Below are 72089 nucleotides of genomic sequence, written 5' to 3'. Positions count from 1 at the left end.
AATACTCAGCATTGAATCCACGACGATAAAGAACATCAGCAAGAATAAAATATCAGGTAGACATGCGCTGAATCGCTCGCTGCTCCCTCTTTGACAATTCTGGTGGAAGCTCACCAGTTTTGATGAAATTCTTGATATCTTGGTACCAAGGCTTCTTCTTTTGCTCTGCTTGGTTGATTTGCATAACTGGAATGAAGTCAGGTTGATCGAGTCTGTCAATTTCAAAAGAGCGACAGGATTCATTGTCTTTAAAGGGCATGATAGAGCCTATGCTGGCTAAGCCGTCAGCTATTTGATTGAATTCTCTTTTGACATGATAAAGTTGAAATTCTTTAAAGCTATTGATGAGAGCTAAGACGATCTTTTGATAAGGAAGTAGCTTATGATCTTTCACCTGCCATTCAACTTTGACCTGGTTGATGACGAATAGTGAGTCACCGAAGGCGTGCACTCTCTTTACATTGAAGTCTTGCAGAATTCTCAGACCTTATATTAAAGCTTCATACTCGGCCATGTTGTGAGTGAATTGAAATTCAAGTTTGAAGAAAAAAGGGATCATCGCCTTCTCAGGCATGATCAACAGGATCTCGATCCCTATGCCAATCATATTCTTGGAAGCATCAAAGAATAAACTCCAAACTAGAGACTGCTGAACAATATTGTGGATGCGCTCGTCAGAGAAATCGTCCTCGACTTTTACATCTTCTATCAAAGAAAAATTGGCTAACTGACCGGCGATGACTTGGCCTTTAATTTACTTCTGAGAGACATACTCTAAGTCATACTGCATCAACAGAACTTGCCACTTGACAATCTGTTCACTAAGAAATGGTTGATCGAGGATATACTTGAGTAGATTAAGCTTGAATAGAATCTTGACTTCTGATGCTAATAAATAATGTTTCAATTTCTGACACATCCAGACCAAAGCTAAGTATGTTTTCTCTATTTAAGAATATTTTTTCTCATAATCTATGAAGGTCTTGCTCACATAGTAGATGGCATGCTCTATCCAATTGCCTTCTTCATATTGCACTAAGAATCTGCCGCAAGCTATTTGATTAACTGAGACATATAACAAAAGAGGCTTTCTCAATTCTGACAGCTTCAGAACAGGTGGGTTAAGAAGATATTGCTTGATGCACCCGAAGGACTACTGACATTCTGGTCCCTATTCAAACTTAACTCTTTTCCTGAGTAGATGATTGAAATGTTCACACCTCATGGCCAAATTGGATATGAATCGTCGAATTGACTGAATGCATCCCTAAAGACTACGCAGCTCTTTGAGATTGGTCGGAGGTGGCATATCAATGATAGCCTTTGCTTTAACAGAATCTACTTCTATCCCCTTTTTGCTGATCATAAAGCCAAGCAGTTTGCCTGACTTTACTCCAAAAACACATTTTTGAGGATTGAGTCTCAACTTAAATAAATGAGTCATTTGAAGACTTGACCAAGAGCTTCAATATGTTCTTATTTCTCTTTGGATTTGACCAGGATATCATCGACATGTGCATCCATAATTTTATGCATCTGGTCATGGAAAATGACAGTCATTGCATGCTGATAGGTTGCCCCTGCGTTTTTAAGCCTGAATGGCATGATTGTGCAACAAAAGATGCCTCAAGGCGTGGTGAAAGATGTCTTAGACTGGTCATGAGCGGCCAACTTGATTTGATTATCTCCAGATTATCCATCCATAAAAGAGAACATGGCATGACTTATCGTGTTGTCGATCATGAGATCGATGTTGGGAAGCGGGTAGTCATCCTTTGAAGTAGCTTTATTGAGATCTTGAAAGTCGATGCAAATTCAAACTTTGTCATTCTTCTTAGGAACTGCCACGATATTTGCTAGCCAGTCTAGATAGTCTATGGCTCGAATGAATTTGGCTTTGAGTAAATTCTCAAGTCCTTCCATGACTTGTTGCTCAGTTCGAGGATCCATTTTCCTCAATTTCTGCTTGACCGATTTAACATCTGGCTTCAAAATGAGGCAATACTCAACCAATTTGGAATCCAATCCTAGCATATCCTTGTAAGTCCATGCAAACACTTCTTGGTGTTGCTTGAGAAAATCGATGAGCCTTTTCTTTTTATCTGTGCTCACACTTGTGCTGATCTTAAGACTCTTTGAACTGTCCTCTGAACCAATATTGATATCTTCAGTTGGATCTTGAACAAGGAACGATGGCTCGTCTTGCTTCTGAATCGACGCAAACTCTGACAATTCTTGAAGAGATGAGTCAAACTCTGTAGACTCTTCTGACTGCTTTGCGACCTTACTGCCTTCTGTTCTTGCCTTGACCCGATGGATCCTTGCAGGCTTTGAAACAATTGAAGGGATATTTGTATTAATAATGAGCTTCCTTATCGATTTGGAAGATATTCTGAAAATCTGGGAAAAGAATAATATTTAGGGAATCGGCCATCATAAAACAAATTGCAAAAGAAAAAATGGCAAATTATAAAGACAAATTGCAAGAAGAGAAAAGAACGATGACATCCAAACAAGTGAGAAAAATTGATATCTTTATTGAAGACTGAAATAAAGTAATGACAATGGAAGCAAAGAAAGAAATGGGACATCGTCCCTACAGAACACGAAAAACAAAGGAAATGAATGAAAGAACATGATGTCAAATATTTTCAGTGCATCCCCTTGACAAAGATGGTGTTTTTATGAGATCTTTTGTCTGTGAACCCTAATCTGGCTCTACGCGGATGATGGTCAGGGATTACTGGCTCTAGTCATCCGTCTTCATTCTTGCCTAAACCTTTGAAGGCTGATAGTCATGCTTCAGTAAAAGATCAAATCCCTTTTTAGCTTTTACAAACTGTAGGAACAAAGGATGATCTCTAAAAGTGTTGTAATCAAGACGACCTCCGATTTTGAAGAAATTTGGTCATTGCCATCAGACCATCGTTGTGGTATGCTCGGTCGATCATGCTTCTTCCAATTTTAACATTTCGTGGCTCTTGCTGAGGATGACCTCATCACTTTCTCTAATGCTAGGGATATCAGTTGTGAATGTTGGACTGAAAATCATTGGTTGCGGCAGCCTCTCTTCTGGATCCTCCCCCAAGAATGTGGTGATCATGCTGCCTTTAGACCACTTAATGCATTGATGGAGAGTGGATGGCACTGCATTTGCATTGTGAATCTATGTTCGTCCCAATAAAAGATTATATATCAGTGGCATATTGACGACATGGAAAAAGACCCTATGGACATAATAGTTGATGAATATCTCCAGGAAGATCTTTCCTTTTGTTGTTTGTCCATGGTTATCAAAACCGTAGATGATGATGGGATCAGAGAGGTATTCTTCTTCCTTCAGTCCTAGAGCCTTAGCAGTTATTTCAGGACAGATGTTGAGGCTACTGCCTCCATCAACAAGCACATGGGGTATGGTCATTCCTCTGGTTCATACTACAATATATAAGGCATTGTTGTAGAATGCGTGAGGCTTTGGCAGGTCTTCATCTGAAAAGGTGATAGGAGCATTGGTCATGGCTTGGTTGACGATTTGGGCAATATCTTCAAAAGTTGTGCTTGGCTTTATCTTGATCTTTCGTAGCAAATCATCCAGGACTTGTTGATGTTTGGAAGAGGTGTGCGCCAACTCTAGAATCGAAACATTTAAGAGGGCTATAATTGGCTTCTGGACCTGTTTGGTGTTTTCATCAGTTGCTTTGCTATTATCTTGAGCAGTCTTGATAAACTGCTTTGAAAACCCCAGAATTCTCTTGGCAACTTTGACGGATGCCTTGGCAGGCTCAGCTGAGAGATTCAGCTTGCTGAAAGTCGAGATGAGGTCCATCTTTCGAGCGTTGTACTAGGCCTAGTGCAACACTAAGACCTGATGTTAAACATAAATATCTTCACTAGAACACGATTAAATGTGATCATGTGGTTGAAATGGGTGATCAGATATCACCGTTGTTGAATGCTGAAGGAACGACTGATTCAAAATGGTCATTTTCTCCTCATCACCACCTTTTATCAGAAGATTTTTATCAATATAATCTTGAATGATACTTTTTAGAACAAAACAGTTCTTGGTATCATGTCCCACTGTCCGATGGAACTTGCAAAATTTGTCCTTCATCTTTTCCATGATGACTGGTGGATCGGCTACCTTCAGGAGATTGATCATTTCACTAGTGAGCATATACTCGAGCACAGTCTCGAATGATTGATCCAAAAGAGTGAATTTGTAGTTATAGCTCCACCCTTCATGCTTCACCTTTTGTTGTTGTTTCGACTCTTGTTCGATAGCTTGCAGAGGTGATTTATTATTATGTGAGAGCGACTTGTCTTTGGCTCATTCTTGTCGGGATTCGAGCTTCCCAAACCATAACTGTAAGCTTTTCTGTCACTACCCTTGCGTTGGTTCTTGCTTTTGTTTAAATCAGCGGAGTAAGTGAAATGAGTCTTTTTTTTTACTCCTGCTGACTGCTGTTTTTAGTGAGGGTGATGCCCTCGTAAACCCCATTTTCCATACCTAGATCAAGACATTCGACTCACTTTGTCAGCTCAATGAAGGTTCTTGATGGAGAGGTAGATATGAGACTTCTTAGAGGATGTGAGAAGTTATTCAAAATAATTTGGAGCGCGTGCTCCTTCGAGATCAGATTTCTCATTTTATTGCAGGTACCTCTCCATCTGTGGATGAAGTCCCTGGCTTTCTCATTATCTTTCTGCTTCAGATTGCAGAGATGATTAAGAGTTGGTAGTGCTTCAGTATTGAACAGAAATCGCTCGATAAATAAATTGGCCACCTTGCCGAACTCCTTAAACTCGATGGGATTGATATACTTTGAGTATCACTTGGCAGCGACACCCTCCAAACTGTGCAAAAAATAAAGGAACAAAGCTCAGTTGTCTCTTTTGAACTTGGCACATTTAGCAAAAAATATGGCGAGATGCGCTTTAGGGTCACCAGAACCATCAAACTTGATAAATTTTCTAGGAAGATTCTCAAGGCTATCATCCCCTTCTAGGCCATCATAAAAGTCCCCAATCGTGAAGATCTTCTTTCCTTTGTCACGAGCCTGCAAATCTTTGACCATTTTAGCCATTTCTTTGAGTTGTGTATGAACCGAATCATCCACTGACTGATCCTTTAGCTTATTGGCTGACCCTTGTCCCTGAGTCAACTTTTGAAAGGCTTGCTGAGCCTCACACTCTTCATCAGTGTCGCCCACTAACTCAGCTTCATCAGAGGTGTCATCGTGCTGAACTCGCTTCTTCGATATCTTTAGATGCTTTTTCACTGTACGGCTCTTGACCTTCTTCTTGCTAGGGATCTTGCCTGAACTTGCCTTTGCCTGCTCAATCAAGATCTTGTTCATCATCTTTCAGAACAACAAGCACATCTGAGGATGAATGTCATTGTTGGTCTGCTGACTTTGGTTTTTGGCAGATCGTGGAGACGACATTTCTTGTTTGGATGTGGACGAATAGCTGATTTGCTAGATGGGTACGGTTTTTTTGCCGGACCTTGTCTAAATCATATAGAATTGCAAATGCTCTCTGCAAGGTAAGACAAATGATTAAACACTAAAACGATTTGAGGATAAAATGAATAGAGGGAGAATATTTGTTGAGGATCAGGTTGACAATTTGAAGGATATCTAATTACCAAGGATCGGGTCGTCGCTGTAATTATGATAATTGTGTTGTTATTCTTGTAAAAGAAACAACCAAAATATGTCTTGTTACTTAGGCGAGGTCGCCAAACCATGATAAAATGAGAATTGTTCATGGAAAAGAATTTTATTAATAATAAACTTGACAAAGAGGGGGAGAACAAACAATCTGCCATGACTCATGATAATCAGAGGACACTCAAGGACTAGAAAAAATAGTCAGGGTGACAAAAGAATCTCAGCTATGCTTGGTAGAATAGTATGTTTTAGACCACTGAGCCAACTACAGATCAAACTCTAGCACAATGCCTGATAATAATCAAGCCTCAATGCGCATCTGCTTCTGTGAGAACTGCCTGACACATCGCTCTGGCTGGTAATAGACGAAGAAGAAGGGTCCGAGTAACTTGATCTGCTTAACATATACATAAGTGTATCGAGGGGGTGACTCCTAACGATCAAAGTAGTCCCACACAATTTCTTCTTCATGGAGGTTCTCGATCAGGAATCTATATCGAGAAGTAGGCAGTAGCTTTTTGCTGTTATATCTGAATGAGCTGGCTCGAGTCAGCACATGTCAAAAGAACCAAGATTGTAATGCGTAGATGCACCCTTCTACTAAGATCAAATCTTTAAACATAAAGCAGGTCAATCTACAGTACAAGAAAGCGAGTGCGGCCATGGTGATCGAGAGATGGTTGGTCTGCCGACTTCTCCATCTTTGTAAAAGTTACACTATTCTGATATCCGCGTAGTTTTGTCTATCCTCGAAGAAGGCTAGTCCCACTGTGCACAAGACCATTGCATGTTGTATCCTTTCTCACGTTGCTCGGGATGAGGAATCGACTTCTTCAAAAGTCTCATACTGTTGGTATAGCTCAAACAAGTTGACACATTAGGTCTCATATACTTCTATCAGCGGCCAGGATCTACGAACAGACATCCAAGCTAAAGCATCTCGAGGGTTGAGTCCCTTGACATTGATAAAAAACTGTTGCTCTAATGGATCTTTTGGCTGACCAGCTGGCTCAGGTAGACCTATAATCTTTGAAAATTTGTCCAATAAAAGAGTCATCTCTCCCCACAGGAACCGGAAGGTGCAGGTGTGCGGATTCCACTGCTCTGCCAATGCTAGAATCAAATTGTCGTTGATGGTTTGCTCTCCCACTGATGATGCTAGTTCCAATCCGCAGTTGCTCGGATGATCTAGGAACATACGGGAGAAGTTCTTGTTCCAAGAATAGTACCATCAAGAAAAGAAAGGTTCGGTGTTTAGAGTTCAATGATCAGGGAGACATTGCCACATCTTGTAAGAGATATTAGCCTCAGGAAAGACTGAATCAAGCTGACTGGATGACATCAGAATAGATTGAAAAATAAAGAGGAAATCAGAAGAAGAATACACGATTTTCTTAAAAAAAATGTAGGCAAGATCAAAATAAGTCTAGAAATTCGAGATCTAGAGGAACGGAAGGATGGAAATCGCCTAGAGTTTTGAAGAAAAACAAAGGACTTTTTTTGAAAAATTGTCGAGGGTTTGAAAAACAAAAGGGAATGTTAGATAATATATGAAAATAAATGGAAAATAAGGTATTTTGAAAATCATCCAGTATTTTCAAAAAAATTATGAAAAAGTATAAGGAAACAAAAGAAATAAAGAGAAATAGCATTCAGTCACATCTTGCACAATCAAGTATGCTCATACAGCATTCCCTAAAAAGGCTGACTCTAGATGCACAAGTTTGAAATAGTTGTAGGACCCTAGTCCTAACTGTAAGGCTCAGATCATTTATATGCTATGCCGATATACTCGAGTCGAGGCTCGATGTATGTGGCATAAAAAGAATTTCTCTGGTTCTAGGCTCATGTTTTCCAACATCCTTGATTGTCTGTCGATATACATTGGACTATGGCCCTTGGTACGTGGCAGGGGGGATCAACCCAAATAGGTGGCCCAGTTGTGAGGCTTTATCCCGAACTATGGTTCTGGAAGAAAGCCCAGCAACGTGGTGCCAGGTAAAAGTAGGTGAGGTTGTTTTTGAAATATGAACAACATGCAAAAAATAGAAGGATCTAATGACCTACAGAAGTAGAATTTTGAAAATTTTGAGAAGCAAATATTGTTTTCAAGAAATTTCTAGATTAAGGAGGATTGTATTTGACCTAGGTCTAAGTGAGCATGAATAATGCCTCCTTAATTGGTCCTACCAAACCATGCCTAAGTCTACATGCTATCCATGTCAGCTGGGTTTGATTCTAGGCTTCTAGGTTCAAAAAATATAAAACTGACATTGTAGAACACGATTTTGACAAGTTGAATAAAGCAAAGTACTAGATTGATCAGGCGGAGACAGGTCCCATCTCGGTTGCCAAAAATGTTAGCATTTCAAAATTTCAATTTTGCAAGTCAAACTAACCTTTGAAAAAAAATTAAAAATAACTCACCTCTATTTTAAAATGCAGGAAAATTCCGAGGAATGGGACTCACCTGTCGGTATGAGGTTCAACCATTCCTGGCGTCATAACCAGGGGTAATCAAACTAAAGATCAATCATGTGTTTTGCTTTGCTCAACTTGTCTAAATCGATGTTCTATTCTTAAATGCACAAAGAATCAGGCATGTGCTATAACTTAAAAAAATGCAGATTGAAAACATGATGTTTGCTTGGAATACTTGGAAATTCTTAGAAAAAGGACACTTTGAAAATCATGAATCACATTGAGAAAATATGTTTGAAGACAAGGAAAATCGATTTATGAAGAAATCCTGATGTTTTGATAAAATCGATTTTGAAGAAAACAAAAATGGCTGAGAAAGTTGATTTCTCTGAACTTGAATTCTTAAATTGAGGAGTATTGAAACTTTGGAGAATCTTAAATTGAACTTAAAAAGATTAAAAATTTCTTGAAAAACCAAGGGTTTTGAGAATCAATTTTTAGGATTTTTGAACTGATCAAAAGAATGGGCGTGTGGCCTAGTAAAATCTTTTTATGTTGCAGTCTAAACCTAGATGATGCATGAATGTAATTTAAGAAAATATTTTTTAAAGAATTTATGAAAAATCATTGATAAAAAGGATTTTTATGCCTTATAGAATTTAGATGAAATAGATTCGCCACATATCCCTGACTATGGCCACGAATACGTGTTAAATATAGTTCATTTGATTCTAAAAGGAGGAAATATTTAGAAACTTTTGAGAATATGCAATGATTTCTGAAAATAGCCTAAGAGTGTAGGTCATTTGTAGCTTAAAAGAAGATGATGAATCTAGATATTGTTCGTATTCTCACTATGGCCACAAATACGAACTCAATCAAGTTTATTAATTCCTTAGAAGCGAGTGCACATGCCATTCATATAGACCATTGTGAACTTGAATATGCATGAATCATCATTCATCACACGAGTCATATTATAAAAGAATAAACTATATGCAATGCACTCCAAATTTACAATTACAATTTACATCAAAAGGGAAAAGGAAATAAAAGAAAATATATTCTTGAATGTCCCTACAAAATTAACAAACTTGTTAATGAATATATGCCAGCCTTTTGAGATTTATCCAGCAATATCTAGAAATTGTTGGATTTATTCGGATATGAGTTTTTTTTCATGCTTTCCTAAGACAAACATAATAAAAAAATGATACAAAATTGAATAAATAATAAAAATAAACAACTTTAAAATTCAGAATTTTGGAAAAAAATAACCAAAATGCTCCTGAAAACAAGACTATGGCCTTGAAATTAGGGTTTTCAGAAAAGATTTTTGCAAAACTTTTAATTTAGATATCAAACAGATTCAAATCAACACCAAATCGAGTGTAGATCACCCTAGCATGATTATAAACATGATTATAAACATGATTAAACCCTAAAAATATAAAATGTTTTATGCAAAATTTAGAATATCATAAAAATATCAATTTTTGCCCATGTTTCAGTTGAATCAAGACTCCGTGGGCATCTTATTTTTATAATTTAACTAAATAATGCATCAAATGAATATCAAAATTTATAAAAATAGACATGGACACTTCTAATAACTTTAAAATTAAAATGCAAAAAAAAAATATTTTTGTCACTATTTTAACATGAAAATTAAATAAAAACATAAAAAATATGTAATTTTTGCCCACAGTCATGTACCTATCACAGTGTTAGACTTAAATTAGACCTCAAACAGTAATGAAAAACTATAAAATTTCATATAAAAAACTAGACATCTGAACAAAAATATTTTCTCTTACAGATCAGAAAAAACATCTTCGTTTAGGGAGATATCATTCCGGCAATATACGCTTGATTCCGGAGAATGCATAACGGTTCCAGAAAAAACAGTTATAATTTTGGTTTAATTAAAAATAGCAATTAGAATTAAAAAATTATCAAAATTACACTAATAAAACTAAACATATTACTGAATTTGTGATATTTTACGGATCAGAAAAATGATCTTCGATCAGGGAGATACAATCCGTGTAAGTTGATCTAGGGCTTAAACGATGCATAACGGACATTGAGAAATGGATTATGATTTCTGACAAAGTAAAAATAAAAAACGACTATAGAAAAATCTGAAAATTTCACAGAATATACTAGACATCCTAAAAAACCCATTTATTTTTACAGATCATTGATTGGATCTTTGATTAGGGGGATATTGCTTCGACAAACTGTACTTGATTTTGTATGACATTTTCACAGTACAAGAACCAGGTTTTGATTTCTGATTTTTTTAGCAAAGTTACAAAACTCAAAATAATTCGAATTTCTTATGAAAAGGCACTAACACATGCATAATTCCACCCTAAAAAAATCAGATTTTATTGACAAAAACACACACAAAAATAACACTATTCTCGCACGCTCAGAATCGAGATTCGCATATTATCGATAAAACACATGACTAACCCTAATCTAGGCATGTAAATACTAAAGAAAAACTTATAAATAACATAACAAATTTTGTTTTGATCCTTAAATGAGTAAAACAAAAATGGATATAATGAAACAATCAAAAAAATCAGGGAAAACACGGTTGGAATTTGATTTACCTATTAAAAGAGATAATTGACTCATTGAACAGTCGAATCTCGATCTTTTCGGGCATTTAATACAATAAGCACATTAACAATGATTTCAATGGATTAAAACATGAAAGTAATCATAGATATTCAATAAATCCCATTCATGGATCGTTTTCATGGTCCCTTGAACAAAAAAATAAAAAAGGAAGCTCATGCATAGAGGCGGCAATGGCAAAAATGCATAAAAAGGTAAATAAAATTAAAAGAAGAAGAAGATGACTCACCTTGGGGGCCGCAACAATGAAGGAGAGAGAGGGCCACGGTTTTTGAGAGGGGGAGAGGGTTAGAAAGCATGTAGAGGTCGACTCCCTTAGAGACATTTAAATAGATTTTTTTAGAACCTAATTAAGGTGTTTTATTTTTTTGAAACTCTCCTTAATAAATCCAATTAAGGGGGGCAGTTTTTCTTGAGAGTTTTAACCTAACCAAACTCTAAACAACTAACCATAATTAAGACTCCTAATTAGCTTTAAGAAATTTCAAATTTGGTGCTCCCCTTGTGAGCCCACATTTGGTTTTTAAAAGTCCTAATTATAAGTTTTTAAAATAAGGTTTTAAAAAATAAAAATAAAGGTCATGTTTTAAAATCAATTTGGATCTTTTTGAAATTTTAATTCAATTAGGACAATAATCAAACTTAAACTAACTTAAAAATATTTTCAAATGTGGCGCCACTTACTGTGGGCCCCACATGTTTTTTAAAAAATAATTTTAAAAACCTGAAAATAAAGGGGTTAAAAGTAAGGTTTTCAAAAAGAAGTTGGAACAAAAGATAAAAATCAAAGTTTTAAATCAACTAGAGTTCGAAATGAGTTGAAACTCTCTTGAATGTAGCACCAATTGTGTGAGGCCCACATTCGAGTTTTTTGAAAAGGTTAAAATAAAGGTTAAAAAGACTTTTTAAAACAAATAAAAATAAATTTAAGAAAATTAGAGTCCTTAACCAACTGAAACTTCTGACTAGAGTCCTAAAATTTTGAAACTCTTAAATTTGGGTTTTTGAAAGGCAAATAAAGAGTTTTTGAAAGATCTTCTCAGAGATTAATGAAAAAAGACGAAATCAGGGTTAGAGTCTTGGATCAACTAGAACTCTTGACTAGAGTCCTAAAATTTTGAAACTCTTAGAATTGGATCTACTTTCGAAAAATAAGTAAAATAAAAGTAAAAAATGAAATTAGAGTAGAGTTCTGAACCGACTGAAACTCTGGGGTAGAGTCCTAAAATTTTGAAACTCTATAATAAGGTCTTAGATTTTTAAAATTTAATTTTTTAAAAGATAAATGAATATGTTTTTGAAAGATTTTCTAAAAAATGAAGTTAGGGTTAGAGTTCTAATCCAACTGAAACTCTAGAACAGAGTCCTAGTTCTACTAAACTCTAAAATTTTAGCTTCTTTTGAAAGATTTTTTTTAAAACAGGTAAAAATAGAAATGAAAGATAGAGTTCTAATCTGAGTGAAACTCTGAGATAGAATACTAGTTCGTCTGAAACTCTGAGATTTTGGCCAAAATGAAGAAAATAGACAAGGGATAAGGCTTCTTCTGGTTTAAAACCAAAATAGAATTTTGAAAAAAAATTAAAAAGGTGAAAAGACAGAGTTCTAAATCAACTAAAACTCTGAAATTTGAGAAATTTAGATGAAAGAAGAGATCCAGAAGCGACACCACCTAGATGGGTCTCATCTGAGAATTGAGATCAATTAAAAATTGATTTTAAAATGAATCTGGATAGCTTTCTAAAGAAAATATTTTGAAATAAAGGAATGTAAGGTCCTGGGGGTTGACAAATGACAAATATCGATCTAAAACCCAAGTTTTTGAAATTGATTTCAAAAAAAAGGTTTTAATATCGAATCTGGATTAGAAGATTTTGAAAAACCAGAGTGCTGGATCTCGAGAATGCGATGCAATGCGATGAAATGACCTTAAATACAATAAAATGATACAAAATGGTATGAAATGTATGGGGGATTTGAAGTCCCAGACCCCTGGCAGAGACGAAGAATTGATCATTTCTATTCAAAGGCAAAAATTGATGATTGAAACTGAGCCAAAATGAAGATTGAATTTTGAAATATCTGAATTTGGGGCAAAATTTAGGCTCTGAATAGCCTTGGCTCAGACCAACTGGTTTACTGAAGGATTTAGAGAGCTGGCCCTAGTGGCAAGATGAAAGAGTTTGTGAGCGAAGGTGAAAAATTTTGGGTGTTTACAATAAGACATGGACCTACTACCTTTGACATATTGGTAGTATGACCCCCTAAGATCTGAGGATAGGAGACCAATGAGATGCCATTGCTCTAAAAAAATTAAAAGTGGTCCATCAGAGTGTGTATCACCTACCCTCTCCATGGTAAGCTAGAGTCTGAATGGGTTATTGGGTCCTCTTTATTAAGGGTGTCATTATATTTCCTTACATGTGTCATATATCATTTAACACTTCATAACTCAATAGCTCAGGTATTTCTGCAGAGTAACTTTTTACATTGTCATTCATAGCATGAGTGTCATACTATCCATTCATGGTAGTTACACACTTTTATTAGTGCAGGAGAGTAAGGCGAAGAGACAGAGAATCCAGCAAGAGAACCAGCAGGGTCGACCTTAGCCTTGGCAGCAGTAGGAAAATGCACAGTTTGTTTGTAGGCACTGCAACAAGAGGCATTTCATTGGTCATTGCCCTCTCTTCAAGGGGGGGTGTTACCAATGCCAGCAGTCAGGGCACGTGGCACAGTATTGCCCGAACAACTCAGCAGCTCAGAGCAGACAACAACAACAACCACAACATCAACAGGTGCAGCAGATGATGAATATGAGAGTGTACGTTGCCACAACTACCAAGTAAGGCGGTCAGGCCAACTTGATCGAAGGTATATTTATAGGTGTGGTGCTGACCATCTTGCTCGTGTTATGTTCGATTCGGGTGCTACCGAGTCATTTATTTTATTTTTATTTTTGCGGGTTTGCTTGACCTTGTTCCATCTACCCTAGAGAAGACACTCGATGTTATGTCTCCTATGGGCATGTCTACTCATTTTGGGAAGTACCTTCCTACAATTCGAGTAGTCATTGAGGGGTAAGAGTTGTCTGCCGACCTGGTCATACTAAACATGACTTTCTATGATGTCATTTAGGTATGTACTCGTTGACTAGACATAATGCCACTCTTCAGTGTTGGGGGAAGAAGGTTTGGTTGGAGTGCCTTGACTTGTCTGCGCTGGTGTTTCAGGTGACTAGGCCTGTGAATAAGGTGAAGATTATTTCAATAATGAAGATCTCCAAGTACCACAAGCATGGTTGTATGATATTCTTTGCCAATGTATCCACGACAGACAGTCAGTTTACACCTTTGGAGCAATTGGACGTGGTTAGTAAATTTCAGAATGTCTTTCTTGAGGACTTACCAGGTTTGTCGCCTCAAAGGGACATTGAGTTTTTTATCAAGCTAGTGTCTGGCACGGCACCAGTTTCACATGTGTCATATCGCATGGCACTTGTAAAGCTTATTGAGCTAAAAAAATAGCTGCAGAAACTTCTTGACAAGGGTTTTATCAGGCCGAGTGTGTCACCTTGGAGTGCACCAGTTCTTTTTTGTCAAGAAGAATGATGGGTCTATGAAACTCTGCATAGACTACTGCATGTTGAACTAGGTAACCATGAAGAACAACTATCATTTGCCTAGGATTGAATATTTGTACGACCAATTACGAACAACAAAGGTATTCTATAAGATTGATCTTCGTTTTGGTTACCATCAGCTGCGGATCAAAGTAGAGGATATTCAGAAGACTACGTTCAGGTCCAGATACGGGCACTACGAGTTTTTGGTGATGTCCTTTTGACTCATCAATGCCCCTGCAATGTTTATAGACTTGATCAATCGGGTCTTTAGTTTGTGGTTGGATTCGTGTTATCATTGCAAAATTTTACTTTTGCAAGTCAAACTGACCTTTGAAAAAGATTTTGAAAATAACTCACCTTCATTTTAAAATACAGGATAATTCTGAAGAATGGGACTCGCCTGTCGGTATGAGGTTCAACAATTCTTGGTGCCATAACCAAGGATCAATCCAATGCTTTGCTTTGATCAACTTGTCGAAATTGATGTTCTATTCCAAAATGCACAAAGAATCAGACATGTGCTATGAAATTCTGAAAGGTTTTGACTGACAATATGATGTATGCTTCAAATGTTGGAGAATTCTTGGACAAAAGAACACTTTGAAAATCGTGAATCACAATGAATAATGCTTTTGAATAAAAGAAAAATCGATTTCTTAAGAAATCCTGATGTTTTGAGAAAAGTGATTTCTGAGAAAATTCAAATAACTTTAAGAAAATCATTTTTTTAGAGTTTTGAACTCTTGAAATACTGGTCGTGTGGCCCTATGAGATATTTTCATGCTGCAATATTAACCCAGATGAAGGTTATTTTGATAAAATATTTTCTGAAGAATTTGAGGAAAACTTGGAAAAGAGAATTTTTGTGCCTTATAGAACTTAGATGAAATAGATTCTTTACATATCCCTGACTATGGCCACGAATATGTATTGAATATATCTCATTTGATTCTAAAAAGAGAAAATACTTAGAAAACTTTGAAGTATGCAATGATTTCTGAAGATGCCTAAGAGTGTAGGCTGATTGTGGCTTAGAAAAAGATGATAAATTTGGGTTTTGTTCATATTCTGACTATGGCCACAAATACGAAACCCACCAAGTTTATCAACTCCTTAAAAGTTGGTGCATGTGTCATTCGTATAGACCATAGTGAATTTGAATATGCATGAATCAACATCCATCACACATTGACATTATTTAAAGAAATAAACTACATGCAATGCAATCCTATTTTAAGCACAAAAAGTAAATTCTTATTCCAGATTTATAATTAATTTATATTACTAATTGAATTTAAATAAAGAAAAATAAAAAAATACAGTCTTGAATATCCCTGCAAAACTAGAAAACTTGTTAGTGAAAATATGTTGGTTTTTCTAGATTTATCCAATAATAGATAGAAATTACTGGATTTATCCAGATATAAGTCATTTCCCATGTTATCCTGAGATAAACATAATAAAATATGATGTAAAATTGAAGAAATAATAAAGATAAAGAACTTTAAATTTTAGAATTTAGAAAAAAATGATACAAATACCCCTAAAAACAAGACTATGGCCTTGAAATCAAGGTTTTCACAAAAGAATTTGGTAAAACTTTGGATTCGGGGCTCAAATAGATTCAAATAAACACCAAATCGGGTGTGAAGCAATCTAACATGATTACAAACATGATCAAGCATTAAAAACATAATTTTTTTTATAAAAAAAACAAAATATCACAAAAATAGTGATTTTCGTCAGTGTTTTACTCGAATCGGGACACCATGGGCACACTATTTTCATGATTTAATCAAATAACATATCAAATGAACTAAAAATTTAACAAAAATCAACATGGACACTTATAATAACCCTAAAATTAAATTGCATTAAAAAAATATGTTTTTAACATTATTTTAACAGGAAATTTGAATAAAACACTAAAATATGCAATTTTGCCCGCAGGCATGTACCTATCATAGTGTCAGGCCTGAATCAGGGATCAAATCACCATATAAATTCATAAAAATTTACAGAGAGATATCAGACAGAAAACAGAGATTTTTATTTTTACAGATCGGAAAACCCATCTCCGGTTAGGGAGATATCCCTCCGACAATATATGATCAATTATAATGAATATATAACAAGCTGAAATAAGTACATCCAGTTTTGGATACAAGAAAATATAGCAAATCATACTAAAAAATTATAAAATTTTAGTAGTGAACATCATATACACAGAGTAAGATTTTTCCTTTTACAGATAATCGATTGGATCTCTGGTACGATCGACACAAGTTGATCTAGGGTTTGAACAAGGTATAACAAGCTCTGAAAAACCGATTATACTTTCTGACAGAGGAAAAATAGCAAACAGATGCAGAAAAATATTAAAACTTTACAGTAAATACTAGACATAAATACAAAACCACTGCAACTTACAGATCGTCAATCAGATTGTTGACAAAGGAGATATTGCCTCAGCAAGTTGTTCCTGAATCCACGTAGCAGTCTCATGGTTTAAAAAATAAGTTTTGGTTCTCTATTTTTTTGACAAGGTTCTAGAACCCAAAATAATCCGTTTTTTTTATGAGAAGTCACTGACAAAACTGTGGACTAACACTAAAAAATCATATTTTTTTGACAGAAATTTAAACATGAAATAACGTGATTTCTGCGTGCTCGGGATTGAAAACCGTGTATCACCGATAAAACTTGCAAAACCCTAGTCTAAACATAAAAAATAATAAGAAAAACATGCAAATAATATCATGAATTTGAATTTAATGCTTGGATGAGTAAAATAAACTTTAATATGATAAGAAAATTAAAAAAAATAGGGAATACATGGTTGGATTTGATTTAGCCTTCGAAAAGACAGAATTGACCCATTAAACGGACGAATCTCATCTTTTATTTTGCAAAAACATAAAAAATATTATTTTGAACTATTCTAATGAATTTAAAATATATAATAAGCCCTAGAGCAGTATTAGATCATGTTCTTGATTTTACTTTAGGGTTCTTAAAGGTAGATCATGCTTGAAATCCATAAGCAAGGGGGCGGCAATGGTGGAAGTCATGAAAAAAATATAAAAAAATAATAAAACTAATGAAATAATGCTAAAGAAAACTCACCTTGGATGTTGCTGCAACAATGGAAGAGGGACAAATTGCTGGGAGGAGAGAGAGGCAGCAAGAAAGGGAGAGAGAAAGCCTAGGGGTCGATCCCCCCCTCCTTTTTGCCCCCTTTTTATAGCTTTTTGAAAACACTAATTTAGAAAGAATTTTAGGTTAATTAAAACTTTCCTAAAATGACTACATGGGGGGCAATTTTGGTGAAGACTCCTAAACTAAACTAACTCTAGGTAACTATCCTAATTAACCTAATGAAATTCTAGATGACTTAGGGTACCCCAAATGTGGCGCCACTTGGCCTTTTCAAAACCCTAAGTTTTAAAACTTTAAAATCAAGGTTAAAATATAAAGTAAAAATGTAACTTTTAAAATCAAGTTTGGACTCTTCTAGACTCCTAACCTAACTAGGGCACTGATTAACCCTAATCTAACCCCAACTTCTTCAAATGTGGTGCCACCCAGAGTGGGCTCCACTTGATTTTTCAAAAATGATTTTAAATTTGAAAATATAGGTTTTCAAAAAGGGTTTAGAATAAGGTTGGTTTTGAAATTGAAGGTTTTGAGTCCATCAGAGTTCTGAATGGATCAGGACTCCTCCAAATATGACGCCAACTAAGTGGGCCCTACATCAGGGTTTTGAAAAGGTTAAAATAAAGATTGAAAATGGTTTTAAAATAGAATTAAAATCACTGAATGAAAATCGGAGCTTTTAAAAATAGAGTCCTAATCGAACTAAAACTCTAGACTAGAGTCCTAAACCAACTAAAACTCTGAGATTTAGGTTTTTGAAAGCCAACTGAAGAAGTTTTTGAAAGATTTTATCAAATCACTGAAAGAAAATATAGTCAGGGTTAGAGTCCCAACTCAACCGAAACTCTGAAATAGAGTCCTAAATCAAATAAACTCTGTAAAATAGACTATTTTTTGAAAAACAAGTAGAGTGAATAAAAATAGAAATAAAAACAGAATTTCAGAATAGAGTCCTAACTGGATAATGAGTCTGGGACAGAGTCCTGATCGGACTGAAACTCTAGATTTTTGGTATTTTTGAAAGATAAATAAAAAAAAATTAAAAGTTTTCTCAAAATTTGATAAAATAAGCTAAAAAATAAAGTTAGGGTTAGAGTCTTGGTCAAACTGGGACTCTTAAAATAGAGTCCTAAGTTGTCTGAAACTCTATAAAATTAGATTTTTTTCAAAAAATAGGTGAAAAGGTTTTAAAAATAGGTAAAAATAGGAGTTAAAACAGAAGTCAGAATAGAGTCCTGATCCGATCAAGACTCTGAGAGAGAGTCCTAGTTCAACTAGGACTCTAGAAATCATGATTTTTCTGAAAACAGACAAGAACATTTCAAGAGCTTTTCGTGAAAACAAGTGAAAAACTGAAATCGAAACTAGAGTCCTGATCCAACTGGGACTCTGGGACGAAGTCCTAATTTGACTAAAACTTTGAGAACTTTGAACAAACAAGGAGGTTTTAGAAGCTTTTTTTTGCAAAAATAGATGAAAATAAGGTGAAAACTGAAATCAGAATTAGAGTCCTGATCCAACTGGGACTCTGGGACAGAGTCCTAATTTGACTGAAACTCTTAAAATTTAGGATTTTCTAGAAAACAAATAAGAGGGTTTTAGAAAATAGGTGAAAATAGGATAGAAATTGAAGTCATGTTCAGAGTCCAGATCCGACTAGGATTCTAGGGAAGAGTCCTAATTTGACTAGAACTCTGAGAATTTTAGCAAATGATGAGATTTTAAAAAAGGACTTTTGGAGACGAGTGAAAATGAAATAAGAAAATAAAATCAGGATAGAGTCCTGATTCGATTAGGACTCTTAGGCAGAGTTCTAGTTCAATTGGAACTCTAAAATCTTGGCCAAAATAAAAAGTTTTCTTGAAAAGAGAAAAAAAAATAAAAATGAAAAGTAGAGTCCTAATCTGACTGAAACTCTAGAAAAGAGTTCTAATCCGACTAAAACTCTAAGATTTTGGCCAAAATTACAGAAATGGACAAGGGATAAGTCTACCTCTGACTTAAAACTAAAATAAAATTTTGAAAAGGGTTTAGAAGGTAAAAATATAGAGTCCTGATCCGACTAGGACTCTGAAAATTTGAGAAATTTGAAGAATGAAGCAATTCAGAAGTGACACCTCCTAGATGGGTCTCGTCTGAGAACTAAGATCAGTTAAAATTTGATTTTAAAATGAATTCAGATCGTTTTGTAAAGAAAATATTTTGAAATGAAAGAGTATAAAATCTTGGGGGTTAACAAATGGCAAAATGTCAATTTAAAACCCAAGCATTTAGAACTAATTTTGAAAGAAAAAATTTAAAATCAAATCTGGATTGAATATTTTGAAAAATGGGAGTACTGGATCTCGAAAATGAGGTGCAATGCAATGAAATTACATGCAGTGACATACAATGATGTGAGATGATATGAAATGATATGCAAAAGGCAAACCCTATATGAGGGATTTAAAATCCTGGACCCCTGGCAGAGATAAAGAGTTAAATATTTATGTTTGCAAGGCAAGAATTGACCATTGAAATCGAGCCAAAATAGATATTAAATCTTGATTGCTAGATGAAGTATTGAATTTTATTGTAAAATTTGGGCTATAAACAGCTCTAGCTCAGATATTTGACCAGTTGGTTCCCTGAAGACTACAGAGAATGGGTCTCAGTGACAAAAGAAAGGGCATGTGAATGAAGGTGAAAATTTGGTGTGTTTACAGTTCGTTTCTCGTTGTATTTATCGATGACATTCTGATCTATTCTGAGAGCGTGGAGGAGCATCGAAAGCACTTGCGGATCTTGTTGTAAATACTGAGAGAACATAAACTATACTCTAAGTTCTCAAAGTGCAAGTTTTGGCTTGACAGAGTGATGTTTCTCAACCACGTGATCTCAAAGAAAGGCGTGGAGGTTGATCCAGCCAAGTTAGAAGCAGTGTTGTCTTGGGAGCAGTTGAAGATGATTTCAGATATTAGGAGTTTCTTGGGATTGGCAGGATACTACTATCGATTCATATAGGACTTCACTCATATAGTTGCTCGTATGACTCAGCTATTGCAGAAGGGGGCAAAGTTTGTTTGGTCACCTCGATGTAAGGAGAGCTTCTAGGAGATGAAGATAAAGTTGACCTCAGCCCTAATATTGTCTTTGCCTTCTGGGATGGGCGGGTTCGTAGTGTACATCGATGCTTTGAGGACCGCACTAGGTTGTATTTTGATGTAGCATGGAAAAGTCATTGTGTACGCTTCTTGATAGTTGAAGGTACACGAGAAAAACTACTCCACACTTGACTTGGAGTTAGCGGTGGTTGTCTTTGTGTTGAAGATCTGATTTCACTACTTGTATACAGAATAATTTGAGGTTCTTTCTGATCACAAGAGCCTCAAGTATATTTTTACATAGTGTGATCTAAATTTGAGGCAGTGTAGGTGGTTGGAGCTCCTTAAGGACTATGAGTTCACCATCGCCTACCACCCTGGTAAGGTGAATGTAGTGGCAGACATGTTGAGCAGAAAGACTTCAGTCATGGCAGTCAGCTTGATTGGTCACGTTTGGGATTGAATTGAGGAGTTCATCAAGTGGCAGCCATTTACAAACGATTTCGGATGCATCCTTTATGAGGGAATGAAAGCGTGACCTAAGATCATAGACTGTATCGAGGAGCTTTAGTCAGCCGATCCAAATTTTGACAGGTTATGCATGAGTGCAGAGAAGCCTAATGCACAATTTTTCAGTGAGGAGGATGGGACTATTATGTTTGGAGACAGATGGTGGATTTCGAAGGCATTGTGGGAGGAGCTAATGAGTGAAGCCCACAGGTCTAAGTATTTTTTGTAAGCTGGTTCTACTAAGATGTTCAAGGATCTCTAGTGGGCTTATTAGTAGAACAGAATTAAGTGGGATATTGCAGATTTTGTATCTCGTGAAGATCGAGCATTAGAGACCTAGTGGGTATGTGAAGCTTGCTGAGTTCTCGTACAACAATAGTTACCATACCAGTATTGGTATGGCTCCGTATGAAGCTCTGTACGGTAAACCATGTAGATCTCCGGTGTGTTGGGATGAGGTTGGAGTGCAAGTAGTAGAGTCTCCAGAAGCCATCTAGCACTACTCAAACTAGATGTAGTTGATCGAATAATGGTTGATTGCAGCACGTAGCAGGCAGAAGAGATATGCCGATCAACGGCATAGAGAGCATAATTTTGCTACGATCACGTGTTTATTCAGATCTTGCCTACGAAGAGTGTTTTCAGGTTTGGAAAGAAGGAAAAGTTGAGCCATCGGTTTATTGGACCTTTCAAGATTCTTGAGTGTATTGGTGAGTCAGCTTACCGTATGGCGCTTCCTCCTTAGTTTTTCTAGATTCACAACGTCTTGCACATCTCAATATTGACAAAATATATGCTTGACCCTTCACATGTGATCTACAATTAGGTGATCGAGGTACAACCTGACTTGACAACAGAAGAAAAGCCGGTGTAGATTGTGGATCATCAAGAGATGGAACTTTGTATTAGAACAATATCGTTCATGAAGGTGTATTGGCAGCATCACAGACTAGACGAGTACACTTGGGAGCCCAAGGCCGATATACCTAACCACTACCCACATTTATTTGGTACATTATTAATTTTGCAGATGAAATTCTTTTAAGGGGTAGGGATATGATATCGTGTGTGTTTTCATGATTTATAACTTCAAAAATTATGAAATTTTGGCTAAGTATCTAATAAACATGATAAAAATCATGAAAAATATCCCTAAATACAGGTGAGGTCAACTGGGTCTGGGTGTGACCCAGGGCTTAGTGACAAGATCTATATGAGACAGCTAACATTTATTAAATTTTTTGTTTTTAACCTTTAAATTTAAGCAAAATTCGAGTAAAATTCTGGTTAAATTCAGGCAAAATTCAGAGGCAAAAATCAAGTATATTGTTAGATATGTCTGATAATTTTGAGAATGTTGATGCTTTGTTTTTCTAAAATCGGGTTATAGTTGGCCCAAAAATTACATTTTTCAAAAATGACCTGTCTCTATTTTTACCTTTTTTGGATTGGATCGAACTGGATCTACTTCGTTTGATCTAAGTTGATATGGATTTGGGCCCAGTCCAAGACCCATATTAACTAGGATCTGATCCAAGTTGGATATACATGGATTTTGGATATGGATTTGGATCTTAGATTCGGATCTAGATTCAAAATCCAAACATAACCAATTTAGAACTTTAAAATCAATTTAAAACTTAAATTGAGTAAGTGGAGTTCTATTTGGAGTAGAATTCTGCTATGGGAGGACTTCCAGAGGGGGGCGACACCCTCTAGAACATTCCATATATATTATATTTAATAATATAATAAAATGATTTATGAAAATAGATAATTATAAAAAGAAGTATTTAGAGAGGTAGAGTTCTACCTTTGGCAGAACTGTCATCAAATCTGATCTTGCAAATAGTTGTGAGCTATGATTAGATTTGGTTTGAAGCCCTTATAGGGGCTGAGATCATATTTTGTGGGCTATATATATATATATATATATATATATATATATATATATATATATATATATATATATATATAATTTCAAGCTGTTATGTAGGCTACAATTAAAATAGAATTTTATGATGTGATTTGTTGTTGTGATAAGACTTGATTTCGTGTTAGCTTGGTAACTATTTTCAAACCTAAAATTATGGATTTGATTATGCATGTCTATGCATTCAAGTACTATGTTGCAAATGTGCATATCATACGCATAAAAATTCTGAAGTTATTTTAATGTTTGCATAAATATGATCATGTGTATATTGGGGGTGTTTATGCATGAAATTGATCATGATAATATGTGTTGCAAGCATATGTTCGCATGCGTGTGCAATTATATGCATTCATGTTGTGTGATTGAATATGCATTATGGACATGTTTTGAAACCAGGTATGTTGCATATTCACTAAAATTTTGCAAATGATGCATAAATCACTTTGGGATGCTTTTATGGTCAGATGTAAACCACCACGGGCAATGTGAGTCAAGAGCATGTATTGCTCCAATGTTGTTGATTTTAATTTGTGCATTACAAAATTTATTTTTAAAAATTATTGGTTTTTCAAAAATTAATTGCATTGTTATATTTTGCGGGTCTGGGCTCGAAGTTGGTTTTGCATGATGATTTGAAAAATGGTTATTATGTAAGAACTTGAAATTATTTAAAAAGATTAAAGAGACCAAAAAATGTATTCAATCTCTTACTTGATGTCTCTTTCACAATGTGAGAATCTTAGATAGTGGTCGTGGAGGACTTTTAGGGTCCTAACACTCTATGTGTGATTGTACCCCTGAACCCGATATGATGGTTCACCTCTTGGCCACGATTTTAGGAAGTCACTTTACCTAGAGGTAGTGTTGTTGACTCAACTGTAGTCATTGGTATACCAAGAAAGTGACATCAATGGTTGAGGATTTTCATTGATGTTCCGGCATTAGGTGAAGATTTCTAATATTTCGATGAAAAGTGAGGATTCCTGATATCGGTCGAAGAACAAATGTGAAGCTCAATAATAAAATGCAAATTATGTGTTAAGATACAACTGAGAACCTAACTTGGACTTTGAAAATGTTATGCCCGTTTTGAGTATCTGTGGGTTTAAGAAAAAGTGAAAACTAAATTTGTGTGCATTTAACAAGGACATGCATATAAAAGCAACTCTCATAAATAACTTAATAAGTTATTCATGCATGTGCATTAAATCATGCATATTTATTGTTCTGCATTAGTTCATGCATTCATGTTTGTTCTGCTTCGCATGATATTTGTTCTTGCATAATACTTTTTAAATGCTTGAATGATGGGTTGATTATGGAAATTGTTGTTATAATATTTCTCTGAAATTATGCATGAATTTGGTTTAAGTTATTTTATTATTATTTGAATTTTTAGAAGAATTCGTATAAAAGACTTTGGTTTTTACTCGTTTAAAAAAAATTGTTTTGCAGGACCAGGTGCTCAGTGATGGGATGAGTAGCTAGTTGGGGACTACGAGCTTAGTGTGACTTGTTTTGAGTTCTTGACAGAGTACTCCTTATAACCGACTATTTTATTATTTTAGCTTTTATGATATTTTTTCAATTAATTAATAAAGTCGATTATTCTTCATTGATTCAATGCACTATCTGTTGTAGTTTGATATATATTAAATCTATGAGACCTCAAATTCTTGGGTTTGTTTATGCAATTGTCTTTAAAAAAAATCACTATTTTTATGAGAGTTAGTTGGGGTCGTTACAAGCTCTCCCAAATTGTATTCACCAAATTACTTTGCCAGCTTTACCCTAGACCATCTTGAGGTTCCTTCCTATCAGAGAGGGCATGAGCGAGGATATAAGAGAGAGAGGGGGAAAGAGAAAAAAAATAAAAAAATAAAAGAAAGAAACAATAGGCAATAGAAGGAGGTCGGGATCCTTTTTATAACCTCCATGAGAGGTTTTCTAATCCCATAAGGAAACTCTTCCTAATTCTTATTTTTTTTATCTAATTTTATTTAATATTTTTTTATGATTTTTGTAGTTTCATCTAGAAAGAGAAAGAGATATCTTGAAATTTCAATAAATAACCAAACAGGAGAAATATAGAAATGATATATTTTTCAGATTTTCAAGTGCACCCAAACACTATACTTTTCTACAATTTTAAAAACTTGAAATTTTGAAAAATAAAAAACCTGGAATTTAATTTTGCAAATTTGCAACCAAACAGTCTCTAAGAGCGTTAAAGGACAATGTTGCCAACTTAATTTTGTCATGGCCATGGTTTAGATCTGCAGATGTCTCCGATATTTTGAATTCTTGACATATATATATTCTTTCCTGCTAGTAAGAGGAGGGTTCGGACAACATTAATTTTCAACTTTTTTTGTTTGTTTAAGAATCTAACATTATATATCTGATTTATTTGATTTGTTTAGTAAAAAAATATGCTTTTGGATCACGCGTGAGTAGGTTTTTATAAAGCTTCAAAAATCACCGACTCTAAATTTTCATAAATTTAAAAATATAAAATCTTTTTTTTTAAACATGATTTCCCAACAAATTTACCAAACATAGCCTGAAACATCCAAATCCAGTACTATTCACACTTTAACTTTAGGGTATGTCCCGCGCATCGTCCTGGACGCGCGCGGATGGGGGAACAAAGATTTTTAAAAAATAAAAATCGAGGCCCGACACTTCGCTGCCTCACCCCGCGTCTCTCTCTCTCACCCCAATCCCAGAACTCTCTCTCAGCTCTCTCACCTCGACCCCAGAACTCCCACTCTCCGGCGAGCGACGCCTCCCTATCCGGCGACCTTTCCTCTCCGACGACCCTCTCTCCTCGTTTTCCCGTACCAATTCGTTAGGTAGGCATCTTTCCTCAGACTTTCCCCCTCTAGAAGCAATAGCCTTCTCTCTCTAGAGCGGCCATGGCGTTGAAGCTCCTTTTCACCTCTCAATCGTCCTTCACGAAGATGGTGCTTCCTTGCAATACCTCTTAGTTGGGAATGGTTATGATGACTGAAGTCATCCCCCCGAACCCCAAGTGAGTTTGCATTTTTTTTCTGTTTGTTTTGTTGGTTCTATCATTTTTTATGTCTTTGGATCGTTTTCTTTGAGGAAGGGGTGATGGAATCCATGTGGGTATGCACTAGATGTGTTCGTTTCCGCATGAATCCATTTGAGGTTTTGGGTTGGGATTCATTTTTTCGATTGCCCACAAGAGGATCGATGAATTTTCTTGGAAATTTGGGGGTGATGAAAGTTGTGATCGTGCAACGTGTTTTGCGTTCTGGGGCCTCCTTTGCATGAGATTGGTTTCCTGGATTTCTGATTCTATTTGTCGCCTGCATTTTCCCTTTGAGTTCCTAATTTGATTTCTAGAAGTGGCGGTGAACTTTATGAAATCTCCCAAGAAATAGGAATTTGAAACTTTTTATGTTTCAGGCAGAAACCTGATTGTATAGTGATGGTGGTTTAATTCGATGTGATGATAAGTACTTTTTCGGTCATACTGGAAATTTAGGGAGGCTGAGAATCTGAGGAAGCACTTGAACCCAAGAGAAGTGCATGTGCAGATCAGCATTCGATGACTCCGGAAAACATGGAGATTTTCAGGTCCCTGGAGTCATGGGCATAGCATACCATCTTACTGTTGTTGAAGCCCATCGAGGCTTCATGGCAGCCATTGGATTTCCTGCCCAATTTCTCATCAGATTCTGGCCGCAATGAATTCAAGGAATTGCAGGAAAGCGCGAGGGAGGTTCTGGAATTGCAGGAAAGCGCGATGAACTCTAAAATACTTATTTTTATAAGAATCAGATCTTGGAGCATTTGATTATGATTCACGGATAGGTTTTTATAAGTTTCAAAATCAATGGTGTACAATGTTTATAAATTTTTGAGACTCAAATACTATTTTTTCTATCCAAAATTCATGATCAAGTGTTAATTTATAGGAAATGTCAAAATTTTGAAAAAAACACCACAAAAAATTCTATTAGAAAGGTTTGGGAGGGTTTCCATTGAGAAGGTTTTCATTCCCCTGTATATATTGTCTCTAGGGATGGCAGTGGACCGAGGGAAAGGGGAGCCCCGCCCCGTTTGGACCGGGGATGAAGGGCATGAAACGGGGATGGAGGTGGGGATGAAGGTTAAAATTCATCCCCGTGTGGGGATGGAGGCGGGGATGGACTTATGCTTTCCCCTGCCACGCCCCATCCCCGTCTTGATCCCTGCCTTGCCCCGCCCCGCTCCATCCCCAATCCTTCTAAAGGATGACACTAAACCGAGGGGAAATAGGGCCCCGCCCCACCTCGCCCCCGTTTGGACCGGGGATGGAAGACATGAAACGGGGATGGAGGTGGGGGTGGAGGTTAAAATCCATCCCCCTGCGGGGATGGAGGTTCGGATTTTGAGATGGGGCGGGGGTGGAGACCTTGTCCCCCGCCCCGGTCCATTGCCATCCCTAATTGTCTCACCTCCGTATAGTTTCTTCTCATGTCTTCATAGTGTTTTCAAGTCCTCTTTTGCAAATAATACCCCACCGAAGTGTCCAACATGATCATTAGGAATTGATCGCTGAACTATATTTGTTATGAAAAACGTAATTATACGAACTATGAAATTTATGAAAATTTTGGGTTGTTGATTTTTAAAGCTTTACACAAACATGCTCAGATGCCATAATTGAATTATCCAAAAGCCAATTCTTTTTTTCTGTTCTTTCTTTTTTTTTTGAGGAAGAAGAAGAAAGCTGGGGTTAGGCAGACCCCTACCAGTTATACAACGTTCGCTAACTGCTCCCACCAAACAAGCGTAAGCCCCCCTTGGTATCCAAAAGCCAGTTCTTACTAAAGAAGTAGAACATATTTGTAAGGTCAGATTCCAAAACAAGAATTAAAAAAATGAAGAAATTAGAAAATTTAAACCATCCACACGCTCCGATTCCCTTCTGGAGGCAGCACAGTCGCGAGGGAGGGAGGCATACCGAGCATGGTACAATTCCATGTATTTTGAGAAAAAAGTTGGAGATTCCCTCAAGGATTTTCCTCATAAAATATTTGTCAAGTTAGCTAAGAGTGAAAAATATTTTTGAAATTCTTTTTTTTTATACCAACGGGTCTCCACTTATCTGGCGAGAGCAGTTAGTGCACGTTACCTTGTGTTGGGACGTTGCAAGTTCGAATCCCAATGGTATATGTTGTATAACTGATACGGGTCTGCCCAACCACAGCTCTGTTGAAAAAAGAAAATTATTTTTTGAATTTATGAAAATGCCCCTGGCTCTAGTGTATTAATAATATCAAACTAGATTGGAGATCTAAAAAGGCCAAACCCAAGGCAGAATTCACACTGCTAGTGAGTGGAAACATTGCAAAACGTTTTGCAGACTCATGGGGCCAGATCCGAGTTATTCAGATGGGTGATCACAAACCCTCACATTTTCAAAGATTTGAGATCCAATTTTAATGCAAAATGCACTTTTTTGTCAAAGGGTCGGTTCTTAGTACACTAATTTTGGGATCCTCTGATCTCCAATCATCCTCATATTAGAAATATCAAGGATATTCAAACACTCAGTAAGCAGGATGATACCTCGATCAAAGCTTCGTGGGAGGGTACCCTACCTATACAAGTTGGTGACAACAGGTGATTGACTAAACCACAAATTATTAACAATAAAAATCTTGAAACAAAATTCTTCTTCTTTTGAGAGTAACATTAACCCATGAAATTCTATAACTGAATCAAAATGCAAATACAAAGTAACCACAAAGAGTAAATGATATCAAAACACATTAAAAAATTACTACCCAGAAGACAAAAACTCGCTTAAGGAGAGTTATGACTAGGCCGCTAAGCATCAGAAACGTAGATGCTCCACAAGCATAAAAATAAAAGCAGGAAAAAATGTAAAAACAATAACAGGAAAATAGAAAAACACAATCAAATGATAAACACACAATAGGAAGGTGGTAGAGAGAGAGAGAGACAGCAATGCCGGGGCTTCCGTGTTTCTCATTGTTCGGTTGACCAGAACTCCACAAGAAGCAAATCAGAGGTAAAATGCCAAGGCAATATGTTACATATGAAAAGGTTAAAAGGTAATTTCATTGAACACCTGACACTTTTCGATTGCCTACCATCAGCCTACAGTTATTTGATATAATATTTCTTAACTCAACCGGTGATATGTAATTTCGCAAGCGTTGCGCATACTTCTGTAAAATGAAAATTTCTCTTTTCCCACTTTTTCTGCAAATTCTTAATTGCCAGGGAACACCTATAGAATTTACTATTAACATTCTGACAAACATGATGGATGGCACCATCACTTTCTGCCCATACATTACAAGGAAAAGATATATACACAATACAACAGCAAAAGGCAGAGTCAGAATTGAGAAGGAAAACAAAAAAGATGGCCCCCAAAAAAAAATTTGAGATTAGAGAAAAAAAAATTCCTGCCTCTTCATACCCGTCTATCCATTTAAAGATGGATTCCAAACTTTTTACAGCATCAAAACTCCAGAGCAGCCGTTTCTGCCCTGGCATGCTTTTCTGGGAATATGGCCAAATTCTCCATTAGTGTCCAGTCTACAGTGAAGTCCCCACCGAGGCCTTCTCATCTCCCCGTACATCGTATTTGTTAAACACTTTTTCCCGATTTTCTGACCACCAAGTTTCAGCTTGACGCTCGGAAAACCTTTTCCGACTGGCATAAATCATGGCCATTCCAACAGTAAATATAGATAAACGAGTGACAAGCAAAAGTAATCGAAAATCACCTATTCTATGCTGAAGATAGTCAAACCAGGAATTTCTGACTATCTTGAGGTTGATATCCAAAGAGTGGAGATTTGAAAGAAAATAAACTACTCGATGAGTACCTGAATCTCACTCGCTTGATATCCTTGGTGCCATCGCGGAGCGCCAATAAGGTTATATATACACCAGGTTCATACTGTTCAATCCATTCTGCTTCCACCTGATTACCACCAGCCAAAGTGGGGCTGGAGCCCTTTGGTCCATTCTGGACAGGCTCGGCTTCTGTCCCTGAAATTGCTGACGAACTGTTGGCCGGTGGCAATTTTTCTCCACCATTTTGCATTATTGAGTTCTCTGGCTCTCTCTGCCTTCCACTTGCATGATGGGATTTTTGCTCTTGAAAGTGGGAATTCACATTGGTGTTTCCTAGTCGGTCATCTCCTGAGAAATGTGTCTGGCTTTCTACAGGTTGATGGTGATTCACATTGTTCCCATGTTGGTTCTCTTCATTGGCATCAGAGTGGTGAATGGTGTTTGGCTCAACACCATTGGGCAGGTAAATTGGTCTCACACTGTTGCTATTGTAAACCCCAGGTGGGAGCCTCTCAGCCATATCCTTTAGCTAAATTTAATCAAAAAACAGAACAGAGATATACATAAGGAGTTTAGCAAAATCAACAATGCAATGATCACTAGAAAATAAAACAAACAGATAAATCAGGGAGCGGTAATATAAAATTGATTTCTTAAATGTACAAAAATGCCTATGAATAGCAGACGAGCAACATCTAGAAAGAATAAATCATGTCTAAAGTGATTTGATCAAGAAACTGATAAACTGGACGAGGTGTGAAGATACTTGGGACTCACGGTTGCAGTTTACATTTTTTAAGGGCACAAAAGAGCGCATTCATGCACAATTTCCTATGAAACGCACAATCCCTATGCACCATGTAGAAAGTAGATTTTTCACACTATAACAAGGTAGGTCCTCCTACAGTCCTAAGGGTTGTCATCTTAAAATCGCAAGCAATTTTGCATGCATTTGGATTGATGTAATGTAACAATGGCAAACAACAAACCTTGTACACCCAGCTTCGATCTTGCGGCAAGGGATGCCACCTGTGGGTTTCGAACTTGTGACGTCCCATCAACTTAGTGACATTCACAAGTCACCCCTACCAGATGAGCAGGGCCCTTGTGGGCAAGAATGGGGAATACTTTGGAAATGAAATATGGAAGTCTTATGGATTTCAGAAATAAAAAGATAAACCCTGTCCATGCACAATATTAGCGTTATAAATCAAGTAATTATGCAATTTTTTTATCTAAAAAGAACATAACATCAACATTATTATAATACGGTTAAAACCCACAAAGCCTTTACCCAGAAGATGCAGAAGATCATTGTTCATGAATACCACAAAAACTAGTCAGCAGCAAGTGTTAAACAAAACTGTCAGTTTGTGCCATCTTTTTTAAAAGAATTTCCCAAAAGGAGTATGAATTTCACAAAAAACAAACATTTTTTTAAGTATAAAAATGAACCATTGTTGGTGCAATGACAGTCCTCCAGCTGTCAGAGTGGAGTCCCAGGTTCCAGTCCTAAGAGTGGCCACTTCACGCAAAAGGTAGACGGCTAGGACCATCTGCAGTCCAGATAAGGTATGGCCCTTAGTAAATAATAGAAAATGGTCGAACTTTATCCTTAAAGCCAATCAGAAACAGGTAATTGAGCTCCTGTAAGAATCACAACTCCTTAATTGTGTAAGTCTCTTTCCTACTAAATGGAAATGAGATTTCCCTGCGAATTTATCAATGCCCTTGGAAGCATACTTTCACCCGGGAAGCAGTTGCCAGAAGCACCAACTTTAGGGAAGTGAACATCGGCCTAGGATTTGGGATACTGAATCATCCATTAGTCAAGATCTCATCTAAAAAGCAGTTGTCAACAGTTATCCCACGAATATGATAATGCAACATGATTCACCCTTGTGAGTGGACTGAGCATTTATTCCCTGTTCGGATATCCAGGACAATGCCCCCTAACCTGATAACACTCCAGGGCACCAACAAAACAATTAAACTAGCTCACGGTGTTTCCGTTCTTTAAGATTATCAAAGCTTAACCAAGAACAATGTCAATCACAAACCTAACAGTGAAGAATTTTTGCTAGAGCACCAATTAACCACTGGTAAGCTTGTTATTTTTCAAAATGTCATCCAGAAATTATGCATAAATTATCTATTATGAGCAGCATGCTGCAGTATCTCAATTGGACCAACTTTCATTATGCTCATGGTAGTCTCAGTTGAACAGCCTTCTTTCCCTATAATTTATTACACATTTGTTGCCTGGTTTTATGCTTCTTTCACAAGAAATCATTCCAAGTGATGCAAAAATGTAAGAAATATAACATAGACAGCTTAGATGGCCATGAAGAAACTGGACCAGTGTCCTATACACTCTTGTATTAGAAATAAGAATGTGCCATTGTGATGAAGAGTGCTGTCTGACACTCAAGAAAATGATATTTGACAAGAGTAGATTATAAGAAAAAACAATGGTTTATTTTTCCAAATACTACAATGGTTCCACAACTTATTCTCCTAAATAGGTTCTCTAGTGGAGGAACTTATCGCTGTCAATTGCAGACAAGCAGTGTCAGATAACAGATGTCCATAGCAAATTATTGAGAAGATTTCTGCATGAAACATAACATCTGATTCTTACATACCTGTGCAGTTAGAGATTTAATGACTTCCTTAGCTGCTTTGCATTTTGCAGATTCTTCGGCAGCCAGTGACATAGCTTCCTGAGCCTTCTTTGCTGATTTCTGCAGTTCATATTCTTGGAACTCACATCTTTGTCTCAGACTGTCAACCTAGAACATAAGAGTGCAAATTTATAAGATGACAATTTCAACACTGGAAAAAAACATCAACACATGCAAATAATTCCTTTACCTGGGACCGTAACTTCTGCACTTCCTGGCTTAAAAGTTCATTTGTTTTCTTAAGTCCATCAGCAATGCCTTTTGAAAAAGAAAGGCCTCCTGTTGTCGGAACAGGTGTCAAAGAACGAGGAGGACTGGACTTCCTTGAAAAAGGAGAAACCGCCCTAGAATTCATTCCAGATTGCATAGCTGGTGTGTTCATCGGCTTGGGAACAACACGAGCAGCTGTGCTTGGTAAAGCAATGTCTTTTAACTGTAACAGAGTAGCCATCTGGGAAGGTAGAGCTAGGATCAAGGAATCAGGCTTCTTGCCGTATTTGGCTATTTTTCCATCCAAATACTCAACAAGGTCTGACTTTGAAGATTTAGTCTCAACCCTCTCGAACCTATCTTTGTTTTCACCTGATAGACGAGGCACACTATTCTTCTTGTTATTTGAAGGACCACCAACTTCTGATATTTTGTTAAGCTTGAAATAACAAGAATCACAAACTCGATACGCCTTGCCAGGATTAGGAGACAAAGCCGCTCTTAATGCTTTTTTGGAGCTGCAGGAATGACAATGCACAAGTCCACAATTGTAGCAATGATGTTTCTTTCTTGTAAAACCAAATGCCTGCCTGCATGCTGAGCACTGTGACTGGTCTGTGCCAGATACCCATTTGTGGAGACATATCGCTGCAGTAAAATTTGAGCCACAAGAAATATGTTTAACATGCCTATCTTTTAGAGCCTCAACAAGTGTGGGTGTTTTCCGATCTTCAATATCTCCATGGCCTAATCTTCCATTGGCTCCTTTTCCCCAAGTGTAAACTTCATTTCTCGATGTGAGTGCAGCAATATGGTAGGATCCACAACAGATCCCTTCAATGGATTCACTTACAAGTTTATCTTCTACCAAGTAAGGTATCTTTCCATCAGACTGAGGATTGCCAAGTTGGCCATAAACAGTGCTTCCCATGGTAAAGACACGCCCTGATGTAGTCAATCCAACTGTAAGGCTGTGTCCACATGCCACCTTGTGAAAATTATACTCAATAAGGGAAGGCACACATGTAGGAACTGTCCGTGTCTCTTTATCCCCATGACCAAGACGGTTCTTGTCTCCGTCACCCCAGGTGAACAACTTTCCTGATGAAATACTAGCACTAGACTGTGTCACAATCACCTCTACCACAGCAGCCGTGTGCCACACTCCACATGCAATTGCAATCGTCTTCAGCCCCTTCAAAGATTCAACTTCTTTTGGGAACAGAACACTTGCTCGGTCACCATGCCCCAAGGCACCAAATGTTCCATCACCAAATGTAAATAATTGCCCCATTGAAGTAATCAAGGCGGTATGCCATACACCACAAGAAACTGCTGCAACCTGAATTCCTTCCAGAGCTCCACAAACTCTCTTGGGTATCCAGTGGCTAACATCACTGCCATGGCCAAGAAGTCCAGCATTATGTGTGCCATCCCCCCATGTAAAAAGTTCACCAGCCATAGTAACTGCACATGTATGGAACTCACCACAGGCAACAAAATCAGCACCGCATGCTGAAAACGACTCAACAAGTCGAGGTTGACTAGCATCCATTCCAACACCATGCCCAAGCCGGCCTCCAGATTCCTCACCCCAGGTAAAAACTTCTCCTTGTCTGGTAACCAGTGCAGCATGCCTTCCCCCACAAGAAACACCATGAACATCTAAAACTATGTTTGATTCGAGAGGCCTAGGAAGCAGTAGGTCAATTCTAGGAGTTCTACCATTTCCATTAGTCAGAGTAGCATCAGACAAAATCTGCCCCCAGACATAAACATCTCCTAAAGCGTCACAATCATCCTGAGCAGAACCCTGACTAGAAGAGCTAGGGGCACTTGAAACACTAACTCGAATAGCATCTGAACTTGCTCCTCTAACTTGCATATTTGTATTATCTATCCCTACATCTGATCTAACTGAATTTGTGGCACTTTCAAAGGAGTGAGCTCTCAAGTTTTTTGTATTCAGGCTGGTGGAACTCTTCTGAGAGCTAAACTCTACTGTGTTACTAAGGGAACTTTCACTTGGACTGCTGGATGTGAGATCACCACTATCCTGAAAATTTCCACAAAAGCAGGTGTTAGATATGTGAAGGCAATGACAAGAATAAATAAATCTCAAAGCAAAAGGCCATAACTTTTTTTTTCACCAACATATTGTTTTTCACCAATACATGCCAGATACTTGCCTAATATAGGCTAATTTGAGAAATAGAAGCAGGAGGTAATGTCCAAGGATGGCAATCCATCATAAGAGAACTTAATCTTGAAGATGCAATCGAGAAAGAGTATGCAGAAGCCACAAAGACATCTAGTTTCTAGTTACATATAGTCAATTTCACAGTGGTTAACTAAAAAAATTGGTAGCAACTGAAAGAGCATAAGTAACTTGTTAGAAAATTTTACATAAAAAATTGACCACAATGAAAAAGATACATATGAAATACAGGAAAATGTAAATGTGGCAGTATACCTTATTCTCATAGACAATGGATTCTATAGATGTTTGATCATCTTTTGTATTAATGGCATGAAAAGCTTGTTTGCACTCACAGTCATCTTAAAGCTGACTGTGCCAATATGATTCATATGTGCTATCATGGAGGCTTCCATATGTCCACAGGTTTTGCCTCTCCTGCACTTGGGAAGGGATTGGCATTTTGACAATGGATCTCACAAAATATTCAGTCTAGCAGTACCTGATTATGAGTTTACATACTTTTTTATTATTACATTCACCAGGAACAAATAAAGGTTGATCTCATCTGTCTGATCCAATAAAGCTTGCCAAAGACCAGTTCTGGGATAGGCTTTACAGCAACAAGGACTAACAGTTGCAGGCTTCCAGCCAATGCACAAGTTCTTCATAAAAAAAATTGTTACTACTAAGAGGACTATAGAATGCAGTTTGGTCCTCACAGAAAATTCTGTTGCCAGTGAGAGTAGAGATCAGCAAATTAGAATTTAGAACCAACAAATGATGGAATTATCAAGATTCCAGTGGCTAGGATACTGGAGGTATAGACTAGAAGACAATGAATCAATTTTGTAGCATTATGTATATATGAGAAGCTCAGTGATAGGACGGATGAAACTCTTATGTTCTTTATATATGCAGCATAATCAAGTTTGCAATGTTATATAACTCCACAAACTATGTCAGATAGACACAGATAGGGGTCCGGGACACCATGCAGACACGCTTGGTATGAAACACAAGTTATGTAAAATTAAGGGTCTGGGATATGGCCTCATCACACACACACACATATATATATAATATAATATAGAGTGATGTGTATCTTCCAGACCATTTATCTCCCAGACTGTCCCACACCTCTTTAAAAAACATATGTGCACATTTTTTGCTTAATCGAAACTTGTAGATGTGTTTATCATTGCATATTTACTAAAAATCATGTGTTGGATCAAATCAATTTAACAAAAAGAATTTGTTTTTAGTTAATCAAGCTTTTGGTGCAATATATACCGTTGATTTTTACATTGAGCTGAAAATACATCTAAACATCAAAATGCTTAAGCTAATACATGTTCTCTACTAAATAAAGCGTAGAGGTCACATCTATGGGTTTAGATTAAACAAAAAACGCATGCAAGTACGTTTTCTAAAGAAGTCTGGGATGGTCTGGGAGATAAATGGTCTGGAAGATACAGGTCTCTCTCTCTCTCTCTCTCTCTCTCTCTCTCTCTCTCTCTCTCTCTCTCTGTATATATATATATATATATATATATATATATATATATATATATATATATATATATGTGTGTGTGTGTGTGTGTGTGTGTACTATAGATAAAACTGGACTTGGTTAGGGTTAACTGAGTCTAGTTTTGGACAGAAATGGACCCCAGTGTGGTTGACTGCACCTGAAAATGTGGAAGACGTGCCCAAGTATCGCACCTGCACTGACGCAGGAGTGACACGGCTACGTTAGCCTTTTCGAAGAGTACATGTTACATATATATAGGAAAATGGGAACCTGCTAAATGAAAAGCATACAAAACCTACTAAATCAACCTAGACCGTCCGATACTAACATGATCGAATGGCCCTGGGTCATACTTTTTAAAATAAATTTGCAAAAATATTGTGATAATATCACGATATTTTCATTTTAGTGATATTTTGAAAATATCACGAGATTTCCCCGGATATTATCGGTTACCTTAATTTCTCATGATATTTTAAAATATTGCTGGCCATGATTATATATATGTACTTATAAAAGAGGGATGAGCGGCATTGGAGAGCCAGTATTGTAACATTTTAAAAATGACAAAAGGAGAATGGTTTGGGTTGAATGTAATTTACTTTTTTTATAGTACCCATGTCACACAAGATTTTGTTAAATGGCAAGGATGTGTTGTGATTAATTATTATCATTTACTAAATTAGTTGTGGTATAAATGTATTTTTAATAAATAGAAATTAGGAAAGCTAGAGAGAGAGAGAGAGAGAAATTAGGAAAGCTATTTACATCAGATATTATGGGAGAGAAAAATTAGGAAAGCTACTTAAATAGGGATCGTATGACGACAAGAGAGAGAGAGAGAGAGAGATTAGGAAAGCTATTTACATGGGATATTATGAGAGAAAAAAAATAGGAAAGCTACTATGAGGACATTAGAGAGAGGGAGAGAAAGTTTTAAGGTATTTACACAGGGATCTTTGGGGAAGAGAGAGAGAGAGAGAGAGACAATACTAGATAGGGATGTCAACTAATCAGATTTTATCGATATTCAACCAAATCCGACTCCACTTAGTCTAGGATTTGTTTGGTATGTCAAAACCATAACCGATTATAATCGGATGCAGCCATGGTTTTGATTTTTTGCTACTAGATCAGACAAATATCTGGATTTGATAGAAATCTGAATCCGTTTGCATGTAAAAAAAATGGATTTGGTATCACCTTCTCACTATCCAAATTTGAATTCAAATTAGAATCCATTTAGCCAACATCCGATTAGTCGGACATGGTATTGGCTACATCCGATCAGAATTCAAACCATTTACATTCCTATTACAAGATTAAGCTTTACTCATCATGTTTGATATGTGTGTGTGTGTGTGTGTGTGTGTGTGTGCGCGCGCGCACGTGCACACACATGCATTTTTACTCATGTTTGATTTGTGTGTGGCTGTGTTTGTACATGACCCGTTTGTAAGGGCGACTCATTTTCTAGTATATATAACATGCATTTAAAATTCTTAATCTAAACAATAAAGCATGAATATCATCTTAAGTATAAATTCTTGAACAATAATTCTAAATCATCATGATTAAAGACATTAAAAAATAAATCTAAGTGAAAACTTAAAATGCAATGTAATTAAATGACATTAAAGAAAAATATAAATAAACAATCAAGATCACAAAACGAAACAGATAAAGTTAAGGACACAGATAAAGTTAAGGACACGGTGTTGACTATGCCCAATACAAGTTTGATCATGTCCATGAAGTGTTGTGGTGTGTCCAGGTGTCATTGTCACGAAACGGCATGGAAACCAAGATACTCCAAACCGAGATCCAAAGGCCAAACCAACAAGCATTTGCATACAAACAATACACATTAAAACAAAAACAATACAACTATTGTGAATGAATGATTTCATTAATAATGAACATTAAAATACAAAAAAAAAATACATTAAGACCTCACTACAATATACACTAAAAAAATACCTAGAACTACTCATCACTCTCTCACCTCACAAAAGCACCCACCCACCCATATTTATAGAGAAAATAAGGAAAAAGACAGATTAAAAGAGAGAAGGAAGAGGCCCTTCTAGCCGTTGGAGCTAGTCCAATGGCTAGAACAAAGTAAACCTAGGTTGACCAAAGGCTTAGTCACCTAGGTTGACTAAGCTAAATATATATTATATAAATATATATATAATATACAAATATGTATACACACCAACGATACATTTATCTTAACACCCCCCCTCAAACTTATAGTGACTCACTGGAAGTTTGAAATTACAAACGAAGAAACCCATTATATAAAATGTCTTCCATGGACGTCATCATGTTCTTCCATTTGGTAATTCTTTAAAGGGTGCTTAATCATACGCTTCATAATCACAAAAGATCTTTAATATCATAAATGCTTAAAATACCTGCAAGAAAATCTAACAAGAACAATCTAACAAGAAATAACTATACTTAATTAACTAATAGAAAGATGATGGCTTTGATACCAAGGATGGTCAAGCACACAAACATACAATATATAGAAAATATTTAACAAGTAAATTTAACATTTTCAAAAATCATTGAAAGTAAAATATGATAGTCATTAAAAGACTTTGAATTAAAAGGTTCTTAGTTCACAAGAGAACATAATAGAATACTATCAAGAGATGCAAACAATAGTAGTGACAAAGTCATTCTATGGAAAACATGCACATATATATAAGATACAAGAAGTGATTTCCATCATTTAATTAAGCGAAGTCAAATACACAAAGATCAATTACATTTTGTAAGTAATATCAGTTGCTTATAGACCAATTTTAAGAAATAATAATAAACAAACATTCAAGAGCCCATGCTTATAAACAAGTGAAAATACAAAAAGGGATCCCAATGAGGATCCACACAAGTAAAATAGGAGTGTACAAGCACGGGTTTGTCAAAAGTAATACAAAGTGAAAACAATTTCAAGAGCAATCAAATGCTCACAATAGCCACTATGGGCTTACATAATACAACACAAAAGATTTTACTAATGAAATGCTTAGTAAGACATTAATTAAACTTCTGAAGACTATGAAAGATAATCAATCATGGAATAACTCAGGCAACTAATGCATACAATGCAAAAATGCATGAAAATAATCATTTTTCATAAAAGAGCAAATGAGTTTAGAAAAATTATGAAGAGATTCAGAAAATCTCATACATCATAATGAATGTATTTTGCAAATCAAAAGCAGTAGTTTGACCATCACAAACAATCTCCTCACTAGACCCTCCATCCTCAAAAAAACAAGTGTATTAACGACTAGAACAAGAGCATAAACATAATGTCAACAATAGGCTAAAAACACATACAAAAATGTGAATAGATATCTCGTCTATATATAAAGATACTTAAAATGAGTCTATCGACTACTAGAACAAGAGTATTATCTCAATGCCACTTACGGGCTAAACAAACACACAAAAGTGTGAATAAACATCTTTTTTATACACTCAATCAGCTACTAGAACAAGAATATAATCACAATATCACTTATGAGCTAAACAAGATCTCTTGTCTACATATAATGACACTTAGATAAGAGGCATAACAAGAATGAACATAAGAGGTAAGAGAGCTTGTAATGAAAAGCACACTAATGTTTAGCAATAATAATATCAATTTTAACAATCTTTCGAAACACCATCGTTTCAAAAATATAAATCCATCACAAAATTATATGCATCTATAACAATAACAATGGCCAAAACAACAAATGAGTGATACAACACACTCAAATCCAGAAATCAAGCAACTGGCAATTAGAGTCAAATCATAAGTTGACAATCTAGACTGACATAAAACAAGGTGCACTCAACTTACCCCAACAAACACTTTTGAATCAAAAACATGGATCTAGAGGCCAATCAACTATGAATCAGATCCAAGACTAGTATCAACACGACACTCGTAAACTTTGATAATTGCATACTGATAAAATGACTTGAGGTGCACATATATCTCACCTCAATGGCTAACTCGGAATACCAATAATAATGAGTTCAGAAGCCAATCAACCATTAATCAAACCCAAGGCAAGTGACAACACGTCACTCATAACCTTAGGGAATCTAGATTGATAAGATGACATCAGGTACACACATAACTCACCTCAACGGCTAACCATGGCCCATCAATAAGGCCAAGAAAAAAGAATGCATTATATAAAATTCTGTGACGGACAATCCAAATGCCATAAAAAGGCAATACATACAGAATTCAATTTTGGTGAGTTTATAAAAGAAACCGATTTGAAAAGACAAGGTTTCAAATCAACAATCCAATAAAGAAGATGAAATCTTTGAATGAATGTAGTGCAATCATGTGTACAACTATGTCACATGGGTCCGGGTACGGGTACGGGTGCAGCACAATTTCAAAAATTTTGAACACGGGATATATATATATATATATATATATATATATATAAGATTGTAAATTTTAAAGCAAAAAGGAAAACACGAACGAGACAGGGGGCTTCACCCCCTGCCGGACGAAGAGGAAGAAGAACAGAAGAGGGCATACCTGAGAGGACCGGTGGCTAGCGTCGCCTGCGGCTACGATCGTCGGGGTCTGGGTTGCCGACGAGACTGAAGGGGACGAGGAGCGAGGGACGGCTGGGGGAGAGGGAAAGATCGGTGGGGAGGGGTCTGTCATAAGCCCCTCCCCTGCGTAGCCTCTTTAGGGTTCGGCCCCGACCCCGATAAACATTTTGGACCCGAGTCGGACCCGACCCGAGTCGGACCCGACCCGAGTCGGACCCGACCCGAGTCGGACCCGACCCGAGTCGGACCCGACCCGAGTCGGACCCGACCCGAGTCCAAAATAAATTTTAAATATAGACAACAATAGGCTCGATCAAAGTTAATCGAGTCTATAAAGTGGACGGACTCGACCCCGGTGCGTTGACCGAGTTTGCACCATGTCTAAAGCCGCACCCTTGTCGGGGCGTGTCGACACGGGTGCGTCGACCTCCTAGCCGAGTCCGTGTGACATAGGTGTACAACAATATGTCACATGACAACTTTTACAATCTTGAATAAACAAAAGGCATGCTTAATATAATCAATTCTTCAAAGTGAAGTCATAAATCTACCAATCAAGGAATAAATGCACTAAGGCACATCATATACAAAGGATCTAATAACTCTTTAAAGAGAAGACAAGAACAACATATTATCTTAAAAGGAAGCCTTTTAGATTTAAATCATAAGTCTACTATGAGACAACAAAGACATGTAACATTAAGAAAATAACACATATATAGAGATTTTAGAAGAAACATTTATAATTCCAAAAGTAAACATAATTACCACCAATCATGAATACTTAAAGCAATAAGATAATAACTTATAGCCACATAGGCAATACAGAAGCTATGAAATTTAATATTGCATACTAAACATCACTCACAATGCATCAAACATAAACCTTCTAAAGGGCACAAGCACTAGAACCCACGAGGGGGCAAAATTTTGTATGACACATTTTTAGAGAAAACAAGTTAATATTGTGTCATACAAAATGCATTCAAGTACATGTGAACAAAGCATCCAATGCAAGAGTCATTTTCTATATGAATGACAAAGAGAGATGAACACAAATTATATATAAAAATATCCAAGATCATTCTCAAGCATAATTAATCGAGTATGTTTTTCAAAGAATTAGTTTTGCACAATCAAAGAAACATCTTAAAGTCAACCATTGAAGCCACATAAAATACGGGACATGAACATGTTGACATGAGAACATACAAAATATCCATGATATTACCAAAGAATTAAAAATCATGATGACTTAAGGTATACATCATACAAGATTTTAAAGTTCATAAGGAACACATAAAATTCACATAATATACATAAAAATCATGCTTTAACACATGCCTAAAGCCACCAATGATCATTACAATAAAACCAAATACACACAACAAAAGAATTAGTAGTTTGCAAGCAGCATGAAAGACATATAAGCATAGTATTTAAGATTTTAAAGGAAAAATGCATACTCTTGTAAAATATAATTTCCATGACGATATTCATCATATTCAAAACATATATTTCATGACAACATGCCTATGCATAAGTTCTAATTTTAATTAATTTGAAAACTATTAATTTTTAACATATTTAGCAAGAAGCTACTATATTTCAAATACATTTTCAAATGTATACCATAAATGTTTAAAGTAGAGAATTCAAAGAAAAATACATACCGGAATACAACACTCTCGAGTCCAAGCCGTTCATCTATTCAAATCTTTCTTTCAAAGCACAAACACGAACAAGTTACCAAGACCAAGATATCTTGCTCTGATACCATGTCACGAAACGGCACAAAGACCAAGATACTCCAAACCGAGATCCAAATGTCAAACCAACAAGCATTTGGATACGAACAATACACATTAAAACAAAAACAATACAACTATTGTGAATCAATGATTTCATTAATAATGAACATTAAAATACAAAAAAGAAAAATACATTAAGACCTCACTATAATTACACTAAAAAAGTACCTCATGAGTCACTTACCTTACAAAGGCACACACCCACCCATATTTATAGAGAAAATAAGGGAGGAGAAAGATTAAAAGAGAGGAGGAGCCCTTCTAGCCATTGGACTAGCCTCCAGCAGCTAGAATTCTAGCCGTTGGACTAGCCTCCAGCAGCTAGAATTCTAGCCGTTGGACTAGCCTCCGATGGCTAGAATAAAGTCAACCTACGTTGACCAAAGGCTTAAACAACCTAGGTTGACTAAGCTAAATATATATTATATAAATATATATATATAATATATATACATATACTCTATGTAAAAATATACTATATGTATATGTATACACACCAAGGATACATTTATCTTAACAGTCATGTTATGCCAACATGGTAAGTGGTGTCAGCATAAATAGTTCCTAAATCAAAAAAATTAGTGTTACTAAAGGTTCGCAGTACAGCCTCTAAATACAGAGATTCTGATGTACCAAAGTGCAATCATATGACCCTGAACGTGTCCTGTTGAAACATATTATCTAAATCATATTCTATCAATCTGATTCTTCTATAACAATAAGATTGGTGGAGTTGGCCTTTGTCATCAATGTATCTTGCATTCTTTTCATACCATGCGACCAAGAAGATAGCCTAATCCACCATCTATAGATCTTGGTTCATTTCCCCAGTCTCCTCACTTGAGGGACCAATTAGCATAGTGGTTTATGCATAAGAGTGATGGACCAGCTAAGGAAAAATATCTAGCTACCCAATAGGATAACCTTTTGCATATGCTTCCATTATATATATATATATATATATATATATATATATATATATATATATATATATATGTGAGAATTAGAGTGCGAATGGAGATTTTCATGAGGCTTTTTGGTTTTTCTTAAATCTGACCATACAGATGTGATCTACATGCTTGATTTTAAGGAGATTGGCTCTTGAATCATCGGCTTGTGATGCATAGGTAGGATTTGTTAAGGCTTGAAAAACGATGGATCAGAATTTTCATAAATATTCAAGCATCCAAAAATCATGTTTTTTTGTCGAAAAATCATGATCCAACAATCAATTCCTAGCAAATGGATCATGCTGAATACATCTGCAGGGTCAGATTTGCAAAAAAGCATCTGAAATGCCTAGTTCACACTCTAGTTCTCATATTTCCAATTCTCATATTCTACTATACAATATATATCGAGAAGGTGGTAGCTGCCAACCACCTTATCGAGACAGCGGCAGACTGCGCGCAACTGTTAGATCAGGCGTGATCTGACGATCTGACGGTCGTACACTAAAAGTCACAAAAAATGACTTTTAGTGGCGCTCACGATCACTGGTAAAGCTCTTTTGGGTAGAAAAAAAATGATGTGAAGGACGCACGTTGCACAGGTACGCGTCCACTCGCGTCTCGCTGAAAAGTGGTAGCTGCCTACCACAAGCGAACGGGTGTTTTCAGGTTGTTTTTTGTAAATATGACCCTGTAGATGTGTTCTGCATGGTTGACTTGCTAGGAAACAACACTTGGATAATTCTTTTTTATTAAAAACATCTTTTAAACCTTGAATATTTATGAAAAGTTTAGACATTTGACTTTTACATATTATAAAAACCTACCTATGTGTCTAAATCGGATGATCCAAGAGTCGATCCCTGTCAAATCAGGCATGTAGAACACATCCAAACGATCAGATTTAAAGAAAACATGAAAAATACACTTAAAAAGCCTAGTATGCGGGCGATAGGCCAAAAAGTGGTACGCAGCTGTCACCTACTATATATATATATAGTCAAAACCATAGTTGTTAGAACATGAATTGAAAAGGGGAAACAATACGAAAATCAGAATCGGGAAGCAAGAAGTGAATAGGAAGTACCATGGGGAATTGATTATGAAGCAGTACAAGAAATTATGAGAAATAATGATAAAATGATGGATGCAAGAAATCTTTTAAGTAATGAATTTCTTTGAGGAAAAAAGAAGTGTTAATGAATAATTATGAAATAATGTCTACAATTGATAACTATATCATCTTATTAGAAAAATTATCTAAGATCATTTAATAGAATAACTAAATAGTACACTTACATACATACAATCAATAAAAATGAAAACTTTCAAAAACTACAAGTTTATAAGTTTATTTTGGAGTTTTAATACAAAACATAGAAGTAATAAAAAAATTTGTGCAGCAATTAATATGTAAATTCATCACATATATTAGAATTTTAAGAAACTTCAACTAAGTCTAACAATATAAATAAACTATTATATGATACCTTTAAACAATAAGAAATGTGCAAATTGCCCTTTAAAAGTGAGGGACATAGTGGGGGGAGAAGGAAACTTGGTCACTAAGCTTCTTAAAAGTTGAAACTCTCTTCTCATTTGCAAAAAAGAAAGGTATCCATAAGAAAAGGTTGATGCAAGATTGTCTATTTAAATTTAGCAAAGGACACAAATACCTTGAAATGTTTTACACGCACAAAAAAAGGAATGAATATAAAAAGGTTACCCTCTTATATTTATAACCTTGGAGGTTTTAATTTAGCACATGCTAAATTCCTTAAGTTTTAAGAACTAGAATTCTTAACAATGAGGAATAGAAATTCCTCAACTTTGGAATTGGAATTCCAATGAAAATAGAAACTCAACCATGGGAATCAGGATTCTCATGTGTAGGAACCAGGATTTCCGTCACATGGGAATCGTGATTTCTGTCTATGAGAATCTGGATTCCAGACAGATTCCGGTTCCCACTTCCTGGGAATGGTGATTCCCACTTGATAGTAGCACTTCTGGTAACTATGGTCAAAACCTTGTAGATAAGTTAGTCATAATTTATTTAGTAAGAGACCACCACAAGGGTCACCCACGTAACCAATGGGGTGGTTGTAAAGGCATTGAGTTGAAGACGAAAGATTAAACCCCATTGGTGCACAGGTGTGTCTGCAGCTTTCAGAGATGGGCCACGTAAGGCAGGGTGGTCGTGGGGCCCCACACGAGGTTTTCCCTCGCTATGGCGAGGGTTCCTCATCATCAAAAAAAATTGATTTGGAATTTGAATTCATCGTGTTAATTAAAGAATGGATCTTCTTCAGAAACTTTGGTGTATTTTGAGCTATTGATTTTTAGATTCCTTTAGAAACCTCTGTAGTTCAAAATTTTTTAATCTAATGTGTTTCTCTGCTAAAGCAACAGTGGAAATCAGATTTTTACATCAGATTCATGACATTATCAACAATATATATATATATATAACCAGCACCCTCGAGGGTATTAAAATACCATATCAACAGCATATATATTATGAGCATGATGTGATATGATATTGAAAAAAGAACTTCATCTAACAGAAAAACTATGGCCTATGGGACTCAATTTAGGGATAAAAATTTACATCAAAATATAGGCTTCCATCACTCCGGCCATCTATTTTTGACCGTCCACGTTGGCCAGAAGAAATCAATGCCTTCAGTCCAGCAAACCAAACCTCAGCCTCAATCTTATCCTTGCAAATCTACAGTAGCCAAATTGAAGATATTTTCATCAGCATAAAAGAAAACAAACTGAAACACGTGAACATGTGCACACACACACATGGATGGTAAATTTACCAGATCAAGAGATCGTTCACCATTGTCATAGATCAGTGAAAAGGACAAATAATCCTTCTCAGGGCACAACTGTCGCTTGAAAATTGGCTGAAATACAACATAGATAAAATTTGATTAATAGAGACAAAGAACCTGCCCAACAATAATAAACATAGTTACAATTTTTTTCCCTTTGAAGGACTAAGATAATTTTAACTACAATTCATGAAACAGAAACTAATGAAGTTCACCAGTAAATGCTCATATATTTAAATGATAAAACATGTAACAAACCGTTCTTTGTCCAGGAATAATTCTGGAGATGGAACCAAGCTTCAATTTTTTTTCTTCACCATTCAAAAACCAGATCAAAGTTGATTCATCCTGAGAAGCCATATAAACGTATACTATCAGCAAACTAAGAATATACAGGGGACTAGGAAAGAGATCATCAATTTCCACGTTACAAAATCTTTAAAAAGTACTTCAGAATCAGGACATATGCATGCTTAAGATATTATTGTGATATTTTAGTGAGATTCTAAAACATTCTTATCTTTGTGAGATTTTAAAAAATATTTCATGATATTTTTTCACATTTTAAAATTTTCTTACTTTTACATATTATAAGCCTATGTTCTTTTTTTTGTTTCTTTTGTATTCTAAAAACTTTTCTACTCATCTCTTCATATTTTCACAAAAAACTAGAAAACCTAGCATTTTTTGTCTTATTATTATTTATATTTTCAATTTTAAAACTTCCAAGATATTTCCAAGAAAAAACACTTCGAAAAAAATCCATGAAAAAACTTGCTGAGAACCTATGTCACACGGATACAGCTGTGGACATGAGAACACTGGCAATTTTTGTGAAGTTTCTAATATGAGTAAGAGGATATATCTGTATCACAGATAAAGATGATTTATTGATGACCTCTCTCTCTCTCTCTCTCTCTCTCTCTCTCTCTCTCTCTCTCTCTCACACACACACACACACACATCAGCATTAAATGCATGAAGCATGAAGAGTAGCTAACCAACCATGAAAATGCAGATAATAAAGAAAATCATCACAATGGAGACAATCAAACTCCACAAATCCAATCAAATTGGCTAACAAATACCCAATGAGAATATCCAGATTACTAAGGCATGAATGTTTTTTCATGCAGAAGAGCATGCCATAAGAAGTTCTAAGAAATGCTCCTATTCTGAGATAGTCAAGCTGAGTGATAGCCCCCCGGTGAAAGAATTTGAATGAAAGACACCCTGGTTAGGATGGTGCGACTGACCAGTTTGAGTATCTTATTCAACTTTAAGTTATGTTCCCTTGATCACATCAGAATCCAAATCACTCCTCACATCAGAGAAGTTAGGGAATGAATTCTTCATGTGTTAATGCATTGGAAGTGTCCCCCTTTTTCTTATCCCTATCGTTTGCCTGATTTTTTATTTTAATTCTTCTTTTCCTCGCACATAATAGCAGCATGTATAAAATTGGGGAAAATTATGCATAGGGATAGCATTTCTCCTTATGCAAACTATATGCATGAAACAAACTATCGATTATAGCGAACTGCATCAATCAACACTGAGTTTTGCAAGTAATAACAGATCAATTGACTATTCCATGCATTTGATTTAAAGTCAATTCCCTTTGTTTATTTCAATAGCAATAAGCCGCATAAGAAAATACACAACAGAATTTACTTGAAAAGTATCCAGAAAAGATAATCAAGAAGATATGCATACTTACATGAGAAAGTCTAAATGGGCAAAACTTTGGCTTCCCTTTCCGGCCATACTTCAGCAATTGAGTGCCTTTCTTCAAAGCAACAAGAGCCTTAAAATAAAACAAATGTCAGTTAAACAAAAGCACAAAAATCTTACCATGAAGAATGCAAAATGATAGACGGATGTGAATGCAATTTTAACTGCATGAGATAGCCATCTCAAAGTCTACTAGTTTAAAGTTCCACAGAATGTAATATCTCGTAATTTTTTCATGATTTTTAAAGTCTAAAATATCATTTTTGAATTATACACTTATATTTAAATTTGATAAAATCATGAGAAAATAACCGGATATTAGGTGACGTCAGTTGGGTCTAGGCTTGGACCAGAGCACACTGATAAAATCTAAAAATGTTAAGAATAAATTGAAAAAAAATTGTATTTAACCTTTAAATTAGAGTGAAATTCAGGTTAAATTTAGGCAAAATTCGAAAGCAAAATTTAGCTAAAACCACCGTTAGATCCGGTTCAAAACGCAGATCTCATAAGAAATCTGTTTTCTCGAAATTGAATTATAGTTAGCCCAAAAATGCATTTTTCTAAAATGATCGGCCTCTATTTTTGAGCTTTTTCTAGTTTTGATCGGACTAAATCTGCTCCATTTAATCCATGTTAATATGGATATGGGCGCAATCCAAGATCCATATTGACTAGGATCTGGTTCATGTTGAGATCCATTTGGATCCATAATCCATCCATGGCAATTTTAAAACAAGAATGAATTTAAAGCTTTAAAAACAACCCCACGAGGACCTTTAGAAGGGGCGTCCCTCCCTAGAATATTCCTATGGAATATAAAATAAATAAAAATTAAATAAAATACTAAAATAGATAAAAAAAATCTAGAAGGATAAGGGTGTAGAGTTCTACACATGGTAGAACTCTACCCTTATAGAGGAGAGCCTAGAAGGGAACGTCACCCCCCCCCTCTAGAATATTTCATATAATATAAAAAGGGGACTTGAGAGCCCTCTCTCTCTAGAACTCATGTTCTAGAGAGAAAGAGGGAAAAAGAAGAAGAAAACAAGCATTCTACGATTTTTCTAGTCTTTTTCGATATTCGAATCAAGGCACAGGTTACTCTCTTAATTCGCAAGGGAAAGGAAATTGTATAAATTGATTTGAGCATAGGTTTAAAAGGAAAGAAGGGAAATCTGATTTCAAAGCTCTCTCTCTCTCTCTCTCTCTCTCTCTCTCTCTCTCTCTCTCTCTCTCTCTCTCTCTTTTATATATATATATATACACACACTCCAGATTTGTCGAACTCCTTGATCATGAATCTGAAAATATTCATGTAGTTCAGATTTGTTGATTTTATTGTTCATACATCTGAAAATATGCATGTAATTCAGATTTGTCAATTTTATTGCCCATGCAAGTTAAAACATACATGTAATTTAGATTTATCGATTTCATGCTCCCGCATGTGTTTCTGAATTTACCAATTTCTTGCCCATGCTTCTGAAAAATACATATGCATCTCAGTTCTATCGATTACATGATTTTGCATCAGAAATAAATATATCTGCTCATTATTTATTGGAGTAAGTTTGAATAATGTATGCAACTGAATATCTTATGTTGGCCAATTCATATACATGAATCTGGCCAGCAGCTAGATACTATGTATTGGCCGATCCATGTCCGTGAATCTGGCCAGCAGTTAGATATTATGTATTGGTCGATCCATGTACATGAACTTGGCCAGCAGCAGCAGTTTTTTATTTTTTTGTTTGGCAGATCCATGCACATGAATCTGGCTCCATGTACATGAATCTAGCCAGCAGCAGCAGTTGTTTATTTTTCTGATTGGCAGATCCATGTACATGAAGCCAGCAATTGTTTATTTTTCTGATTAGCAGATCCATGTACATGAAGCCAGCAACTGCATATTATTCTGTTTTGGCTTATCCATGTACACGAATTTGTTCATGTACATGAATCTGGCCAACAGCTGATGTAATTTATGAGTTGTCGATCCATGTACATGAATCTGCTCAGTTGATGCAATTTATGTCTGGCCAATCCATGTACATATCTGATCGATACATTTATATGAATCAGACCAACTCTTGATATTTCATGCTTGGTCGATCCATATACATGCATCTGACCCGTAGTTGCATATTTCCTGATATGGTGAATTTGATTACATCCATGAATCTGACCAATTGTTATGTTATTTATGGTTGATACATCGAATATGAATCTGACCATGTACATGAAATCGGCCAGCTGATGTTATTTCTGACTGGCCGATGCATGTACATGAATCTGACCATGTACATGAATCCGACCAGTATTTGACATTTTCTACATGGTCGATACATGTACACGAATCTGATCATGTACATGAATCCAACCAGCAATTGGTAATTTTCTGACTGGTTGAACTATGTACATGAATCTAACTAGCAGTGGTTAATTTGTTGCATAGCCGATTCGTGTTAATAAAATTGATCATATGCACAAATTGCAATTTTCTGCATAGCCGATTTACGTACATAAAGATGATCATGTACATGAATCTGATTGAAAAATGTATTTTTCTAACCAAGTACGTAAATATGATCCTAAACCAATCAATTTGCAATAGTGCATATCATCTTAGATGTTTGTACGACTCTGATGATATGCATATTTGGTTGATCATATGCATAAAATTTGACCATGAATGGTGTGATCTGCAAGCTTTTTATTCGCATGTGTATATGCTTGGCTAAATGTGCATTCTGCATTCTTTTGTGTTATGAATGTGCAATATGAACATATTGAGTACTGTGTGCATATGTTCATTGAAATTTTCCATAAATTACTTTTGAGATACGTTAGTGGTTATGTGTGAACCTATGTATGCCAGGAGCATGTGTTGCTCCTATTTTATTAAATTATTTATGCTTTGCAAAAATAATTTCTGAAAAATTATTAGTTTTTCAAATTTAATTATAATGTTAAATTGCGAGGGTCAGGGCCCGAAATGGTTTTTGCATGTTGATTTGTAAAATGGTTCTTTTGTAAAGAACTTTAAATTGATTTGAAATGGTAAAAGAGACCAAAAGAGTGATATTAAGTTCTTCCATGATGTCCTTTCCACAGCGTGATGGCGGTCATGGGGATCGTGAGGAATCTAAAACTCTATGTGCAATTATGCCCCAGAACCCGATATGTAGTTCACTTCCCAGCCATGGGTTTAGGGAGCTTTCAACTGCTTTGCCTGAGGGTAGTGGTGTGAACTTAATAGTAGTTATTGGTATACCAAGAAAGTGATATTTATTTCCCTAATATCTCGGCATTAGGAGTTGATTCTTAATGTTTCGATTAATGGTGTTGATTCCTGATATTAATCGAAAAACAAGTGTAGAACTCAGTAAATAAAATACAAATTATGTGTTAAACTATGACTGGGAACCTAACTTGAACTACGGGAATTGTACCCATTTTGAGTATTTGTGGGTTTAAGGATAAGTGAAAATTAAATTTGTATACATTTAATAAGACAAAAACAACTCTAATAAATGACTTAATAAGTTATACATGCATGTGCATTGAATCACACATATTTTACTATTTAGCAGTAGTTCATGCATATCTGCATATTTGATTCCGCATGATATTTGGTTGAATGCTTGAATGGTAAGGTAATTGTGGTAAGGTAATGCTTCTGATTTCTTCTAAAATTTATACACGAGTTAATTTATGTTATTTTCTTTTCCGTTAGATTTTTAGAAGAATTTGTACGAGGACTTCGGTTATTACCCGTTTTCTAAAACTGTTTTACAAGCACAGATGCTCAGTGACACGTAGAACTGGTTGGCTGGAGGACAAGAGACTGTGACTTAGTGTTTGGGTTTTGACGCTAGAGAGTCGATTTTATATTTTAGACTTTTGACTTATTGATTTTATTAAAAAAGTTGATTTTATTACTTTAAGTTGTTCAAGTTGATTCAATGCATTGGTTTGGTTATATTAAATCATATACCCTGGGTCCATTGGAGGTTTTCTGCAAATGTTTAAAAAAAAAAATCCACTATTTTTCGAGGGTCAACTGGGGTTGTTACAAAGTTGGTATCCAAGTCATACATAGAATTACTTGGGGATACCAATTTGTCTTTAGATGAGACAGAGTTGGTATCAAAGCTATGCATAGAATTATCAGAGCCCATTGTTTCCTTGTCTTGAAATTTGAAAATTTCTATATTTTGACCGCAGGAATGATTATATTTAAATCAATGTGCTATGATTTAAATTCTTTACTTGATATGATTGTCCTTGTTAATCTTAGAGGGGTAGGCACGAAATTTACTTATAAATTCTTATTGAATTTGTTTTATAGAAGTGTGTTCGTACTCGCGCTAGTTCTAGCACTCCAGCAGACGGGCAGGAACACAAGGACTACATGATGAATGCCCTAAACAGTCTGTCTGAGACTGTTACTAGACATGTCCAGGCAGAGATGACGTCCACCCCGCATCAGTTGTCACCGCGAACACTGATGCGGTCACGTATGAGAAGTTTTTAAAGTTGGATTCGCTAACTTTTTTTAGGAAAGCCGACCCAGAGGCTACCGAGAGTTGGGTCGAGAGGGTGTTTCGTCCCCGAGGACAAACAGCCAGATTTTGGCATGTACCATATGAAGGGTGATGCCAAGAAGTGATAGGACACCTTGCATCGGGTGAAGTATGCAAGCGTCGAGACTATCCTCTGGATACCAAAGGAAAGTTTCTGGAGACGTACTTTCCCTCCTTTACCAGGGAGAACATCCAGGAGCAGTTCCCTCAAGCTCGCTGGAGAAATACTACCCCAACCTTTTTGCTGATGACAAGGCGAGGGCAGTGAAGTACATGTACGGGCTAAAGGACAGGCTTCGGGTTTGAGTCATAACCAGTTGACCGACCACTTTTAGCAACGCTATCGAGTCGGCTTCTATCTTAAATGAGGAGTGGGAGTGATTCAAGGGTGGATAGTCGAATAAGGGAGGCAATGGGAATGGTAGAGCGAGGAAAAACCTACCTGCAGGCGACAAGACGCAGGAGGCCAAGAGCAAGATGCAAGAGGCCAAGAGCAAGATGCAAAAGACCCAGCAAAGGAACCATCATAGACAGCAGTAAGGAAAGGCTTTGTCGACTTGCAGGTGGTGTAACAAGAGTCATCCTTAGGGTTCTTATTCGCTCTTCAAGGAGGTCTGATACCAATGTCAGCAGCCCAAACACATCTCGTCATACTACCCGAACAAGTCAGCGGCTCAGGACAGTCTGCAGCAGCAGACACAAAGGAAGATGAACAGGCGAGTCTACACTGCTACGGCCAACGAGCAGAGCAATCAAGCGACTTGATCAAAGGTATTATCGTTGTCGTTGACCATCTTGATTGTGTTATGTTTGATTCGGGAGCAATCAATTCTTTCATATCCTAGTCTTTTGCTGGATTGCTTGACCTTGTACCGTCTACCTTGAAAAAGACTCTTGATGTGATGTCTTATATGGGTGTGTCCACTCGATGTGGGAAATACCTTCTTGCCATTTTAGTAGTTATCGAGGGACACGAGTTGTCTGTCCACCTAATCATACTCAATGTGACATTTTACGACGGCATTCTAGGTATGAACTAGTTGTCCAGACACAGTGCGACTCTTCGGTGTCGGGGTAAGAAGGTTTGTTTGGAGCACCCCAATTTGTCAACACTGGTGTTTAAGGAAACTAAGCTTGTGATTGAGGTGAAGATTGTCTCGACAATGAAGATCTCGAAGTACTGCACGCAGGATTGTGCAGTGTTTTTGGCCAGTGTGTCTGCCACGAACAGTTAGGAAATACCCTTGGAGTAATTAGACGTGGTCCGCAAGTTTTTGGATGTCTTTCCAGAGGACTTACCGGATTTGCCAGCTCAGAGAGAGATTGAGTTCTCGATCGAGCTAATGTCAGGCACGGCACCAGTGTCTCGTGCCCCATATCGCATGGCACCTACAAAGCTTGTTTAGTTAAACAAGGAGTTGGAGGAACTTATTGACAAAGGTTTTATCAAGTCGAACGTGTCACCTTAAGGTGCACCAGTCTTGTTTATCAAGAAGAAGGATGGATACATAAGACTCTCCATCGACTACCGCATGTTAAATCATGTTATTATGAAGAACAAGTACCTTTTGCCTAGGATTGACGATTTGTTTGACCCGTTGTGCACGACAAAGGTGTTCACCAAGATTGATCTTCGTCCAGAGTAACATCATTTGCGAATCAAGGCAAAGAATATCCCAAAGACGACATTCAGGTCCAGATACGGGTATTACGAGTTCTTGGTGACGTCTTTTGGAGTCACCAATGCCCCTACAACATTTATGGATTTGATGAATCGAGTCTTCATGTTGTAGCTGGATCAGTTTGTCATCGTCTTCACTTATGACATCTTGATATATTTTGAAAGTGTAGAGGAGCACAGAGAGCACTTGAGGATCGTGTTGCAGACACTAAGGAGAACATAAGTTGTATGTTAAGTTCTCTAAGTGTGAGTTTTAGCTCGACAAGGTGATGTTCTTCAGTCACGTTATATCAGAAAAGGGAGTAGAGGTGAATCCAACCAAAGTAGAGGCAGTGTTGTCATGAGAGCAGCCGAAGACAGTGTAAGAGATCAGAAGTTTTTTGAGGTTGGCAGGTTGCTACTGCCGATTCACGTATAGCTCCTTCGATGAGGCTAAAGCAAAAGGAGGTGAAGTTTGTTTGGTCACCTCGGTCGATGAGAGCTTCCAGGAGCTGAAAAGGAAGTTGACCTCAACCTCAGTTTTGTCTTTGCCTTCAGGAATAGGAGGGTTCGTAGTGTACAGTGACACCTCAGGGACCGGCTTGGGTTGTGTCTTGATGCCGCACGGGAAGGTCATCGGTTACACATCTCAGCAGCTGAAGGTGCACAAACACTATCCTACGCACGACTTGGAGTTAGTGGTTGTTGTCTTCGCATTGAAGATTTGTGTCACTACTTGTACGAAGAGCAGTTTCAGGTTATGTCAAACCACAAGAGTCTCAAGTATATTGTCAAACAAAGGGATCTGAACTTGAGGCAGGGCAGGTGGTTAGAGTTCCCCAAGGCCTGCGAGTTTACCATCGCTTACCACCCTGGTAAAGCGAATGTAGTGGCAGATTTGTTGAGCAGGAAGACATAGGTTACAACATCCAGCTTAATTGGTCGAAGTTAGGACTTACGTGAGGAGTTTGTCAAGTGGCAATTGTTTGCAGTAGAAGACGGACGCGTCTTTTGTGCAGGGATGAAGGCGCAACCTGAGATTATGGTGGATTCTGAAGGTACTTTGGAAAGAGCAAATAAGTGAGGCCCATATGTCAAAGTATTTTACTCACCCTGATTCCACCAAGATGTTCAAGGACCTCCAGAGGACGTATTAGTGAAACGGAATGAAACGGGACGTCGCAAAGTTTGTCTTGATATCTCATTTGTCAGCAAGTAAAGATCGAACACCAGAGATCTGATAGACTACTGCAACCTTTAAACATCCTTGAGTGGAAATGGGATGGCATATCGATGGACTTCATGGGTTTGCCGAGGACCCGTCGCCAACATGATGCCATCTGAGTGACAGTAGACAGATTGACGAAGAGTGTCCATTTTCTGCCGATCAGGGTAAGTCGAAGTTTGGAGAGCCTGGCAAACTTGTATGTTGATGAGATTGTCAGACTTCACGAGGTACCGCGTTCTATTGTGTCAAACCGAGATCATCGCTTCACATCTTGTTTTTTACGTCAGTTGTAGAAGGCCCTAGGTACCACATTGAAATTCAACACAACTTTTCACCCACAGACAGACGGGCAGACAGAGAGCATGATCCAAACTCTCAAGGACTTGCTTAGAGCGTGTGCGCTGGATTGGGCAGGAGATTAGGACAAACATGTGAAACTTGCAGATTTTCATACAACATTTATCATGTCAATATTGGCAAGGCTCTATATGAAGCTCTATTTGGTAGACCATGCAAATCTCCAGTGTGCTGGGACGGGGTTGGAGTGAGAGCAGTGGAGTCTCCAGAGGCAATCCAGCACTAATCAGACCAGATGCGGATGATTCGTCGGCGTTTGGTTGCAGCGCAGAACAGACAGAAGAGCTACGTCGACCAGCGACGTACGAAGCCTAGTTTTGTTTTGGGCAATCACGTGTTTATCCGGATATCATCTCCGAAGAGTGTTTTCAAGTTTGGGACAAAGAGAAAGTCGAGTCCTCAGTACATTGGACCGTTTGAGATCCTCGAGCACTTTGGCGACTTAGCTTACCGTGCAGAGCTTCCTCAATTTTCCCAGATCCACAATGTGTTCCATGTTTCGATGTTGAGGAAGCATGTGCCCGACCCCTCACACGTTATTCATTATGAAGCGATCGAGGTACAACGTGATATGACGACGGAGAGACCGATGGAGATTATGCATTGCCACGAGAGGACACTTCGAAGTAAGACGATTCTATTTGTGAGTGCATTGGCAACACCACGGACTGGATGAGTGCACCTAGGAGCCTGAGGCCGATATGCACGAACACTATCCACATTTATTCGGTATGTTATAATTTCGTGGACGAAATTCTTTTAAGGGGTAGGGATGTAATATCTCGTAATTTTTAAAGTCTAAAATATAATTTTTGAATTATATACTTATATTTAAATTTGATAAAATCGTGTAAAATAACTGGATATTAGGTGACGTCAACTAGGTCTAGGCTTGGTCCAGGGCTCGTTGACAAGATCTAAAAATGTTAAGAAGAAATTAAGAAATTTTTTGTTTTTAACATTTAAATTCGAGCGAAATTCAAGTTAAATTCATGCAAAATTAGAAAGCAAAATTTAGCTAAGACCATTGTTAGATCCGTCTCGGAACGTAGATCTCGTAGGAGATCTGTTTTCTCGAAATCGAATTACGGTGAGCCCAAAAAAAGCTTTTTGCTAAAATGACCGACCTCTATTTTTTAGCTTTCGCTGGTTTGGATCGAACTAGATTCACTCTATTTGATCAATGTTAATATGGATCTGGATCAAGTCTAGGAACCATATTGGCTAAGATCCGATCTAGGTTGTGATCCATTTGGATTTGGAGGATCCATATTGACTAAGATCTGGTCTAGGTTGCGATCCATTTGGATTTGGATCCTAAATCCAATTTGGATGCATAATCCATACATGACAATTTTAAAACTAGAATGAATTTAAAGCTTTAAAAATAACTTTAAATTAATAAAAATTAAATACAATACTAAAATAAATAGAAAAAAAAATAGAAGGATAAGGGTGTAGAGTTCTACACATGGAAGAACTCAACCCTTATAGAGGAGACTCTAGTAGGGGACGTCACCCCCACTCTCTAAAATATTTCATATAATATAAAAAGGGGACTTGAGAGCCCTTTCTTTGGAACTCATGTTCTAGAGAGAGAAAAGAGGGAAAAAAAGAAGAAATCAAGCATTCTATAATTTTTTTTAGTCTTTTTCGATCTTCGAATCAAGGTACGGGTTTCTCTATTAATTCGCACGAGAAAGGGAATTGTATAAATTGATTTGAGAATAGGTTTAGAGGGGAAGAAGGGAAATTTGATTTCAAAGCTATATATACTATCGATTATATATATATATATATATATATATTTCATGATTGTCGACTTTCCTTATTCATGCATTTGAATACATATATATGTATATATACTCTAGATTTGTCGATCTCCTTTATCATGCATATGAAAATATTCATGTAGTTCAAATTTGTTGATTTTATTGTTCATACATCTGAAAATATGCATGTAATTCAGATTTGTCAATTTTATTGTCCATGCATCTTAAAACATACATGTAATTTAGATTTGTCGATTTCATGCTCAAGCACTTGTTTCTGAATTTACCGATTTCTTGCTAATGCTTCTGAAAAATACATATGCATCTCAGTTCTATTGATTACATGATTTTGCATTGGAAATAAATGTGTATGTCTGACTGCTGATTATTTATTTGATTGAGTTTGAATCATATATGCAGCTGAATATCTTGTGTTGGCGGATTCATGTACAAAAATCAGATAATGTACATGAATCTGGCCAGAAGCTAGATATTATGTGTTGGCTGTGTCAGAAATATCAGAAATATCAGCCTGCAGATGTTGGAGATGAGGTAAAGAACCGAGAAGAGAGAGAGGAATAGTCGGCGCAATAGGGTTTTCCCTTTTACTTAATATTTATAAGAGTTACAATACACTTTACACAGGTAATAGGAACTAATCACAAACATGCCACCGCTGGATCTCGAGGTGGATCGGGTCGGATCCATGATCCAAACTAACAGCCTCCCTCAAGTTGAGTATGGTCTTTGATCATGCTCAACTTGTCTTTGAGTGCCCAAAACTGATGAGTGGATAATCCTTTTGTAAAAATGTCAGCAACTTGCATATCTGTCCTAACATATGCGGGTTCAATTTCTTTTTCTTCCACCTTTTGTCTAACAAAGTGTTGATCGATTTCGATATGCTTCGTGCGACAATGAAGAATGGGATTAAAGGCAATATTAATAGCACTCTGATTATCACAAAGAAGCATAGAGGACGAGATTGGTTCTTGTAATTCTTGCAGTAGGTGTCTCACCCACGTAACATCAGTTGTTCCTGCTGCCATTGCACGATACTCGGCTTCAGTACTAGATCGCGCCACTGCCTTTTGCTTCTTTCTACTCCATGTTACAACATTATTGCCGATAAGGATGCAATACCCTGAGACTGATCTGCGCTCATCAGGATCACCAGCCCAGTCCGCATCTGTGTAAGTGAATAGTCGATGTCCTGACGTATAAGTTGTGTCTTTGTTATACATCAAACCATCTCCAATCGTACTCTTTAAATACCGAAGGATCCTTTTTACCGCTTCCATATGTGCATCTGTAGGAGCATGCATAAACTGAGAGGCCTGATTGACAGAGTATGCTATGTCAGGCCTAGTGAATGTTAAGTATTGTAACATCCCTACAACTCGGCGATACAGAGTAGGATCATGATAAGTAACGCCTTCTTTAGCACTTAACTTATGATTTAGAAGACAAGGTGTGCTAGTTGGTTTACAATTCTCCATCCCTGTAGCGAGGAGAATATCAATAGTGTACTTATGTTGGCTCAATGTAATAGTCTCATGTCGACTATCAACTTCCACACCCAAAAAATATCGCAAGCACCCCAAGTCTTTCATCTTGAATTTAGCCATCAGCATAGACTTAACCCAAGATATGTGATCCTCATCACTCCCGGTAATAATGATATCATCAACATATATAAGCACCCAAACAATAGATGAACCACTTTGGAAGATGAACAATGAATGGTCTAGAACACTTTTATTGAACCCATGACGTTGGATCTCTGTGGAAAAACTTTCAAACCAAGATCGAGAAGCTTGTTTTAATCCATAAAGAGAGTGTCGAAGTTTACATACCCAATTTGATGAATCATGCATGCTATATCCAGGTGGCTCCTCCATGTAAACTTCTTCCTTTAGTTCACCATGCAGAAAAGCATTTTTAACATCAAGTTGACTGAGTGACCATCCATGTTGTAATGCCAACGCAATGACAATCCTGATTGTGCCCAGTTTTACTACTGGGCTGAATGTTTCATCGTAGTCCTGCCCATATTGCTGTGTGAAGCCTCGTGCAACCAGACGAGCCTTATAGCGCTCAACACTGCCATCCGGTTTGTGCTTAATCTTGTACACTCATTTGGATCCTACAACATTCTTGTTATCTGGCCTTGGCACAATTTCCCATGTGTTGCATTCATGCAACGCTTCCATTTCCTCATTCATCGCCTCTACCCAGGCATGAGAATTTACAGCATCATGAAAGGAGGAAGGTTCTGTTTCTTTGGACACTCTGGTTAGAAATGTTTGAAAATCCAAAGAGAAATTGTTATAACTTACCCAGCGATCTATAGGATGTCTAACTCGAGTGGAATGTCGTAGAGGAGTCTCAGCATTGACTGGGTGAGTTCTACGAGAATAAACAAGACCAGAAAAACGTGAGGATGTTGTTGTAGGAGGAATGTCTTCCATATGTGGTTCCACATCAAAAGTATAGGGTTCATTGTCTGCCAATAAAGATGAATCCTCATGAGGCAACGAGTCATATAAAAGTGAGTCACTTAACCAAGGATCATAACTGTCCTGTGTATCTGTGGAAGATGAACCCAGAGTGTCAAAATTTTCATCATCAAAAACAACATTTCTGGATACCCGAATTTTGCCTGTATGAGGATCATAACACCTGTATCCCTTATAGTCATCTGCATACCCAAGGAACTTGTACTGTATAGCTCTGTCTTGAAACTTATTTCTCAAAGAATGATCAATATGAACATAACATACACAGCCAAAAGGATGTAGTTCTTCATATGATGGATGACAATTATAAAGAACAAAATACGGAGAATTATCTTCAAGGATGGTCATGGGCAACCTGTTGATAACGTAAACAGCTGTGTGGAAAGCCTCGGTCCAAAGGGAAAAAGGAATGCCCACAGTATGCATCATGCTCAAGGCTGTTTCAACAATATCCCAGTGCTTTCTCTCAGCAACTCCATTTTGTTGAGGGGTATGAGGGCAAGAAATGTTACGTGTAATGCCATGTTCCTTCAAATATTCACTAAAATCATGGGATATGTATTCTCCTCCCCCATCACATTGGAAATATACAACATTGGTATTGAATTGGTTTTGGACTAGGGCATGAAACTGTTTGAACAACTTGAAAACTTCATGTTTGTTTTTCATGAAGTAAATCCAACTAAAACGAGTGTAAGAATCAAGAAAGAGTACATAGTATCGAGATCCAGAAAGAGAAGCAGTGGGCGCAGGACCCCAAACATCTGAACATATAATTTCAAAAGGCTTTGTTGCTCTTTTATTGATACTATGAAAAGGAAGTACATGACTTTTGCATAAGTGACAACTTGGACATTTTGACTCTAAACTGACTGCGGGTATTAGACCTTTAGCAGACAACTTGTCAAGAAAGACTTGACTACAATGACCCAAACGAAGATGCCATAAGTTTGGCTTATTAAGTTTCAAGACTCTAGATGAAGAACTATGATTTGTGGATCGACTCAAAAATGTTGGAAAGGAAGGAGCTGAAGAAGCCACGGCTACGGAAGGCGACGTCTTCAAAGGCACATGAGATTCTTCAAAGACGTACATGTTCCCGCGCCGTTCACCTTCAGCGAGCGTCTTCTTGGTGTGAAGATCCTTAAGATAAACAGAAGGAGTAAATTCAACGGAAGAATTTGTTTCATCAACTAATTTAGACACAGATAGAATATTCTTTTGAATAGCAGGTGTGAGTAAGACATTTGACAAGGGTAATTGAGATTTAGGCAAAGAAAGGGAGACATTTCCAGTGTGAGAGATGGGGTGGTGAGATCCATCTCCTATGACTATAGTGCCATTTCCAGTGTAAGGAGTCAAGTGAGTAAATTTACCTGCATCAGAAGTAACGTGTGTTGCTGCCCCGGAATCAATATACCATATACCTTCCTCATTTTGGCGCAAGTTCATCTGATTGAAAGTAGTCATAAGGATATTTTGTACGTCCTGTGGAAGAACTTGTCCCTGAGGAGTACGGGCAACCTGATGAATGGCCTTCTGCCCTGACCTACTATCTGGCCTCCCTGATTTGTTCCGGTTCTGAGGATTGTACCAGCAGTTTGCTTTAACATGTCCCCGTTTGTTGCATAGAAAACAAGTAGGAACACGTCCTCCTCGTGGTACACTGCTTGAACCAATACCTCCTCCACCTGGTGTAGGCAGTAATCCTCCTCTGTTCATAGATGTTTCATTGGGTCGAGGTAGAGTAAATGAAACTCCTGTTTGAATAGGCGTATGTGTCATCATCACAGAATGAGCATCCTCTGACACGTGTTCCTGATTTAAACTGACCTCATATTGCAAAAGCTTAGATTGAAAATCATCAAAACATGGAAGGACTGAAACAACCTGGAGTGTCGTGCAGAACATGCGATATTCAGGTCCAAGACTACCTAATACCTGTTGTACCATATCCTTATCTGATACAGGACTTCCGATGGCAGCTAACTAATCTGTAATCACTCTGACATCCCCCATGAACTCTGTAATGGATTTGTTTTCTTTTCGCATGGATTGGAATTTCCACTTGAGTTGCAAAACCCGAGATTCGGAAACCTGAGAAAAAGAATGAGCTAGTCCATTCCACAACTCGGCAGCGGATTGGTCATCAGAGATAGTTTGTAAAACACGATCAGAAAGTGTGGAGGTTATATAAACAACTAATGTCTGATCCTGTTGTACCCATATGTCATAAGCTGGATTGGTGCTTCGAAGTTGACTCACCTTCCCGTCTTCACCTGTTATTTCCTGCATGATATGTGTAGGTGGGGCGGGCGATCGTCCATCTAGATGCCCATAAAGACCATGACTGCGAATAAAAGGCACAATTTGGCGTTTCCAAAGCAAATAGTTATCATGTGATAACTTGTGGGTCATGAGATGAGTAAGAAAACTGGGGTTCAATTTGGAATCCATAGATTTTATGAAGAATGAGAGAACAAACTGTATTTAACAGTGTATTAAGAGAATAAGAACAGCAATACTGTGTGTGCTGAAAATGATATCAGCAACACATTGCACAGAAATACAATGACGTGTAATCCAGAAAATAATTTTCACACACACACGTTATTAAAAAAAAATTCAATGTTGTGTAACATGTGAACCAGGAATGGCAATGCTGTGTACACAGGGAAACCAGCAATGCTGTGAAACGTGTGAGCCAGAAACAGAATTTGAAAAGAGAAGGAATCGAAATATGAATAAGGATGCGCAAAACTGGGATGCGTGAAATCAGATTGAGAAAAACAGACAGAGAAATAGGGATACGTGAAACTGGGATGATGCGTGAAACTGCGTGAAATAGGGATGCGTGAAATCAGATTAAGAAAAACAGACAGGGAAATAGGGATGCGTGAAACTGGGATGATGCGTGAAACTGCGTGAAATCAGAAGATCAGAAATAGATTTAAGGAAAAAGAATAGAGAAAGCCTACGTCCTTTCACGCACTGGTCTTTATAGTCCTTCCAAATGATCGATTTCCGCGCCTGTGCTCTGATACCATGTCAGAAATATCAGAAATATCAGCCTGCAGATGTTGGAGATGAGGTAAAGAACCGAGAAGAGAGAGAGGAATAGTCGGCGCAATAGGGTTTTCCCTTTTACTTAATATTTATAAGAGTTACAATACACTTTACACAGGTAATAGGAACTAATTACAAACATGCCACCGCTGGATCTCAAGGTGGATCGGGTCGGATCCATGATCCAAACTAACAGGCTGATCCATATACATGAATCTGGCCAACAGCAGCAGTTGTTTATTTTTTTGTTTGGCAAATCCATGTATATAAATCTGGCCCGGAACAACATATTATTCTGGGTTAGCGAATCCATGTACATCAATCTGATCATGTACGTGAACCTGGCCAGCAGGAGTTGTTTATTTTTCTGTTTGGCAGATCCATGTACATGAATCTGATCATGTACATGAGTCTAGCCAGCAGCTGCATATTATTCAGTTTTGGCCGATCCATGTACATGTATATGAATCTGGCCAGTATCTGATGTAATTTATGAGTGGTCGATCCATTAAATGAATATGTTCATGTCCATAAATGAGCTCAGCTGATGTAATTTATGTCTTGCCGATCCATGTTCACATAAATCTGTTCATGCACATAAATCAGACCAGTTGATGATTAATTCATGTCTGGCCTAAATGAATGAGTTCATGTACATGAATCAAACCAGCTGTTGATATTTCATACTTGGTTGATCCATGTAGATGAATCTGATAGTCACATATTTCCTGATATGGTCGATACATATACATGAATTTGACCAGTTGTTGTTATGTTATGTTATGTATGGTCGATACGTGTACATGAATCTGACTACGAACATGAAACTGGCCAGTTGATGTTATTTCTGATCAGTCGATCCATATACATGAATCTGATCATATACATGAATCCGATCATATACATGAATCCGACCGGTAGTTAACATTTTCTACATGGTTGATACATGAATATGAATTCGACCAGCAATTGGTTACTTTCTTACTAGCCGATCCATGTACATGAATCTGATCATATACATGAATCTAACGAGCAGTGGTTAATTTACCGCATAGCCTATTCGTATTCATAAAACTGATCATGTGCACAAATCTAATCGGCACTTGCAATTTTCTACATAGCCGATTACGTCCATGAAGATGATCATGTACATGAATATGATTGGAAAATGTATTTTTCTGACCTTGTACATAAATCTGATCCTAAATCGTTCAGTTTGCAATTGTGCATATCATACACATGAATATGAATAATAATTAGATGTTTGCATGACTATAATCATATGCATGTTTGGTTGATTATACGCATAAAATTTGATCATGAATGGTGTGGTCTGCAAGCTTTGTATTCGCATGTGTATTCTTTTGTGTTATGAATGTGCATTGTGAACATATTGAGAATTGTGTGTTTATATTGATTGAAATTTTGCAATTTGCATAAATTACTTTTAAGATATGTTAGTGATTATGTGTGAACCACTGCGGGCCTATGTAAACCAGGAGCATGTATTGCTCAAATGTTATTGAATTGTTTACGCTTTGCAAAATAATTTCTGAAAATTATTAGTTTTTCAAATTTAATGGCACTGTTAAATTATGAGGGTCAGGGCCCAAAATGGTTTTTGCATGTTGATTTGCAAAACGGTTCTGATGTAAAGAACTTAAAATTGATTTGAAATGGTAAAAGATATCAAAACAGTGTAATTAAGTTCTTCTTTAATGTCTTTTCCTCAGTGTGGAAATCTTTGATGGCGGTTACGAGGGACCGTGAGGATACTAAAACTCCAGAACTCGATGTGTGGTTCACTTCCCAGCCACGGCTTTAGGAAACTTTACACCACTTTGCCTGAGGGTGGTATTATTGACTCAGCTATAGTTATTGGTATACCAAGAAAGTGGCGTCAATGGATATTGATTTCCCTGATATCCTGACATTAGGTGTTGATTCCTAATAGTCTGATTAATGGTGTTGATTCCTAATATCGGTCGAGAAACAAGTATGAAACCTAGTAAATAAAATATAAATTGTATGTTAAGATATGACTAGGAACCTAATTTGAACTTCAGGAATTGTACTCGTTTTGAGTATCTGCGGGTTTAAGGATAAGTGAAAATTAAATTTGTAAACATTTAATAGGGACATACATGTAAAAGCAACTATAATAAATAACTTAATAAGTTATTCATACATGTCCAGTGAATCATGCATATTTTATTGTTCAGCATTAGTTCATGCATCTCTACATGTTTGATTCCTCATAATATTTGGTTGAATGCCTGAATAGTAAGGTAATTGTGATAAAATATTGCTTGTGATTTCCTCTGAAATTTATGCATGAGTTAATTTATGTTATTTCCTTTGTTGTTATATTTTTAAAGGAATTTGTGCGAGGACTTTGGTTGTTACACGTTTTCTAAAACTGTTTTACAGGCACATATGCTTAGTGACATGTAGGACTGACCGGCTTGAGGATGAGAGACTATGACTTGGTGTTTGGGTTCTGACCAGGGCGCAAGATTATGCTAAAGTAGATTTTATATTTTAGACTTTTAACTTATTGATTTTATTAATGAAGTTCATTTTATTACTTCAAGTTGATTCAATGCATGGAATGGTTTCTGGTTTGGTTATATTAAATCTCTGATGTACCCCAGGTCCTTTGGAGGTTTTTCGCAAATGTTTTAAAAAAAAAAACTCCACTATTTTTCAAGGGTCAATTCGGGTTGTTACACAAAACCAGCTTGCAAGGCACAAGAAATTTCATTAAATGACACAATTGATAAACTAAAACAAGTTCATAACTCAAATCAGACTAGATAAGCTGTATAATCAGTTTAGATCATGGTGGTTAAAGTTGCAATATATTGTAGGCTGATCATATTGTATGTACAATATGTAGACACCTATATCATGAGTTACACATAGAGGATATGGCACGAGAAACATAACCTCATGCAATTTTCCTTCTTTCTGTTTCTTTTTCTAGATTGCATCTACTTTTGGCTAGGTCTTTTTTTGTATTTAAGATCTTCTTGATCATGTTAAAGCACCTAATTGGCTATTGGGCTATGTTGTCTAGTGTTTTGAGCATTGCCTTGTTAAGGTGGAAGCTGCCAGCTCAATTCCCATCAGTCCCATTCTGACCAAGGATCGGATGGATGAATTGATTCATCTCTCCACCTCCAGCAAAGAGTTCCCCATTTTCCTCAATTTTATGATAGGTATCTTTATACTTTATGATATATTATGATACAACGTCCATTCTATTTTTAAATTTTAGGATGCTGTTTATGTTACACACTTCATAACCTTCATTCTGATGGCTTTAATAATGGAGAGTGGCAACCCATGCATGAAAATACACCTAAACATGAAAGCAACAAAAAGGATTTAGTTACCTAATAAAAATAACAATAAGTATCCCCTCACAAATAAAAGCAAACATGTATGCATGAATGCACATACTAAATGGGTAAAAAGACAAATTATAACTTGTATAAAGGAACTGAAATCATGCCACAGATATCAAGAAGTCTACAAGCTATAATCATGATAAAGTTAAAGTAGATGGCGTAGCCAAAAGAAACCGTATGAAACAAAACCAGTTTTGACATAATTTGTCTGCACACAAGAACCTACTCAGTACTCCCTTTTAAAAAAGAGAAACAATTAGTAAAAAATATGTAGAGCAATGAAGACAACACAATAATGTAAAAAATGATAAATACTTGGTTCACACATGAGAGGGCTATCACATATTTATAACATTCATATAATCATGATATAGAATCATAAGAGCAATGTTGAATGCCACTAAGCATATGAATAACCCATTTCATCACCAAGCAGAAATATCCTTTGAAGTTTATAACCACCTTATGATTCAAATACCGGCCTTTAATTTCCCTGCTGCCAAAAGGTGATTATGAACTTGTATTCAAATCACTTGGGTCTAAAGCAAGATGAAGCATGAGCTTCAACAAAGTTGACAAATGTTTTGAAATACAACATTGGCCATGAATTTATCTTGAAAACCCTACTTCATTTCCTCATGTTTTGATAAGGAAAACCTAAACAAAAAAAAAATGTAAAATAAGAAAAATAGAAGTTTAAAATGCATGAAAATAAAATACATTTTTCCTAGACTTTTAATCACCAAAAATACAAAATAAAATGATAAAGTTGCAATTTTAAGCTTAAACTCCGTAGATATCATAACTACAAGAAACTCATCATATAATTTTTTCATCTAATGCTATAGGAAAATAAGTTCAAAGACACTGCACTCTTCTAGTATAGCACATATATACATATACATATATATAAACATATATATACATAGAGAGAGGGAGAGTTGGGGGAGACAACCCTTTCAACTCTAGAATCTGGTCAATGGAATCCCAAGAATGAACAGATAAAGCATGTTCAATTCCATCATGTACTAGATAATCACCAATGGCAAATGAAGTAACAGTATAGAACTTCTTTTCCATATCCCTGGAATATTTTCTTACAACTCTAAAACCTAGAAGAAAAGCAGTCTTCCCTAATCACTCAAGCCCAAGAAGCTTTGAAAGAATGATCAATATAAGATATTTTTAACAGGAATTGATCACATCACAAACGTAGCAAGTAACAATCTGAAAGACAGCATCCCCTACCTTGCAAGTTGTCAACAGCGAGATGCATATGATACAAAATCAACCAAACCAATAAACTAGCTACGAGAGATTACCATTCAGTACATTTCCAAAAGGATTCAATTGACCTCTAGAGGTGTAACCGTGGCCATATAGGTGATGCAAGAGCTCATAATACTCTTTAGATCCGTTTTCTTTCAATCAACACCAGAACCATGTCAATGCGTGATGATCAAATATAACTCTTAGCCTCTCATGCAGTCAGTGAGTGATCCAACCTCCCCTTCCATTGCCTTCTCCCGTAGCGAAATGATGAGCAAATTTTGATAAATTGAACTCGAACATAACCTATTCTAAAAGAGTAGCGCAAACAGCATAGCACGATTGTGAACCATAACTAAGTTCCTAGCAAATGAAAGCCTAACTTCTCCATGCATTCTCACTATAAGGAGTATTTCGGCAATAGGCTACACAAAATCAACAAGATTATCGCTTTCTCTCCGTAAAACTATGTTCTCGGTCTCAATTTTGAGGGGTTTTCTGTCTTAGATTCTCTTCCAGGTCAAATAATTCAGAAAGGAAAGAAGAAATTCGTAATGTAAATGAAACAAAATACTCAAAAATCACCAAAAAAATAAAAATAAAAAACATCAAAAGAACACATCGCCTCTGATGATCAAATTCACAAACGACTCTACCGAATCAAAACCAATGAGCAAACGAAGACACGAAACAATGCAAAAGAGGAAGGAAAGTGAAGAAAAAGTAAGGATCAAGCCACCTGCTCGACGTCTCGCTCAGCACTCCCATAGCTAGAAAGGTTTGCCATTCCATGTGAAACGCTTCGCCGCCCGCCGAGAAGAACGCGTCTGAGCACCCCGCATCAGGCTCCACCGCTCCGGAACGCGGTTCTTCATAGATTACACAGCCTCGACCGGCGGATTGACATCAATCTCCGATCTCGGAAGCCCTAACACCAGAAATCCTTCAGAAACCCTAGTCTTCCTCAACACGCCTCACCAGAACTTCCCCTTCTCCCTCCCTTCCAGACCACAAACCGCTGGTTTCCAGGATCGGAAAAACTAGTACGTTAGGTTGAGAGATGCAGAGCTTCACGCGATTTCCAATAAAGGAAAGCAAGAGTGACGACGGGGAATTCTCTGCATCGACGGCTTCAGTGCGGAAAGCGGCCACGTGGAGTCTTCCTGCGAACGGGAGGTGGGAGGCCGGTGGCCGGAGGAGTGAGAAGGGAAGGCGGAGCTCGCCGGAGAAGTCGGATTCCGATCCGAAGGAAGAAGAAAAATAAACAAATAAAATAAGAGGGAAGGTAGAGAGAGAGGAAGTCGTGCAGTAAACGCTCGCACGGAAAGGGAGACTCTCTCTCTCTCTCTCTTCCCGAAATGATCGCGCCCGGGGTCCTGTGCCTGCAGTAAATCCAGTCGTCTTGAAAGCAAATTACGTAAATACCCCTATTATTCGCTTGTATTATTTTTGTGTATCACTTGTGACTTGTTCGGTTCCATTGGTTCTTTTTTGACTTTTTCTTTTTCAGTTATTCTAATAAGCCGGCAGAACTTATCATATTTTCCAGATAGCTCTCAACCTTTGCTTATTACAATTAACTGCTTTCTCTTTGCACCGTTGCCGCGAAAGCGTGCTTAGTCCCAAAATCACTCGGTTGACTATTGTTTAGCCAAAGGAAATTACTAAAATCTCCTCAAAGTTTGTTTATTTTTTTACCTAAGGAGAAATATAAAGCTGATGACAAATTAGTTTTTTTTTACCAGAAATTAATTACTCGGTTGACTATTGTTTGTTTTTACTCCCAGCTGCATGTCGATCCATACCTACACATTGATGTAGTTTTCCTTGGCAAACACAATCGTATCGAAATATTTGGTCTGTGAAATATGATATAGTCTATGTGAACTTGTTCGGAATCCGGATCTGATACGGATTGGACCCAGTTGTATGTCGATATTACATTAAGCCAGTCAAATCTAATTAACTCAAATTAAGTCAAGCATAATTCAAGTTCAATGTGATCAAGCTGGTTTTCGCTCGGGCGGGTTTCGTTATGCCGTTTTATTTGGAGGGAATGTGGGATTTAGAAAACTGGATCTTGAACCAAATGCTGCATGTTTATATTGAGAATAGATGGCTAGCATTATAGTGGATTGGACTCATTAGGGCCCGGATCCGATAAGTAACAGTCGAATGTGTTGGTTTACCAGCTGGTTCAAAATGGATCAGGTGATCGGACAGTGAACCACATTGGATTCAAATTTCAAAGCGAAGGATAAAAGAAGATTTAATTAGTAATAATCCAAAAAGAAAAATGGAACTACTTGTTAAAATGTTCACATTTAATTTAGGCAATTGTAATGATTCGATTCAATTATACTGACAAGGTTGTTAGGTCCGTGTTGGCTAATTTGACATTGAATCAATGTTGGAAAGATTAGCTAGATCTTGAAAATCACACCATATTTTCTTAAGAAATTCCAAAAACCGTCAGAAAATATCATTGGGACGCTACAGTAGAAGCGTGTTGAATTAAGAGCAGACAGCAATATGATTGTTTTGTTTTATCACCCACACGTATTGGGTCAAGCCAATAAAACAGGTGTCATTATCTAAAGGGTATCCCAAGATTTTCAAAGTCTCGCTTATTTTCAATATTTTATGGCATTACTCTCATGTTGTTTATATTATTGAAAGTTTTTCAATTTTTAAATGTTTTAGTTTTTTTTGTTTTATTTTCCATATTTTTTTAAGTATAAATGTGCCAATATTTTTCTCAAAAAAAAAACATGAGATTTCTTTTCCTACCCATAAAATCCTAGAACTAAACTTGCCTTGTGAGTGAATGGAGTCAGAGAAATGCTTTAGCCTTCCAATTTATTTGGTCAGGATATCATTCATGTCATTAATTTCCAGTTTGATAGACATCGGTGGTTTTTTTTCTTCAGAAAAGGAAAAATTGCAATATTTTACCCAACCAATAAAAACATAAATATTAACAGGAATTATTTTTCTGAATCTTTTTTTTACTATGTCAAAATCAATTCTCAATTCCTTAAGTAATTTTGTTGGAGATTGTCAATGAAAATCCCAGAAATATATATATATATATATATATATATATATATATATATATATATATATATATATATATTATTTATATATTTATGTTTTTTTCTGATGAGAGAAAAGGTTGTCATTCCCGTTTTAAACTTATGTTGCTATGTCATTTCTATGGTACGTGTTTTAAAAAAGTGGAAATTATATAGTTCACTAGCATGTCAGTTATTTTGGGCAGGTGTTTGTTTGGGAAGAAAGTAATTCACATTGAAAGAGTGGATTTACCAGGGTATTTGGGGATGGCTCACCTTCTTTTCCCATGTTCAAAATGATGGAGTTTAAATGGAAGGAAAAGCAATCCTTCGCATCATATGGCACCATAAATAACGGATTGCAAACTTAATATAGTAATGAAAACCATAAACCGATAACCCAAAACAGGATGAACCGTTTGTCAATATAAAGAAATTAAAGGTAAATAACATCATTCTGTGAAAGTCAGAGCCCCTAGATTGTCTTCCCCCACGAATCCACGTAGGCCCATGTGTTTGACAAGAAATTTTCATGGGAAAGGTATCATGCTGGCATTCCCTAGTCCCTACTCACCATATGAAACGATGGCCCCAGCAAGTAGCACGAGAAAAGTCCAAGCCGGCACAAGTGGGCTCTACCGATTCCCACCTTCTTCTCCGTTTCACATGAAATTAA

General features: G+C 36.8%; 1 protein-coding gene across 2 annotated transcripts; it reads right to left on the bottom strand.

Annotated features, from left to right (window-relative positions):
• Positions 1–29136: 29136 nt before the first annotated feature.
• Positions 29137–69700, bottom strand: LOC149847152 (PH, RCC1 and FYVE domains-containing protein 1-like). Of its 2 annotated transcripts, none has more exons than XM_089996846.1 (9): positions 69079–69700; positions 48450–48536; positions 46988–47077; positions 46715–46801; positions 46498–46617; positions 32785–34860; positions 32556–32702; positions 29940–30439; positions 29137–29764 (listed from the first exon to the last, which is right to left on the bottom strand). In XM_089996846.1, exons 1-9 carry the CDS (start codon positions 69124–69126, stop codon positions 29647–29649), a joined length of 3273 nt encoding a protein of 1090 aa, XP_089852972.1. In that variant the 5' UTR covers positions 69127–69700; the 3' UTR covers positions 29137–29646. The 2 variants fall into 2 exon arrangements, with proteins under 2 accessions (XP_089852972.1, XP_089852973.1); XM_089996847.1 differs by lacking the exon at positions 69079–69700 and adding an exon at positions 67533–67569.
• Between the last annotated feature and the right edge of the window lie 2389 nt (positions 69701–72089).

This window comes from Nuphar pumila, chromosome 2, assembly GCF_984573655.1.
Source record: "Nuphar pumila chromosome 2, dmNupPumi1.hap1.1, whole genome shotgun sequence".
NCBI classification, from domain to species: Eukaryota; Viridiplantae; Streptophyta; class Magnoliopsida; order Nymphaeales; family Nymphaeaceae; genus Nuphar; species Nuphar pumila.
This window is presented reverse-complemented; position numbering and strand designations above follow the sequence as displayed.

What these genes read in the sequence shown, in the direction of transcription:
- LOC149847152 (XM_089996846.1), bottom strand. Translation starts at nt 69,126, where the DNA reads ATGGCAAACCTTTCTAGCTATGGGAGTGCTGAGCGAGACGTCGAGCAG. An exon ending in TTAAATCTCTAACTGCACAG is followed by an intron (nt 30,440 to 32,555) that starts GTATGTAAGAAT and finishes GATTAAATTTAG; the next exon opens with CTAAAGGATATGGCTGAGAG. An exon ending in ATCAAGCGAGTGAGATTCAG is followed by an intron (nt 29,765 to 29,939) that starts GTACTCATCGAG and finishes GATTTATGCCAG; the next exon opens with TCGGAAAAGGTTTTCCGAGC.